Source organism: Pan troglodytes, chromosome 5 (genome assembly GCF_028858775.2).
Source record: "Pan troglodytes isolate AG18354 chromosome 5, NHGRI_mPanTro3-v2.0_pri, whole genome shotgun sequence".
NCBI classification, from domain to species: Eukaryota; Metazoa; Chordata; class Mammalia; order Primates; family Hominidae; genus Pan; species Pan troglodytes.
Genome location: NC_072403.2, coordinates 96,437,970 through 96,510,058, shown reverse-complemented (window position 1 = coordinate 96,510,058; position 72,089 = coordinate 96,437,970). Strand labels below are relative to the sequence as shown.

Here is a 72,089-nt window from a genome sequence, read left to right as displayed (position 1 = left end):
TTTCTCATGGCTTGATAGCTCATTTCTTTTCAGCACTAAACAATATTCTATTGTCTGGATGCACTACAGTTTATCCATTTACCTGTTGAAGTACATTTTGGTTGCTTTCAAGTTTTGGCAATTAAGAATGATGCTACTATAAACATCCTTGTGCAGGTTTTTGTGTGGACATAAGTTTTCAAGTTCTTCACATAAATTCTAAGAAGCACAGTTGCTAGATTTTTTTGTTAACAACATGTTTAATTTTGTAAGAAAGTGCCAGACTGTCCTTCACAGTGGCTGTACCATTTTGCCTTACAAACAATTAACAAGATAATTCCTGTTCCTTGCCAGCATTTGGTGGTGTCAATGTTATAGATTTTGACCATTCGAATAGGTGTGTAGTAGTATCTCATTGTTGTTTTAAGTTGCATTTTTCTGATGACTTATGATGTGGAGCATCTTTTTATATACTTATTTGTCATTGTGTATCTTCTTTGATGAGATGTCTCTTAAGGTCTTTGGCCCATATTAAATTGAGTTGTTTGTTTTCTTATTGTTGACTTTTAAGAATTATTCATATATTTTGGATAACAGTCATTTGTCAGATATTTTCTCCCAATCTGTGATTTGTCTTTTTAATCTCTTCACAGTATGCTTCCCAGGGCATAAATTTTTAATTTTAATCAAGTGCAAGATATCGATTCTTTTTGTCATGGATGTTTAGTGTTATATCTAAAAAGTCATCATGAAACCCAAGGTCATCTAGATTTTCTCTTTTGCTAACTTCTGGGAGTTTTATACTTTTGAGTTTTACATTTATATCTGTAATCCATTTTTAGTTACTTGTTGTGAATGGTGTAAGATCTGTGTGTAGAGTCATTATTTTACCTGTGGATGTCCAATTGTTTCAGTACTATTTGTTGAAAAAATTATCTTTTCTCCATTGTATTGTCTTTGGTTCTTTGCCAAAGATTAGTTGACTATATTTATGTGGGACTATTTCTGGACTACTATTTAACTTTTTAAACTGCCAGTGTTTTTTCCAAAGATGCTTCACCATTTTACAATCCACCAGTAAGATGTAAGGATTCCCATTTTTCTGTTCCCTCTCCAATGCAAGTTATAGTCTATTTAATTATAGTAATCCTAATTTATGTGAAGTGATATCACATTTATAATTTTGATTTTCATTTCCCTAATGATTGAAGATGTGGAGCAGATTTTCATGTGCTTATTATCCATTAATGCGTATTTTTTTTTGAGAAACGTCAGTTCCAGTTCTTTGCTTATATTTTAATTGGGTAATTTCTGTTGAGTTGTAAGAATTCTGATACATTTTGAATCCAATTCTTTATCAAATATATAATTTGAAAATATTTTCTCTTCTTCCATTGATTGTTATTTCTCTATCCTGATGGTATAATTAGCAGCACAAAAGTTTTGAATTTTGATAAACTATTATTTTTTTCCTGTATTGCTTGTGCTTTTGGTGTAATGTCTAAGAAACCATTGCATAATCCAGTATTAGAAAGATTTACTTTTGTATATTCTTTTGAGTTTTATAGTTTTATGTCTTATAGTCTTATATTAATAGACCTTATTATTAGATCTATTTTAGGTTCAAATAGGTTTATTTTAGATTAATTTTGTGTAGGTTTGAGGTAGTGGTCCAAATTCTTTCTTTTACATGTGAATATTTAGCTGTTTCAGTGATATTTGTTTAAAAGACTAATCTTGGAATCATCCTCATTGAGAGAATTCCATTGAATTATCTTGTCACCCTTTATGAAAATCAATTGATCATAAATGTCAGTGTTTAATTCTGGACATTAAGTTCTGTTGTATTGATCTATATGTTTATCCTCATTCCAGTATCATACTTTTTTTTTAATTTCTGGAAGTGTATTTCTTCCAACTTTGTTCTCTTTTGAAAGATTGTTTTGGCTATCCTGGGTCTCTTGCATTTCCATCTGAATTTTAGGATCATCTTGTCAGTTTCTACATAAAGTCAACCGAGATTTTGATAGGAACTGATTTGAATCTGTAGATCAACTTGGTGAATGTCATGATCTTAACAATATTGAGTTTTCTGATCCATGAACATGGAATGTCTTTCCATATGTTTAGGTCATCTTTAATTTCAACAATGTTTTATCGCTTTTAGTATAAAGTCTTACGTTACTTTTATCAAACTTATTCCTACGTATTTTTTCTTTGTGATGCTATTGTAAATTGGGTTATTTTCTTAGTTTCATTTTCAGATTGTTTGTTGCTAGCATATTGAAATACAATAACTTTTTGTATATTAATCTTGTGTCCTGAAAACATAGTGATCTCATTTATTAATAGGTTATTATAATGAGTCCTTAGAATTTTCCATATACAAGGTCATATCGTCTGTGAATAGAAAATAGTTATATTTCTTCCTTTTTAATGTTTTTTTCTCTTTCTTTTTTTTTAATTTTTCCATAAGTTATTGGGGTACAGGTAGTATTTGGTTACATGAATAAGTTATTTAGTGGTGATTTGTGAGATTTTGGTGCACCCATCACCTGAACAGTATATACTGCACCATATATGTAGCCTTTTATCCCTTGCCTGCCCAACCCCCAAGTCCCCAAAGTCCATTATATCATTCTAATGCCTTTGTGTCCTCATAGCTTAGCTCCCACATATCAGTGAGAACATACGATATTTGGTTTTCCATTCCTGAGTTACTTCACTTGGAATAATAGTCTCCAGTCTCATCCAAGTCACTGCAAATGCTGTGAATTCATTCATTTTTATGGCTGAGTAGTGTTTCATCATATATATATATATATATGTGTGTGTGTGTGTGTCTATATATATATGTGTGTGTGTGTGTATATATACACACCACAGTTTCTTCATCTACTCGTTGACTGATGAGCATTTGGATTGGTTCTACAATTTTGCAATTATGAATTATGCCGCTATAAACATGCTTGTGCAAGTATCTCTTTGTGTAATGACTTCTTTTCCTCTGGGTAGATACCCAGTAGTGGGATTGCTGGATCAAAGAACTTTTAGTTCTTTAAGGAATCTCCACACTGTTTTCCATAGTGGCTACACTAGTTTACATTCCCACCAATAGTGTAGAAGTGTTCCTTGATCATCACATCCACGCCAACATCTACTGTTCTTTGATTTTTTTTTATTATGGTCATTCTTGCGCAAGTAAGGCAGTATCGCATTGCGGTTTTGATTTGCATTTCCCTGATCATTAGTGATGTTAAGCGTTTTTTCATATGTTTGTTGGCTATTTGTGTATCTTCTTTTGAGAATTGTCTATTCATGTCCTTAGCCCACTTTTTGATGGCATTGTTCATTTTTTTCTTACGGATTTGTTTGTGTTCATTGTAGATTCTGGATATTAGTCCTTTGTCAGATGTACAGATTGTGAAGATTTTCTCCCACTCTATGGGTTGTCTGTTTACTCTGCTGACTGTTCCTTTTGCTGTGCAAAAGCTTTTTAGTTTAATTAGGTCCCAACTATTTATCTTTGTTTTTATTGCATTTGCTTTTGAGTTCTTGGTCATGAAATCCTTGCCGAAGCCAATGTCTAAAAGGGTTTTTTCAATATTATCTTCTAGAATTTTTACAGTTTCATGTCTTAGACTTCAGTCCTTAATGCATCTTGAGTTGATTTTTGTATAAGGTAACAGATGAGGATCGCAGTTTCATTCTCCTACATGTGGCTAGTCGATTATGCCAACACCGTTTGTTGAAAAGGGTGTCCTTTCCCCACTTTATGTTTTTGTCAGCTTTGTCAAAGATCAGTTGGCTGTAAGTATTTGGGTTTATTTCTGGGTTCTCTATGCTGTTCCATTGGTCTATGTGCCTATTTTTATACCAGTACCACGCTGTTTTGGTGACTGTGATCTTATAGTATAGTTTGAAACCAAGTAGTATGATGCCTCCAGATTTGTTATTTTTGCTTAGTCTTGATTTGGCTATGCGGGCTCTTTTTTGGTTCCTTATGAATTTTAGAATTGTTTTTTCTAATTCTGTGAAGAAGGATGGTGGTATTTTGGTGGGGATTGCATTGAATTTGTAGATTGCTTTTGGCAGTATGGTCATTTTCACAATATTGATTCTACCCAACTATGAGCATGGGATGTGCTTCCATTTGTTTGTGTCATCTATGATTTCTTTCAGCAGTGTTTTGTAGTTTTCCTTGTCGACATCTTTCAACTCCTTGGTTAGGTATATGCTAAGTATTTTTTTCTCACAGCTATTGTAAAAGGGGTTGAGTTATTGATTTGATTGTCCACTTGGTTGCTGTTGCTGTATAGAGGAGCCACTGATTTGTGTACATTAATCTTGTATCTGGAAACTTTGCTGAATTCTTTCATCAGTTCTAGGAGCTTTCTGGAGGAGTCTTTAGGGTTTTCAAGGTACATGATTATATCATCAGCAAACAGTGACAGCGTGACTTCCTCTTTACTGATTTGGATGCCCTTGATTTCTTTCTCTTGTCTAATTGCTCTGGCTAGGACTGCCAGTACCATGTTGAAGAGGAGTGGTGACAGTGGGCATCCTTGTCTTGTCCCAGTTCAGTATCAGAGGGAAGGCTTTCAAATTTTCCTCATTCAGTATTATGTTGGCTGTGGGTTTGCCATAGATGGCTTTTATTACATTGAGGTATGTCCCTTTCCTGACGATTTTGCTGAGAGTTTTAATCATAAAAGGATGCTGGATTTTGTGAAATGTTTTTTCTGCATCTATTGAGATGATTATGTGATTTTTGTTTTTAACTCTGTTTGTGTGGTGTCACATTTATTGACTTGCGTATGTTAAACCATTCTTGCATCCCTAGTATGAAACCCACTTGATCATGGTGGATTGTCTTTTTGATATGTTGTTGGATTTTGTTAGCTAGTAGTTTGTTAAGAATTTTAGCATCTATGTTCATCAAGGATATTGATCTGTAGTTTTCTTTTTTGGTTATGTCCTTTCCTGGTTTTGGTATTAGGGTGATGCTGGTTTCATAGAATGAATTATGAAGAGTTCCTTCTCTCTCTCTTGTGGAATAGTGTCAAAAGGATTGGTACTAATTCTTCCTCGAATGTCTGGTAGAATTCTGCTGTGGATCCGTCTAGTCCTGGACATTTTTCTTGGTAATTTTTAAATTACCATTTCAGTCTTGCTGCTCATTATTGGCCTGCTCATGGTATCTAATTATTCCTGATTTAAGGAATAATTGTGTTCCTTAATACAACAAAGGAGGGTTGTATTTTTCCATGAATTTATCCATGTCTTCTAGGTTTTCTAGTTTATATGCATAAAGGTGTTCATAGTAGCCTTGAATGATCTTTGTATCTCAGTGGTGTCAGTAATAATATCTCCTGTTTCATTTCCTAATGAGGTTGTTCAGATTTTCTCTCTCTTTTCTTGGTTAATCTTGCTAATGGTCTATCAATTGTATTTATCTTTTCAAAGAACCAGCTTTCTATTTCATTTATCTTTTGTACTGTTTTTTGTTGTTGCAACTTCATTTAGTTCTGCTCTGATCTTTGTCATTTCCTTTCTTCTGCTGAGTTTGTATTTGGTTTGTTCTTGTTTCTCTAGTTCCTTGAGGTGTAATCTTAGAATGTCAGCTTGTGCTCTTTCAGTCTTTTTGATGTAGGGGTTTAGGGCTATGAACTTTCCTCTTAGTACCACCTTTGCTGTATTCCAGAGGTTTTGATAGGTTATGTCATCTTTGCCACTTATTTTGAAGAATTTTTTAATTTCCATTTTGATTTTGTTTTTGACCCAATGCTCATTCAGGAGCAGGTTATTTAATTTCCATGTATTTGCATAGTGTCGAAGGTTCTTTTTGGAGTTAATTTCCAGTTTTATTCCACTGTGGTGTGAGAGAGTGCTTGATATAATTTCAATTTTCTTAAATTTATTGAGGCTCATTTTATGGCCCATCATATGGTCTATCTTGGAGAAAGCTCCATGCACTGTTGAATAGAATGTGTATTCTAAGGTTGTTGGATGAAATGTTCTGTAAATATCTGTTAAGTCCATTTGTTTACATCCGTTGTTTAAATCCATTTTTTGTTTGTTGACTTTCTGCCTTGATGACCTGTCTAATGCTGTCAGTGGAGGATTGAGGTCCCCACTATTACTGTGTTGTTGTCTATCTCATTTATTAGGTCTATTAGTAATTATTTTATAAATTTGGGAGCTCCAGTGTTAGGTGCATATATGTCTAAGATTGTGATATTTTCCTGTTGGACAAAGCATTTTACCATTATATAATATCCCTCTTTATCTAACTGCTGTTGCTTTGAAGTTTGTTTTGTATGATATAAGAATAGCTACCCCTGCTTGCTTTTGGTATACTTTTGCATGAAATGCCTTTTTCCACCCCTTTATTTTAAGTTTATGTGAGTCCTTATGTGTTAGGTGAGTCTCCTGAAGGCAGCAGATGGTTGGCTGGTGAGTTCTTATACATTCTGTGGTTCTGTATCTTTTAAGTGGAGCAGTTAGGCCATTTACATTAATGTTAGTATTGAGATGTGAGGTACCATTGCATTCATCATGCTATTTGTTGCCTGCATACTTTGTTTTTTGTTTGTTTTTGCTTTTTAACTTGTATTTTTGTTTTATAAGTCCTGTGTGATTTATGCTTTAAAGAGGTTATGTTTTGATGTGTTTCCAGGATTTGTTTCAAGATTTAGAGCTCCTTTTAGCAGTTCTTAGAGTGGTGGCTTGGTAGTGGTTAATTCTCTCAGCATTTGTTCACCTGAAAAAGACTGTATCTTTCCTTCATACATGATGCTTAGTTTTGCTGGATACAAAATTCTTGGCTGATAATTGGTTTGTTTGAGGAGGCTGAAGATAGGGCCCAAATCCCTTCTAGCTTTTAGGGTTTCTGCTGAGAAATCTGCTGTTAATCTGATAGGTTTTCCTTTATAGGTTACCTGGTGCTTCTGTCTCACAGCTTTTAAGATTCTTTCCTTCATCTTAACTTTGGATAACCTGATGACAGTGTGCCTAGGTGATTATCTTTTTGTGATGAATTTCCTAGGTGTTTTGTGCTTCTGTATTTGGATGTCTAAGTCTCTAGCAAGGCCAGGGAAGTTTTCCTTGATTATTCCCCCCAGTATATTTTCCAAGCTTTCAGAATTTTCTTCTTCCTCAGGAACACTGATTATTCTTAAGTGTGGTCATTTAACATAATCCCAGACTTCTTGGAGGCTTTGTTCATATTTTCCTATTCTTTTATCTTCATCTTTGTTGGATTGGGTTAATTTAAAGACCTTGTCTTCGAGTTCTGAATTTCTTTCTTCTACTTGTTTAATTCTATTGCTGAGACTTTCCAGAGCATTTTGCATTTCTGTAAGTGTGGCCAATGTTTTTTCTTTAAGCCATTTCCTTGAATATTTCTCCCTTCACTTCTTGTATCGTTTTTTGGATTTCCTTGCATTGGGCCTTACCTTTCTCTGGTGCCTCCCTGATTAGCTTAATAGCTAACCTCCTCAATCCTTTTTCAGGTAAATCAGGGATTTCTTCTTGGTTTGGAATCATTGCTGGTGAAATAGTGTGATTTTCGGGGGTGTTAAGGAGCCTTGTTCTGTCATATTACCAGAGTTGGTTTTCTGGTTTCTTCTCATTTGCGTAGGCTCTGTCAGAGGGGGTTCTAGGGCTGAAGGCTGTTGTTCATATTCTTTTGTCCCACAGGATGTTCCCTTGATGTAGTTCTCTCCCCCTTTTCCTATGGATGTGGCTTCCTGTGGGCCAAACTGCAGTGATTGTTGTCTCTCTTCCAGCAAGTCTACCCAGCCCCAGACTAGTACTGGGGGTTCTCTGCACAAAGTCATGTGAACTGTCTATGGGTCTGTCAGCTGTGGATATCAGTACCTGTTCTGGTGGAGGTGGCAGGGGGTTACAATGGACTCCATAAGAATTTTTAGCTGTGGTGATTTAATGTTCAATTTTTGTGCTGGTTGGCCTCCTGCTGGGAGGTGGCACTTTCCAGAGAGGATCAGCTATGGTAGTATGGAGAGAAACCAGCAGTGGGTGGGGCCCTGGAACTCTCAAGATTATATGCCCTTTGTCTTTCACTAATAGGGTGAATAGGGAAGGACCATCAGGTGGGAGCAGGGTTAGGCGTGTCTGAGCTCAGATTCTACTTGGGTGGGTCTTGCTGTGGATGCTGTGGGGGCTGGGGGTGAGGTTCCCAGGTCAATGGAGTTGTGTACCTAGGAGGATTATGGCTGCCTCTGCTGAGTCACACAGGTTGTCAGGGAAGTGAGGGAAAGCTGGCAGTCACAGGCCTCACCCAGCTCCCACACAAACTGAAGTTCCTATCGTGTCCCCCCAATAGCCCCAAGTCTGTTTCCAGGTGGTGGGCAAGCTAGCCTTGAGAACTTGCCCCAGGCTACCCACCTCCCAGCTGCAAAAGAAAAGGGCTCAGTTCTTCCCCTACCTGTGGAGTCTGCACACTGGATTCACATCCTCCCCTGAGTTCTGGCCAGGAGGCTTCTCCTCCCATTCAAATTGCTATAAAGTTCAGCTGGAGATTACTTTCTCCCTTTGGTTTTCCACCTCAAGCTCCTCTAGCCAACCTCCGGATGGATCCCTGTGGTGCCAGGCAGGAATGGCCTGCTTGGGGACCCAGCGAGATCTCAGGGCCTTTCTGCTGCTTCCTCTACCCCTGTATTTTACTCGGCTCTCTAAATTGACTCAGCTCCATGTAAGGTAGGAAACTTCTCCTGGAAGCAGAACTTCAGTTCCTCCAGTGGGGGTGTGTGCTTGGGAGAAGAGGCTCTCCCTTTCTCACTTCTGCAGCTGGGACTCTCACAGTATTTGGGGTGTCTCCCAGGTCCTGCAGGAGCAGTCTGCTTCCTTCAGAGGGTCTGTGGATCCTCTCGAGATTGCTGGTTTGTTCTTGCAGTCAATCTGCAGCTAAAATTCACAATGCAAGCCTCCACATGCTGCTCTGTCCATCTGAGTGAAAGCTGCCCTTCAGTCCTGCCTCCCGTCTACCATCATGATTCCTTTTCAATCTTGATGCCTTTTTTTCTTTTTCTTTCTGAATTTCCCTGGCTGAAATCTTGTATAATATTGAATGGAAGAGGCAAAAGTGGACATATTCATCTTATTTCTGATCTTAGAGAAATTACTTTTCATCTTTTATGATGAAGTGTGATATTAATATTATTTCTTCATAGAAGCCCTTTATCAAGATGAGGAAGTTCTTTTCTATTCCTAGTTTGTTGAAAGTGTTTATCTTGAAATGGTGTTGGAATTTAAAAATGCATTTTCTGCAACTATTAAGATGACCACGTGGTTTGGCATTTTATTTTATTAATATGGTGCAGCATATTTTGATTTTCAAATTTTAAGCAAATCTTACATTCCTGAGATAAATTCCACCTGGTCATAGTTGTATAATCTTTTTCATATGTTATTGGATATAGCTTGCTAGTACTAAGTTGAAGATTTTTGTGTCTTATTTTCACAAGAAATGTTGGTCTTTTGGTTGTTTTGCCCCCACTTCCACCTTTTTTTTCTTGTGATGTGTTTATCTTGTTTTGGTTTTAAGATAATACTGGCCTCAGACAATGTGTTGGAAAGTGTTCCCTCCTCTTCTGTTTTTTGGAACAGTTTGTGAAAAGTTGATGTTAATTTTTTGTTAAATGGTGGAATTCACCAATGGAGTTATTTTCTTTTTGGAAAGAGTTACTTCTACTAATTGAATCTATTAGCTTGTTATATGTCTTCAGATTTTCTACTTCTTTTTCAGTCAGCTTCAGCAATGTATGTATTTCTAGAAATTTATCCATTTCATCAAAGCTATCTAATTTGTAAATATATAGTTATTCATTTTATTCCCTTATAATTCTTTTTATTTCTATAAAGTGGGTAGTAATGTTCCCTCTGTTGTTTATGATTTTAATAATTAGAATTGTCTCTCTTTCTTCTTGGTCATTGTAGCTAAAGTTCAATCAGTTCTGTTAGTAATTTCAAAGAACCAACTTTTTGTTCCATTAGTTTTCTGTTGTTTTTCAATGCTTTATTTCTGTCAAATCTTTGTCATTTTTTTCCTATTTCTTCTTTTGGATTTAGTTGTTCTTCATATTTTAATTTTTTAAGGTAGAAGGTTAGGTCATAAATTAAAATCTATTCTCCTTTTTTTTATTATACTTTAAGTTTTAGGGTACATGTGCACAATGTGCAGGTTTGTTACATATGTATACATGTGACATGTTGGTGTGCTGCACCCATTAACTTGTCATTTAGCATCAGGTATACCTCCTAATGCTATCCCTCCCCTCTCCCCCGACCCCACAACAGGCCCCGGTGTGTGATGTTCCCCTTCCTGTGTCCATGTGTTCTCATTGTTCAGTTCCCACCTATGAGTGAGAACATGCGGTGTTTCGTTTTTTGTCCTTGCTATAGTTTCTGAGAATGATGGTTTCCAGCTTTATCCATGTCCCTACAAAGGACATGAACTCATCCTTTTTTATGGCTGCATAGTATTCCATGGTGTATATGTGCCACATTTTCTTAATCCAGTCTATCATTGTTGGACATTTGGGTTGGTTCCAAGTCTTTGCTATTGTGAATAGTGCCACAATAAACATACGTGTACATGTGTCATTATAGCAGCATGATTTATAATCCTTTGGGTATATACCCAGTAATGGGATGGCTGGGTCAAATGGTAATTCTAGTTCTAGATCCCTGAGGAATTGCCACACTGACTTCCACAATGGTTGAACTAGTTTACCATCCCACCAACAATGTAAAAGTGTTCCTATTTCTCCACGTCCTCTCCAGCACCTGTTGTTTCCTGACTTTTTAATGATCGCCATTCTAACTGGTGTGAGATGGTATCTCACTGTGATTTTGATTTGCATTTCTCTGATGGCCAGTGATGATGAGCATTTTTTCATGTGTCTGTTGGTGGCATAAATGTCTTCTTTTGCGAAGTATCTATTCATATCCTTTGCCCACTTTTTGGTGGGGTTGTTTGATTTTTTCCCATAAATTTGTTTCAGTTATTTGTAAATTCTGGATATTAGCCGTTTGTCAGATGGGTAGATTGCAAAAATTTTCTCCCATTCTGTAGGTTGCCTGTTCATTCTGATGGTAGTTTCTTTTGCTGTGAAGAAGCTCTTTAGTTTAATTAGATCCCATTTGTCAATTTTGGCTTTTGTTGCCATTGCTTTTGGTGTTTTAGACATGAAGTCCTTGCCCATTCCTATGTCCTGAATGGTATTGCCTAGCTTTTCTTCTAGGGTTGTTATGGTCTTAGGTCTAACATTTAAGTCTTTAATCCATCTTGAATTAATTTTTGTATAAGGTGTAAGGAAGGGATCCAGTTTCAGCTTTCTACATATGTCTAGCCAATTTTCCCAGCACCATTTATTAAATAGGGAATCCTTTCCCCGTTGCTTGTTTTTGTCAGGTTTGTCAAAGACCAGATAGTTGTAGATGTGTGGCATTACTTCTGAGGGCTCTGTTCTGTTCCATTGGTCTATATCTCTGTTTTGGTACCAGTACCATGCTGTTTTGGTTACTGTAGCCTTGTAGTATAGTTTGAAGTTAGGTAGCATGATGCCTCCAGCTTTGTACTTTTGGCTTAGGATTGACTTGGCAATGCGGGCTCTTTTTTGATTCCATATGAACTTTAAAGTAGTTTTTTCCAATTCTGTGAAGAAAGTCATTGGTAGCTTGATGGGGATGGCATTGAATCTATAAATTACCTTGGCCAGTATGGCCATTTTCACGATATTGATTCTTCCTTCCCATGAGCAAGGAATGTTCTTCCATTTGTTTGTATCCTCTTTTATTTCATTGAGCAGTGGTTTGTAGTTCTCCTTGAGAAAGCTTATCCACCATGATCAAGTGGGCTTCATCCCTGGGATGCAAGGCTGGTTGGACATACGCAAATCAATAAATGTAATCCAGCATATAAACAGAACCAAAGACAAAAACCACATGATTATCTCAATAGACGCAGAAAAGGACTTCGACAAAATTCAACAACCCTTCATGCTAAAAACTCTCAATAAATTAGGTATTGATGGGACGTATCTCAGAATAATAAGAGCTATCTATGACAATCCCACAGCCAATATCATACTGAATGGGCAAAAACTGGAAGCATTCCCTTTGAAAACTGGCACAAGACAGGGATGCCCTCTCTCACCACTCCTATTCAACATAATGTTGGAAGTTCTGGCCAGGGCAATCAGGCAGGAGAAGGAAATAAAGGGTATTCAATTAGGAAAAGAGGAAGTCATATTGTCCCTGTTTGCAGATGACATGATTGTATATCTAGAAAACCCCATCGTCTCTCAGCCCAAAATCTCCTTAAGCTGATAGGCAACTTCAGCATAGTCTGAGGATACAAAATCAATGTGCAAAAATCACAAGCATTCTTATACACCAATAACAGACAAACAGAGAGCCAAATCATGAGTGAACTCCCATTCACAATTGCTTCAAAGAGAATAAAATACCTAGGAATCCAACTTACAAGGGATATGAAGGACCTCTTCAAGGAGAACTACAAATCTATTCTCTTTTTTGATATAAATATTTACAGCTACAGATTTCTCTTTAATAGGTCACTGTTTTAGCTGCATCCCACAAGTTTTGTATGTTTTGTTTTCATTTTAATTCATCTCAAGGTAGTTTCTAAATTCTCTTATAATTTCTTCTTTGACTTATTAGTTATTTAAAAGTATGTTGTTTCAGAGGCAGGATGACACAGTGTGAGTAAAACTTGATCAGTCACTGTTCACTTTGAGACAGAAGGGACCAGCCAAGAAATGTGAATAGTGTACAGAAGCTCTAAAAGGCAAGAAAATGGATTTCCTTTTAGAGCTTTCAGAAAGAAAGCACCCTTGGTGACACCTTGATTTTAGCCCAGTGACACTAATTTCAAACTTCTGACCTTCAGAACTGTTAGATAATAAATTTGTATTGCTTAAGAAAGTGTGTTGTTTACACATATTTTTGAATTTCCAAATTTTCTTCTATTATTGATTTCTAATTAAATTCCATGTGGTCAGAGAACATACTTTTATAATTTCAATCCTTTTAGATTAATAAGACTTGTTTTATGACCTAACATATGATATAACCTTAAGAATGTTCCATGTGCACTTGAGAAAAAATTTGTATTCTGCTATTTAGTATTTATTAGATGACTGTTATGTCTCCTTCATTTATAGTGTTGTTCAAGGCTTGTATTTTCTTGCTGATCTGTTAAATTGTTTTATCTATTATTGAAAGTGGGGCATTGAAGTCTCCAACTGTTATTGTGAGTTGTCTATTTCTCTCTTAAATTCTGTTTTTGCTTTAAAAATTGGGGGCTCTGCTGTTAGGCACATATTTGTTTGTAATTATTATATCTTCTTGATGTATCATCTCTTGTATCATTATAAAATGTCCTTTATGACTTTAGTAACAATTTTTGTTTCAAAGTCTGTTTTGTTTCTATTGGTTACTGTTTGCATGGTATATCTGTTTCTATGCTTTTGCTTTCAACCTATTTGCGTCTTTGAATCTAAGGCATATCTTTTATAGATAGCACAGAGTTAGGTCATAATTTTTATTTATTCCACCAATCTCTGCTTTATTATTAAAGCATTAATTTACATTCAATATAATGAATGATAAGGTAGACTTTACATCTGCCATATGCAATTTGTCTTCTACATATGTTTTGTGTCTGTTTTGTTCCTCTGTCTCCATTAATGGTTTCTTTGTCTTAAATAGATATTTTCTAATTTATCATTTTTATTTTCTTGTCATTCTTTTGCTATATTTTTATTTTCTTGGTAGTTGCCCTAGTGATTAATATCACCCAAAAATCTAGTTCAAATTAATAACAATGTAATTTCAATAATATTCAAAACTGGCTTTATGTAATCTTCTCTCCTATTTTGCCTTCTCCACTTTCTGTTGCTATTATATTTATACAAATAACATCTTTATACGTAAGGCATCCAGCTATACAGATTTATAATTATTGGTTTTTGCAGTTGTCTCTTAAATCAGATAGGAGAAAAATAAGGTTACACATTTTTAAAAATACATTTATGTTGTTATTTATATTTGTCTGTGTAGTTACCATTTTTGCTGTTCTTTATTTCTTCATGTGGATTTAAGTAACTCTCCATAGTCCTTTTATATCAGCTTGAAGGACTCCTTTTAGTATTACTTGTCAGTCAAGCCTGTTAGCAGTGATTTTTCTTAGCTTTTGTTTGCTGTTTGTTTCTCTTGAATGTCTTAATTTTTCCTTCCTTTTTGGAAAGATATCTTTGAGGGATATAAAATTCTTGGTTGACAGTCTTTTTCATTCAACAGTTTGAATAAGTCATCACACTCCATTCTGACCCCCATTATTTCTGGTAAGAAATCACCTATTAATCTTATTGAGGATTCCCTATACATGAGGATATATTTCTCTCTTGCTGTTTTCAAGAATCACTCTGTCTTTGGCTTTTAAAAGTTTAATTAGGATGTAGCCAGGTATTGATCTTTTTGAATTTATCCTACTTGGAATTCATTGAGCTTCTTGGATGTGTAGATTAGTATTTGTCATCAAATTTTGAGGGTGGAGGGTTCTACCATTATTTTCTCATTCTTCCTCCTCTTCATCTCTCTGCTTACATTCTGGAATTCCCATCATGTGTTTAGTATGCTCAGCACTGTCTCACAGATGCTGTTCAATGCCTCACCATCACTCTCTTAATTTTTTTCATTTTTAATTCTTTCTGTTATTCAGACTTGATAATCACAATGGACCTATCTATAAGTTCATTGATTATTTTGGTAGTTCACATATGCTTCTCAGACAAATTTTTTATTTGAATTACTGTTCTTTTCAATGTCACCATTTCTACTTTATTTATTTTCATTTCTTTCTATTTATTATTATTCTCTGTTTAGTGAGACATCAATTTGCTTACTTTCTTTTTATTCTTTCAACAGTTTCCTTTGATTCTTGAACATATTTAAGATGCTTGATTTAAAATTTTTGCCTACTAAGTCCAATATCTGAGCTTCTTGGAGAAAGTTTCTATTTACTGCTTCTTTACAAGTATTTGCCATTCTTTCTTGTTTTCTTGCACTTGTAGTTTTTGGTTGAAAACTGGACATTTAAAATAATATAATGTTGAAACACTAGAAATCTTATCTCCTTTTCCCTGAGAGTTTTTTCTTACTGCTGTTTATTTTTGTTGCTTCTGTCTATCTAGTCAATTTCCTGAAGTCATTCTGTAAAGTCTATACTCCCTTTGGTGTGTGGCCAGTGAAGCCCCCACTCAGGCTATTGGTCAATGAGTGATTGGACAAAAATTTCCCTAAATCTTTAAGGATCTAGAATCAATAAATCTTCTATCCTTTGGCAAAGGGTTCAGTGTGTGTTTCAAGATTCAGGCAGGCAGTCACAACTCTGCTTTGCCTTTCACTTCTTGCTTATATTATACCTCAGACCTCAGGTCAGACAGAGCTGAGAGTTTAGGACTTTCTCAGATTTTTTTCTGGACATGTGCAGAAAAAAATGTATGTGGCTTACTAGATTCCCAGGAATAGTCAGACCTGATCAAAACCCTCTATGGACATCTCATTTCCCAACTTTTCCTTATAAATATTTTGGTCAGCTTCTTGCTTGCTCCAACCCATATCACTGCCTTAGGTAGCTGCAACATAACACAATTGTTGCTGATTATTTTTGACACATGCTTCCAGGGAAATGCATAATTTGCACTGAGAAAGGACAAATTTTTAGAGTTGGGATTTTCAAGGAACAACCAGACAAGTCAAATAGTGACAATTTTCTGAGACTGTTGTTTGTATTAGTTAATTTTCACATTGCTGATAAAGACATACCCAAGACTGTGCAATTTACAAAAGAAAGAAGTTTCACTGGACTCACAGTTCCACATGGCTGGGGAGGCCTCACAATCATGGTTGAAGGCAAGGAGGAACAAGTCACATCCTACATGGATGGTGGCAGGCAGAAAAAGAGAGTTGTGCAGAGAAACCCTCATTTTTAAAACCATCAGATCTCGTGAGACCCATTCACTATCATGAGAATAGCACAGGAAAGACCCACCCCCATGAGTCAGTCATCTACCACCGGGTACCTCCAACAACACACGAAAATTATGGGAGCTACAAGATGACATTTGGTTAAGGACACAGAGCAAAACCATATCAATGTTTCTGGGGAACTCCAGACCAGTGCTTTGTCCCTCCAGTGGCTGCTAGGCTACTGTTTTTCAAAGCTGTTATGGTTGAGAAACTGCTGGTTTTCACATCTATGTCACAGAGTTGGAGAAAGAGTGATAGGAATAGGATAAGTGCAAATATCACAAAAGTAATGTTTTTACCCAGATTCAACTTAAAAAAAAAAAAGAAAAAACCTCTCCTTGGATTGTTGCAAGTGTTTAATGCATAGAGTAATGAAAAAAATTGATTCTGACAATTTTTGTCAGTATTTCCCTTGCTTTTACCATGGAGAATTTCTTTGTGAAGGTCCTTACTCCACCATTTGCATTGATGTGCTTTTCCTACTCTATTCCCTATTGCCTTGAAAGAGAATATTTATGACCTGAAATAATCATTCAAAAAAATCCTGACCATGAATCTTTTCAGTTATTTGCAAATAATTAAATGATTTACATATTCATTTAATAGATCTAACTGTATTATTCTTTTCTACTAAGTTGTTCTTTTTTCTCTATATAAAATATAGGTTTCCTTTTTCTCTTTATAGCCGTCGATATATAGCTAAGGATGATAACAAGCACAACAAGGACTTACAGCATTTTCTTTGCACCAGACACCATCTAAAACACTTCACAAATATTAACTCAAAGGAACCTATCATGTAAGTGTTGTTATCCCTGTTGTAGACATGAAAAAATCCAGGCACAGCAAAGTTAAAGTTAAATAATGCACCCAAAGTCAGACAGCTAGTAATAGGCAAAGCTGGGTCTTAAACCACAGCAGCCCTAGCTCTTAGGTCTTAACCAGGACACTATACTAATAACAAATTAACCAGTCTTAACGTTGACAGTTACATTTTTAACAAATGCAATGCTATTAATTTTTGTTAGTTTTAGAGCTACAACAACTTTTGCTGAACAAAGGAAAGTATATACCTATTTGCTGTCTTCCACATCACAAATGTATAAAAACGTTCACTATGGAAAATGTCATGAAGGAGTAACTTTAGCCAACTGATGTTACCTAAGAGGTGATAGTGTTAGATAATATGTTAGCAAGTATATATTATATACATTTCTTAAAACAATAAGAAGTCAAAGGTACAGATACAAACCTTGGCATTTGAATCTTGAATCTATTCCAAATCTTTTCACTCTATAAAGATATATAGTGCCAGACCTATTCTGAAGCTGTGTGTAAAATTCTACATGCTGCAATGAGATTAATATTTTTTAAAGAGTGATTTTATAGAAAGTTGGCACCAGAAAATAAGGTTCTGTTTCATTATTTTGACATATAAAAGTTTAAGCAGGTCACAACGTATTCTTTTTTGGAAAAAAAATCATTAGCACATGGTGAAATACACAATTTGTTGGCAAAGCCACAGTAGCACTTTTTTGGTGTAAATTTCTCACAGTCCATCCAAAATTATTTGAGATGACTTCTAAATAGAGCTAATTGATGAAGAGATTAACATGAATAAAGTTCTTCATGCCAGTCTTGAAGTTACTAGTTCTCAAATAACATTGCTGATCATTTAGCCTCATAGGGCCTGCTTTATTTTTGAAATTCCTCTATACATGCTTTGCAATCAACGCTTCCCTTTCAAAGGCCTTGTTCTACCTTCTTTATTAAAACACCCTTTGTGTGACAGCTCACCAAGCACCTTTCTACCTCCCAAGCCTGACCTTTTTAGGAGAGGTTCCACTGTGCTTTTCTTCCCCCATTGATACTAACGACATAATGGAGGTGTTGATGTTTTTCAAACACTAAAATTGAGCAAGTATTGAAATAACTGACCTACAGTTGATTTGGGCCAACTAAGTAATTTACAGCTTGCCTCTCTACCTTGGTGTTAACTCACTGTAAACTTCAAAGTTCTTTTGGGTACAGAGGGAAACCTGGAAAAATATTTGCATTTATAGGTTAAGTCAAAATATATATTCCCAGAGCCCCTCCCTTTGAGGAAGCCCAGAAGTTTTAACATAAACTTTATTTATATGTAAGAGTTACTACAAATTATACCTGAAAAGGACTTTATCATTTAGCTCAAGCTCTACTGACAAATGAGGAAACTGAAACCCAGGGAGATAATTAACTTGCTCAAGTTGACACAAATCAGTCACACTTGAAATATGGCTGCCTAGGCTGGGTTCCTAGGACACATTTTGGAGGTACAACAGTGAGCGTCCAGGTCCAACCTAGAGAGTGATGGTAGTGCCACCAGAAGATGGCATTCCTATCATGATGATGGAAAAAAGGCCAAGTTCAAAGCCAGAGATGCATTGCAGTTGTTCATACTACATCAAGAAATTTAGGACAGTGAGCAATGTCAGGGTTTTAAAGGCCTATTTGTAGGGAGGCTGTAGCTGTGTGGCTGGGGAAAAGCCTCATGATTTAAAGGAGTTATGTGGAACTGGACTTTGTAGAGTTATTTATACATATGTGACCCATTCTGGACATTTCCTTTTAGGAAACTGTGTTTTTCATCAAATCTCAGAAGGAACCCATATTTGGGAAAGGTCAATCCTGATCCCTGCAGCAACACCACCAATCAGTGATGCAATCCTAGGTTTATCAACAAGGCTCCTCAAGTTTGGCTGCCAACGGAAAACTTCAACTAATAGCTGTGTTGTTGGTCCCACCTTTGGTGTTTTCTAGCCATATTCTGTGTTGTAGTCAATGGCTCTATCTCTTGAGCACTAAATATGTGAGACTGATAATGTCTTAGCATTGCTGTTGTCTTTGGAAATCCATGCAGCACTCATATCTGGCCTCCTCAGCTGGATACATCTTCTTTCCTTCACTTATTTCCCCTTTCCTCGAGGGTCAAAACGATAACAATATATATATACTTTCTGGCTCTGGGATGTGAGCATCAGTTGTCGTGATAGGGTAGAAGAAGGAATGGAGTTTGTCTATTGGTAGGAAGCAAGGACTACTCATCTGCTGGACTGATGGCCCCATAATAAAATAAGAGTGAACAAGTAACACTGGCTATCATCAGAAATAGTGAAGACCATGCAGTGTAACTACAGAGCTGTCCTCTGTAGTAAATGCCCTCATCTCTTCAGAGCTCCCTCCCCTACACATGTATGTTTTGTCACTTCATGCCACTCGAAGGGAAGATAGCATGGTACCTTTACCTACGCCAATGGAAAGGCAGTGAACACTACTACTGAGACAGCCTTCCACCAGTTTCTGTCTTCTCCAAGGCTGATGGGTTTCCTTCAAAAGAAAATAGTTACTATGTGTAGCCTTATCAGGTCAGCAGAGTTATTGTACTGGAGTTAATGAATATCTTTTTATTGTCTCTAATGGGAAACAACTACTTGCTTTCAGCATGATGTGTACGTAGCAGAAAGAGTATGGACAGAAAAACCTGTGCATATCCAGCTGTGTGAGTTTCAGCAAATTATTTAGCATCTCTGAGCTTCAATTCCCTCATCTGTAACATAGAGAAAATAAGAGTCTATTGTGAAGAATTATATGGATTAAATAAAATGTTATTTGGTTATATGAAATGTTAATTATAGTTATAATCTGATAAATATTGAGTGATTAATATATGATTATTCAGCTCCTTCCCAGTGGTAAAACAAACAACACTGTTCCTTCTCATCCATGAGGGAGAATAAGAAGAAAGGGGAAGAGAAGGGAGGAGTTTATTCCCTTTAAGGATAACTTATTTCTATTATTTAGGGATATTGTAATTCCTCTGCATTGGCAGCCTGAATGTAGATTGAAAATACTGAAACTCCTGCACCCAACATGCATCAAAAAGATGAACTTCAGGAAATAAAGAAGTGCTATATATTGTCATTATAGGAAACTATGGTAGTAGGAATGCTAGTAGATTTACCAACTAAACAGTGGAGTATAATCAAATATCTGTTCCATAACTAAACTAAACATGACCATTTAGTACATTTGTGCCAAATATGAATCATGAGATAGGTGTTTATTTACCAGCATATCTCCTTACAGAAAAGCAAATAATGTTCCCACATAGCTAGAGATTCAACTTGTCTCACTTCCTACTTTGATAAGATATTGAACTATTTCTTTATAAAACTCCTTATGGGCTATTCAAGATTTTTCATGGATTTTTAAATCCTTAATTAAAACAAAATCCACCAGAAATAATGAAGTGGGAAGCAAAAAAAAAAAAATCATTTCATTACATAATCATTTTTAGAGTCTATTCTCTAGGATGTATTATTTTATGCAATCAAGATTTTACACATCCATAAATGGTATTCACATTCTATTTGGTCATAACTGTTACATTAAAAAATTAATTCATCTTATTTGTAAATTTGTTTTCAAGAGTATTTATCTCAAGCTACTTTTCCACAGGGTAAAAGTCTAAGATTTCTTCACTAAGATAACTTCAATACAGAACTTCTATTGTTATTTTTTGCTTTTAGTAAAAAATATTTTACTTTATTTAATGCAATATATACTGATATTTAATGTGGTATTTTTTGCCACATTAAATATGCTTAGCTTGTTGACAGACTCAGAGACCAGAAAGGATGCATAACATTCCCCCAAAATACTGTGGCCAGCACCTAACCAAGAGTGGCCAATGGCAGCAAGCCCAGGAGGGAGCAGGTAGAGCACACCCATGCTGCAGTGGCCAGGTCAACCTTACCCCAGCATGACTCTAATAGGTGGTCACAGTCCTCCTGGAAATGACTTCCCACGACCTGCTGTTGGCCACGATACAAGGAGTCAGATAAATGATCAGAGCTGATGACTAAGCCCAGCAGGACCGGGCTTAGCTCAGGCAGCCACATTCAGGCAGACACTGGTACAGTAAAAAACACACAAAATAGCACCATCAAAGTTCACTTCCTTCTATGCTAGCGTGGTTTAATGCTTTTGGGCCAGACAGAGCATTGCCCACACTCTGAATCACAGACCATATTATAGAGAGTTTATGAAGGTCTTATGAAGGTTAAATAATTTTTCAAAGCTTTATGAACTTTAACAGTAGAAATGCCAGTTTGCTTATTGTTGTTAATCCTGAACGTGTGAAAAAAATCTGAAAAAAGAAGCATCTTTTTTTTTTTTTAACAAATGCCAATTGCAGGTTTTCTGAATTCCTACACTGTTCGTGATTTATTTTGTTTTCTATATTCCAACTGTGAACCACACTAAAACAGCAACCACAGTTGGTGAAAATATGATAGTACATAATGAACATTATTTTGACTTCATGGCAAAGCAAAAAGAGCCAGGAGCTACAATCAAGTCCCATTACACAATTAATTTTGAGACAAAACTATTTATCTAAAAAATTTTAAATTTCATGTGTTTTAGCCATTTTTAATATGATTTCAAAATTTTCAGTGGCTGAATGTTTACTCTTGTATATTTCCTAAACATTCCTTATGAATTACCAATCTAATAACCAAGAAAAGTATAAACTTTTACAGTTTTCCAGGTTCAGTGAGAATACCTTGAAGAGCTAGCCAGGGGACAAAAGAGATGGATGTCCCTACTTCAGTAAACCTCAGTTGAATGCTTGAGATGTGCAAAACTCAATCTGGGCTTTCTAGAGAGACAGGTGTAAATTGGTTTCTTCACTTGAAGGAATTTGTATTTAGTGGTGAAAACAAGGCAACAAGTAAATAATGCCAATTTAAAGCTGATTATGTCAAAAGCCACGGGAGGGGCACTATGCTACTGCGTATGCAAAATGCTCTTGGATCAAAGGAGACCAGAGATCTGAAAGACTCTGCCCTGCTGAAAGCTCTGACTTCACTACTTCCAGATTCTCCCAAGATATGGAAAAATATTCAGAATTAAGGTGGAAGTGTCAGAGTACCTTTACTCTAAATTGCTCAGTTAACTCACAAGTTTTTATAGATCCCATGTGATCCTAAACAATTGTGTTATGCATGTTTCCTGATCAATTTTATTGACCTCTGATAGACTGGTAAAAATAACTGGGAAAATCTGTCACAGAACAGGATGCTTGGAAAATGCTGCCATAATGACCTTTAATTGGTAGAACAGAGGCTAGTCTACTTACAAAATAAATGGAGAATCAAGGAAATCACCTGTGTGATTCAGGCAAAAACGACAACTTTGCTGAAACTGTCTGAATGGATTAGAGACATCTGATTTATTTGGATCTAATTTATTTGCACGACTGGTAAAGTTGTGGTAATCTGCATTATTTAGATGATCGGTAAGGTTGTAGTAAGCCAGGTGATGATCCACATGTCCGCAGTCACAGTGGAGGAAAGCACAGTAGCATTACACCTGCCATTCTTTTATTCATTCAACATATAGTTGTCAGGTACCTATTGGGTGGTGGTGTGCTAGTAAAGGTTTAAAACCTGGCTGGTTGGAAGTGGAAGGGAACCCTGATTTGTAGTATTTGCTAATTTTCAAAGTGTTAATAGATCTACCGTGACCAATTTCAAGCTACCAAAATGAATTCACTGAACATGGGATTGGAATGAGATATGCATAGCACACTGTTATTCAGTATTTCCACCTATAGATATAATAGACATAAATAACCACAAGACCATAGACAATAAAATGTAGTAATTAGGAAATAATGGCTTTTTGGTATTTACTACCTCTGTTTTAAATATAATTTATTTAATCATCAGTTGCTATTGTTTAATTTTTAATAATGGCTGTTTGGTAACCAGCTTACAATATTCCTGGGAATTTAACAATCATCTGTCATGAGCCAGCACATATAGGCTCCAGCACACCACTGCTGTTAGCTGTCAGACACCATAGTCTTCAGGCAGGTGACCTTGGTGCTAGATGCATTTCCTGTCCTAATAGAGAGTGCAGTCTAGTGAGGCAGACAGATTAAAGACAAAGATTATTTAATTCACAATAGCAACGGATATTATAAAAGGGAAATAATGGGAAGCCCAGCCTTTTGTTGGGGCATGAGTGTGAGGAAATGTTAGGGAAAATGACGTCCCCGAGGGAGGGAGTGATTTAAACTCACTGATTTAAACTGAGGCTTGAAGGAGATGAGTAAGAGGCTAAGGCCAAGACTAAGATAAATGAAAAAAAAAAAAAGCTTTCCAGAGGAGGGAAGATCTGACCCAATAATCCTGTGTATGGGTAGTAGTGACCAAGGGAGACAGCAGCAATCTAGCTGAGATGGTTAATGGGCAGACCATGCATAACCTCTTACATCCTCTTTAGCATTTGATTCTTTCCTAAGATAATGGGCAAGCATTGCAAGATTTAAATAATAGTAAGCAGTTGACAAGTTTATATTCATGTGTAAGATTACTTGGTCCACTGGGGGAAGAATGGAACAATTATGAAAATAGAGAACTTCATTAGGAAGTTATTACAGTATCTCAGATGCAAGAGTCTAGTGGCTTGGATTAAGCTGTTGTCAATGGAGAACGAGAAATAAATAAAAGATCTGTTTTGAAGACAGGACTGAAAGACTTGTCATGGAAAAGAAAGCTCATGGTCACCAATATCCATGTTTCTTCCCCTTTTCTTAGGTGCATAACTAAACTACATTTTCCAGCCTTCTTTGAAGCTAGGTGGGACCATGTGACTGAGTTCTGAACAGGGGTATATTTGTATGAATGTTATGCCCAACACTTCCAGACAAGTTCCATAAAAATTTCTCACATGCAATCCCTTCATTCTTTTATCCCTCCCACAGTAACCTCAGAGGCCACATGCTGAACATGGCCTATCCACAGTGTGGAAGAAGCCTTGGATCCTGAGCCACTGTTCTGACAACCAACCAATTTATAGAAGAGAGCTACATAAGTAATAAGTCCATTTTATTGTGTTAAGCCATAGAGATTTGCATGGGGTCAGTGTAAAGGGTTGATTTTGAGACTTCTCTTGGCTTGTAGGCAACTGCCATCCCACTGTGTACTCACATGACCTCGTCTTTGCATGTGGAGAGAGGGAGAGCAAGCTCTCTGGTGATGCTTCTTGTAAAGGCACTAATGCCATGATGAAGGCCCCACCCTCATGACTCCATCTAACCCTAATTACCCCCCAGAGGCCCCATTTCCACACATTACATTGGTGGTTAAGGCTTTAACGTATGAATCTGGAAGGGACATAAACATTCAATCTATAACAACAGCCAACTAAAGCTCTTAGAGAAGGAAGTCAGTTATGCTGAAAGCTGAGAAATAGTTAAAAAAAGATGAGTACTAAAATTGCCCATTGGAATTGACAGCACGGGGTCATTAGAAACTATAGTAAAAGCAATTTTAGTAAAGTAGTGGGAATGGAAACCAGCTTCGGGTTTATTGGGAAACAAATATTGTATGAAGATGTGGAGAAGTTTGGCTGTGAGAAGAGAGAGGAAAGGTACCTGCAGTGGTTATAGAGCCCATGGAGAATTTGGGGGTTTGGTTATTTTTTACATGGTATAGAATGTTTCAACACTCCAGTAGTGAGGAGAAGATAGGAAACATGAGTTTTCCCTGAGAATATGCCTAAACGCCAGTGAACATGAATATTTTCTATGACTAAGCTGAGCAGAATGTCTTACCCCAGACAAAGCCCAAGAAAAAAATAAGAAATAAATTCCTTAAGCATTTTGCCAGGGAATGAAAGTCCTGAAAAAATTGCTAGAGGACCTTCTGCTTTTCAAAGAATATTTTCCTTAAAACATTTTATGTTTAGTCACATTTGAACTTTTCAGGAAAAGTTGTTACTGGAAATCATAAAGCACTAGTCAGTGGTAAACTTAGATATGCTTTCAATCTCTGAGTAATTGCAGTATAAGCCATCATCCTGATTGTTTGTACTCCCTCTTGGATTTTTGTTTTGTTTTGTTTTTGGTTTCATGGGGTCAACTTAAAATCCAAATTTATATTTCTTCTCACCAAAATTGCTATATATGCCCAGTAGTCCAATGCAAACACTTTAAAAATTACATTTGAGAGAACCTGTGGTTGTAGACCGTAGGAGTTCAGGGCAGTATTAAGTCAAAGGAATTTTCATATCCATAAAAGATGGTTTGCTAAAGCCCTGCTAGTACCACCACAAGAAAGAAAGCAACATGTTATACCACATCCATTTTATATGTAGATATTAAAATCCCTTCTTGTTCATCCCTTTAAATCTCTCACCCACCGTATATGTATTAAGGGTTGTCACATTCTGTGTCATTATCTTTCCTTTTTTGCCTCCACTATCATGACCCCTGTTCAGGCTTCCACTACCTCTCACCTGACTCAATACTATGTCCTGAATTGTTCTCTAATATAGAAAACATTCTGGATACTGTGTGCATGATAGGGTGCCTAGTGTTATTTACCATGAAAGCCCTACTTCTCTGGGTGACTTAAAATCTTTGCCAAACTCCTCCGACAAATCTGCTGGAAGACATCATCTCTTCGGATTAATTATTTGCACAACAATGTTAGGATGTACAGCAGTTGTATGTGTTTGCTGTCTATGCATTTTTTAAACTTAACTGAGGAAAACCAGATCTGCTGTTGAAGGAGCTCCTGGCTGGCAATTTCAGGCCTGAGAAATTGTTGCAGCAAAAGTTAAGAGATGTGACTAACACTTCAAGTCATATCAAGAAGAAGGTAGTCATCACTCAATCAAATAATTCTTTCTTTGGAAAATAACCTGAATTATTGATACTTGATATTGCTAGGATTGCTGCCTTTAAGACTACGCAATTTACAAAGCTCAACTTTAAGAATTGCTACCTTCCATTTTCTGACACTGTCAGTAAGGTTATATTCACTGTTCGTTTGATCTATAACGAATCACATGAACTTTGCGCTTAAAACAAACAAAAATTCCCGCTCTGTGGGTTAGCTGGGCTGAGATGGGAGATTCTTCTGCTCCATATGGTGTTGACTGAGGCTGCTTGTGCAGCTGCATACATTTGGAAACTCATCTGGGCTGGAACAGCCAATCTGCCTCACTAATATGTCCAGGACTTTGGTGCTGATTATCAGGTGGAGTGCTTCATTATTTCTCCATTTGGCCTCTCTCTCTAAATTGTTTCTCATTATTCATTAAGAAGTTCAAACTTCTTACAAGATGTCAGGCATTCAAGTGAGAAAAAGGATAAGCCATCTGGCCTCTTTAGGTCCAGAAGTAGCACAGAGTCACTTTTGCTGCATTGTATTGATCAAGGCCAGCCCAGATGCAAGGGGAAAGAGGAGAGTCTCCACCTCTTGAATGGAGGAGTGTCATGTACGAACAGGCATAAGAGACACAAAGTTGGTGGCCTTCTTTGTAGATCATCTACTACATCTACTATTAGACCTTAAGCTTATAAAACTCCAGTTAATTCCTCTTCCACTAGGCTTGGATATTTTAGTTATTTAATAAAGAATATGCAACCAAATTCTACTTGAAAATGGATTATCTATCATGACTCAATAAAGAGAAAACTTGCTATATATCCTTTGACTTGACAAGAGATGCTCAGCCATTATGAGATTGTCACTGAAGTCCTCTCAATGCCAACCCATTTGTTAAGAGCATGAAACCTTTCTTTGCTATGGTGGGCAATAAGTAAAGCATTGTTTTATAAACCTTCTGAATTAAGTGGATTTTTTTTTACAGTAAGCCATAGCACCAACAAATATATAAATATTCTCTTATCTTTAAAGGTTAGTCAACTGGAAAATTCTATGAGTCTGTTATTCTAAAACATTGTATAAATATTACTCAGAATTGCTTTCCAAATTCAAGCTCAGATATTTTAGATAATGCCTTTTTTTCCCCTGCCTACTTTTAGTTTGACTTCAAACAATTGGAAATCTTTTAAAGACAGAGAGTTATCTTATGCAATAAAGAGTGGACATTGTGTCAATATCTCCTGTAAGGAAGAAAAACAGATTAGATTAGTTGTCTATGTCATTTTCTCATGACTGGGTTTTAGCAATTTTTTTCTTTTTTTTTTTCAGACTATTACAGACTTAGCCAAGTCTGTAACAATGCAGGAAAATGTTTGAGTGTGAGAACTTCTATCAGTGCTTGGGATTTTAAAACCATCTGAGAAGTTAGGATAGATTTTGAAAGATACAAGGAGTAAATACTTTCACAATTAACTCAATGGGATTTGGGTGATTAAAAAAAGATAATTTTGTGTGGGGAGGAAGCGGATTCTTCCTGAACCTCTTCCCTACACCATATAAAAAGCATGGAATAATTCAGCTCCTGCAGACAAGGTAGTTACAAATTATTGAAAATCTACTCTGAACCAACTGCTCTACTGAGTACCTTATGTACATGATCTCCTAGCAATTCATGGGCTATTCCTCCATTTTACAGATAAAGAAATTAAGGCTCAGTGAGGTCAATTGTCATGCCTGAGTACCTTCTAGCAAGAGTCAAAGCTCAGATTTGACTCATGTGTTCCTATCTCTAAATCCGGAGCTGCTTACATTATGCTATACTGCCGTCAAAACCGTAAATGAATTAAAATCATGGTAATAAGGTTTCCTGCAAGTATCTCTTATTTCCAGTCTCACTTCTCAGTCTTTTAGATTCTCTCAGTTCAAATTTTTGTTCAGGCTCCTTTCTTTGCTCTTCCTCTTTAAGCTTAGGTTCAAAGGAGGCTCTCAGAGTCGGGTAGAGGAAAATGTAGATGGTATACAGGGAAGAACATGCTTTTTCCAATTTTCTGATTTCTGGGATGGGTCTTGTGGTTCTTCCTCAAAACTTTTGTCTTTAGCATTGTGAAATTTGGACCTTGAGGATGCTGGGGATTTTAGCATTTGATGTGTAGCCTACGTTTTTAATACATTTTTCACATAAGAACCTCAGAATGACTGAAGGCGCAACCTAAACATGTAACCCGGAAGACCAAGTGCCAAGTTCTTTGAACATGGCTGGGAAATTGATGACAAGGATTTTCAAACAGTTTTCATGCCAAATAACTAAGTCTTCAGCAATTCCTCACCTAAGAAGAAGTTGCAACAGGCATCAAGGTCTAATGGAAAGCAGCCTAAGGTTATTTCACTGGTCACTAATCATACAAGGTTGCTTCCTTCTTGTTAAGTTCTTATGAAACAAAGTAAGTTTGCAATGAAATGGCTGGACCATACATTTAGATTTATTACAATCTACAGTAATTCCTCTTATTCAACCTTCACCATACACACCTAATGACTTTTTCTCTCTGGGTGTTGTGAGTGCTTCAGTTTTTCGGAAAGGTACATAGTAACATGGAGCCTCTGACAACATTGCTGCAGTTAGGTCTTGATAATAGGCCTTCCGCCTCTGGTTATAACTTCTGAAACTGGCCCCTCTGAAGGGGAGAATGGGAATAAAAAGTAAAACATTGAGTACTGTGATGGCTTCAAGAAAAAGCCGTATCTGAAATGATCTAAAATTGTTTCTGAAGGATCAAGTGAAACTACCATTCAGCTAGAGCATTTGTAAGCACAAATGGTTTGTATTTAACAGACATTATATATTTCACATAACTATAGGTATTGGTTTCATCTAATAACTCAAAGTGTGTTTTCCCATGAAAATTTACTAGGTTTCTTTCTGCACTCCTTACAGGGATACTAGCTGACTGCTGTAAACCTAAAGGTCTTTTCCAACCAAAAATTTATATGAAGTTAAGGAGAGTATGTTTCTGCACAAATTCAAGACCAGTACTGCCAGGAAATCAGGACTGTGTCTTAAATCCATACTTAAGGGCATACGACTGAGGGTGGAGGAGATGATTGTATTTAGCATACCTGGACCAATGAAAATATTGGTTCTTGTCCTAAATCCACACAGTCATAATGTGCTGTTTGTAGTCCTGATCCTGCCCTGGAACCAGTGTTCCCTGGTTGCTAGCTCTTCCTCCCAAAGTCAAGCTTCCTGTCCTGTTGGCCCCAAATCCTGGTAATTTCATGATAATTCCCTCCAATCACCTTTGCTCCTAGGCCCCATGTGTGCCAGAGTGAGCCCTTCCTGGATGCTAGCATTGATATATTCAATAAGCAACACTGTCTGACTTGAGAAGGCAGAATCTTTATTGAATCCTGCAGAAAACAGGAGTGAGTCACACTCACTGCTTCGTATGTCATTATGTATTAGGTAGGTTGGTACAAAAGTAATCGCGGTTTTTGCCATTAAAAGTTTTATTGCACTAACCTCAAATTTTCCTCTAATAATAATGATAACGGTTATGTATTATTTTTTATAATGTGTTCTAGTTTTCATTATATCTTGTTTTGATTTTGATTTTACAGAATGCTGTCATTATTCCCAGTTCACAGATGGGGAGGTAAAAACCCAGAGCTTAATAGCATGTCCAAGATCACATAACTAGTAAGTGCAAGACCTGAACCCAGCTCCTCTGACTGAAACCCTTTTGTTTTTCTCCCTGAGGAAAGCAATGTAATGAGCAGAATGAGAAAAACATTTCTAAGGAATACGTCCGTAGTCACCAATTATCAATTTAACTGAAACCTCTATAAAGTGGTTGAACACTAAGTAATAACATTTTATAGTGGTCTTTATAAATAATTCTCTTAACTGATAATAAAAATAAACCTATGAAAGATTTCAGAAAAATGAAGCAAGCTGTGGGAATACCAATTTTAATGTTGGCACAAAAACTGAAACACTTGCTCATTCTTTTGCTCAATTGGTGTTTAAGCAAATTGTATTAAATATCCATATTTGATTCAGTAGTGATTTTTGAAACTTTTTCTATTCTTATATAAAAGTCTTAGCTCTGCACTATTATAATATATCAAGGTTGGTCACCAAATGCATATATAGTGAGTACAGCTGTATAATTTAATAAAACCAAAGGTTTGAGCTAACAAATGAAAAATTATATACTATTGGAAACTTGTGCTCAAAGTTGAAACTTGAAGGAAATATTTTAGCACTATCACAATATTACATTGCAACCATTATTTAATCTATCTCCTCTGAAATGACTTAAGGGAAGTGCTCGCAAAGCCCTATTTACTTCAGCCAGGAAGGAAGGCAGTGGTCAGAGAGTGAATGAAGTCATGGAAAGCTGACAATGCCTCTATTGTAAGAGCACCTCAGAGTATTGTTTGACGTTGACCAAGTGAGGAGTAAGTGTTGGGAAGTTTTAATTTCATCTCAACAAGAGGGTAGGGCCAGAGGAATAGTGTAAAACTAGCCTTTACTTAAATTCTTTTTTTTCTTTAATTAAAAAGCATCAACTTGAATGCACCTGGAAAAAAGGAATGTCTTTTAGTGGTTACCAAGATTTTGAAAAACAGTTTTACATTTTTTAAAAAGTTTCATAAGTAAATAGCACATTTTTGGCCTATAAGCAGATACTATATACATTTTCATGAATGCTATGTATCATATACATGGATGTATAATTTACATATTTGCCATTCAACTTTTCCGTAAGAAACTTCAAGAATCCCTAAGCAACCTGTGCGTTGCAATTGTCACTTTGAACTTTAGAACAAAGCAGAGACTGTAAAACCAGTTTATAAAAAGTATTATGAGATACCACAACTGGCATTTTTACAACCTTATTAAACTACATTCAAGTGGCATAAATTATATGTAATGAAAGTGAAAAGGATCTCTGACCCGATTTTAATATTGGGTGCATGCTTATTAGTTTGAGTTTTTTTCTGAATAGAAACCTTTTTTCAAACTTCAGCAGTTGATATTATGTGGAAGTCATAAATGTCAGATTACATTAAACTATTTTGGTTCATAGAATAGAACAGCCATTAAGTTACTAGAGAGTAATGAGTAGGTCTTCTCACAAAGTAAAGCCAAAGGTGTTAATTTAGATTTGAAACATTCCACCTCATTATAAAAGCCAAATTAATTTGCCATGTGTAGAAGCAGCAAAAACCAATATTTGAAATGTGAAAGGCCTCCTTTTTGTAGAAGAGTGATAGAAAAGGGCATTACAAAGTTTCTATTCCTAAAGAGTGGGCAAACTGGTCCCTCTGAGGTTAATTATGATTAAGTCTTCGGGAGCCTCTTACTGGAAATTTCTATTCAAGAAGTTGAATTGATAGAATTAGTTAAATGTTAAAAATAAAAGGAAGTCTGGGCATTTAGGCAATTCCAAGTTTGAAAATCTGTAAACTTAAACATATGTAAAGTTGATTTATCTCCTCCAATTTTTATAACTTAATGAAGAATAAATAAATAATTGTATTTTGTTTATTACAAATTTTGAAAAAAGAGAAAAAAACACATTAATTTGGAATACTATAGAACAAAGTATAGAGCATCCTGACTTTCAAGTGTCTATTTATTAAAAGTCAGACCAAATGAAGAATATTTGAAAACCCAAATAAATAAACATATTTTATAAGAACCCTAGAAACAACAGCCTTTTCAAACCTAGACAACAAATTGAACAAAAATGGTAAAGTGATAAGAAGAATAATGTTGGATTGGTTTATCATTTTTAAACTGTGAAAAAAATAGAAGTGCAAAAATCAATTAATGAAGGAAAAATTCTAACCTATAGTAGTAACCTTGCCCAGAAATAGACAAAAGTACCGATCATGGTGTCTACAGAATCAACCATATGGAGTGGTCACATGAAGGACCATGAAATAAAGTTGCTCTGTTCAGTATAGCCAGCTACTGAAGTATTACTAAAGATCCCACAAGGATTGCTAGGAACTCCTCTGCATTCTCTAGCAAGAAAGGCAGGCGGTGGGTAGTGATGTAACTTCCTAGAAGACATCGGGAAGTGACATCATGCAAAATCATTTAAATTTAGAGAAAAAATGCTTTCTAGCTCAGGAAGTATTTTTATATCCTGACGGCAACCACCCTAGATGACTACTTATATATTTTTTCCATATTAGGACACAGGTTAGATCACTTGCCCAGGATCACTCAGCTAGTTAATGCCTGAGCCATTTACAGATTAACTTGCTATCTGGTCAGTGGCCATCTCATTTCTATTTCAGTGGTTCCACCAAGACTATTTCATGATTCATGATTTCTTATGAAAATTTATAAATTTATAAATTTATTTTATTAATAAAAAGTTTTATTTAAAAAAGTTCCCCTTAATGATATTTTTTAAAAAATACTTAGGCCCTAATATCTAGGTCTGGATAAATAATAACCATAACCAACAGTTATGTGTTGTTTTGTTGTTTGCAAATTGTTTCAATACAAATTACCTAAATTTTAACATGAGATTGCAATTTCTGCTTTTATACATCAATGATTTTTATTTATTTATTTATTTATTTTTTGAGACAGGGTCTGTCTCTATCACCCAGGTTGGAGTTCAGTGGTGCAATCACGGCTCACTGCAGCCTCCACCTCCCAGGCCCAAGCTGATCCTCCCACCTCAGCTTCTCCAGTAGCTGGGCCTATAGGCGCACACCTCTACGCCCAGCTAATTTGATGTATTTTTTGTAGAGGCAGCGTTTCACCGTGTTGCCCAGGCTGGTCTCAAACTCCTGAGCTCAAGCTATCTGCCCACCTAGGCCTCTCAAAGTGCTGGAATTACAGGCATGAGCCATTACACCTGGCCCATGCTGCAATGATTTTTGAAAAAACATATAGGTCTCTCTCATTTCTCCTTTAACCTACTCACATATCCAGACTCCTCACCCTTTTCTAGATGGACTCCTTTGTCCTTCTTTTAAAATGTGGTTTCAGGGCTGGACACGGTGGCTCACGCCTGTAATCCCAGCACTTTGAGAGGCTGAGGAGAGAGGATGCTTGGGCTCAGGAGTTCGAGACCAACCTGGGCAACATAGGGAGACCCTGTCTCTACAAAAAATGAAAAAATTAGCTGGACGTGATGGCATGCACCTGTAGTTCCAGCTGCTTAGGAGGCTGAGGTGGGAGGATTGCTTGGGCCTGGGAGGTCCTGGCTGCAGTGAGCCATGATTGTACCACTGTACTCCAGCCTGGGCAAGAGAGCAAGACCCTGTCTCAGAAAAATAAATTAAATATGGTTTCAGATATGGAACAATATTCCAAGGCAGTCTGAGCAGAATTGAAACAAAGAGAGAAGAGGGACAGAGTGGGTTGATCAGATACAGAGAGAGCAGATAGAGGAAGTTTCTTGTAATGTCTGTAACAAATTACCACAAAGTGGCTGGTTTAAAACAGCATAAATCTATTCTCTCACAGTTCTGGGGAAATCTGAAATCAATGTGTCAGAAGAGTTGGTTTTTCTGGATGCTCTGAAAGAGAAATTATCTTGTATTTCTTCTTTAGCTTTTGGTGTTGTAGCAATTGTTAGAGCTCCTTGTTGTACATGCATTGTTCTAGTCTTGCTCCCTTCTCTAGACTAGCCTTTTCTCTGCCTCTCTGTATCCTTTTTTTTTTTTTTTGTCTCTTATAAGGAGACTCTCATTGGACTTAGGGCTTACGTTAATCCAGTATTATCTCATCTTGATCCCTAACTAATTACATTGGCAATAACCCTTTTTCCAAGTACAATCATGTTCTGAGGTTCCAGGTGGACATTAATTTGGGGCAGAAACTATTAAATCTACTAAAAGGAGGAAGAGGCTTTGAGAACCACATGTGTACTTGATGCCTATGATGATATCCAGGCAGTGGGCAACTTAAAAATAGAAAAACTGATTATCCCATTTGGTTGAAATGAGCAAATTGACTGAACTAATGTTTTTATGTTATGAAGACAAAAAAATAAAAAGAGAATGATTGGAGATATGTATTCATTTAGCAGAGTGATTTTTATTAGTAGAGCTGGTACAATCCCAAACAAAGAGGGACTTAATTCACAACATGCCAAGTTTCAGTGAGGCTCCCAACATTCCACTGGAAAGTCACTAGATAGTCACAGAGCATGGAGATGGGCCAAAATGAAACAGAGGAAGTGTAATAACTGAGCATATGGAAGCAATGTAGTGATTCTATTAAGAACTGACAGATAAGTGCCATGGGGATTGCAAATCCATCACCTAGTTTTCAGTGATATATAAAGATCAGAGACCTAAAACACTGTTCATTTATATGTGATGTTTTTGCCCTCATCTAAATTTTCTGAAGACCTTGGCTAATGGTACAGAATGTCAATGAGAATTGAATGTGTGATCTCAGAAAATTCAGTGAATTTAGGGACTGAAGAAGAGGAAAACTGATGCTCAAGATACTAATTGATTAAAAGTAGGGTATCAAGCAGTTGAAAATGTTCTGAACAGATCTTACCAGAAGGATCCATTATAAATTGGGGTCCAGACAATACACAAAGTTGTATTGTCATTCTCACCTGTAAAGAATAAGAAAAACAGAAAGTAAATATTCTTACAGAGAATAGCGGAGCATTAAGATTCATTTGCATTTTAAGTCCATTTTATTTTGCCAAGGTATTAATATTTAGAGGTCTGTTATACTAATGTTATTAATATTTTTCATTTCCATACACAGTTAACTAAAGAGCTTTTTCTTTAAAAGCTGTAATGTCTGTAAAAAATACTTTTAAATAAAGTTCATTTTGTTAAAAAAAAAAGCTTAACTTGCCAATGGAAGAAAAAAATGAACTCAATAGATATGTGTCTTATGAGAGGTAGCTGGTGGAGGGAGAGAAGTGCTGGTAGTTATAACAGAAGTGCTAAGAATCATGGTCTAATGGGGGGACTGACTTTCATTGGCCTCTGTACTTCCTCATCATGGAGCTAGCTAAGCTCAAGGTTGACCTGAGCTTTTCTAGAAAGGTGGCATTGCAATAAAATGCAAACCATTCAAGCATGGGATGATGGTGAGAGGTGGAGCACAGGCATCAAAATAATCCATTTCCTCTTTAGCTTTACTTCAAATTGATGTTACACAACTAGAGTTCAGTGAAAACAACATGACAGATTAGAAAGAGCTCACAAGAAACAACATGTTCTTAATTTTATTTATAAATGTGACCCGTGACGTGTTTGTGTTCTATCTAGCTAGAAAAGATACAAGAACTCCTTCCTTATCCCCAAATGAAAAGTTATTAGAGTACCCCATCCTTCAACAGCTGCTCCTTCAGTGACCGCTTCTTATGCCCCTGCTGTGACTTGTTCATCAGCAGCATGAGCATCACACAAATCTAAGGGATGCTTCAAGATTACTCAGGGCAAAAGCTTTTATCCCCCTGCAAAGAAATACAGGTTTGCAATCTTGATATTTCCAGAAATGAATTCACTCTTTTCTTACATCCACTAAACACAACCAAGGCATTGTGGTATTTTTCTTAAAAGTATAAAAGTATATTTATTTTTTATTTTTTTATTATACTTTAAGTTCTAGGGTACACGTGCATAAGGTGCAGGTTTGTTACATATGTATACATGTGCTGTGTTGGTGTGCTGCACCCATTAACTGGTCATTTACATTAGGTATATCTCCTAATGCTATCCCTCCCCCCTCCCCCCACCCCACAACAGGCCCTAGTGTGTGATATTCCCTTTCCTGTGTCCAAGTGTTCTCATTGTTCAGTTCCCACCTATGAGTGAGAATATGCGGCATTTGGTTTTTTGTCCTTGCGATAGTTTGCTGAGAATGATGGTTTCCAGCTTCATCCACGTCCCTACAAAAGACATGATAATTTTTTATGGCTGCATAGTATTCCATGGTGTATACGTGCCACATTTTCTTAATCCAGTCTATCATTGTTGGACATTTGGGTTGGTTCCAAGTCTTTGCTATTGTGAATAGTGCCGCAATAAACATACGTGTGCATGTGTCTTTATAGCAGCATGATTTATAATCCTTTGGATATATACCCAGTAATGGGATGGTTGGATCAAATGGTAATTCTAGTTCTAGATCCCTGAGGAATCGCCACACTGTCTTCCACAATGGTTGAACTAGTTTACAATTATTTATGTTTAATAATTTATATTAAATTGTCACACCCAAGTCTGGCCCAAAAGCCAGAAAAGTAGTCTTCTGATCCTTAGAATCTGCCATAGCATTAAAACATATTAAAGTTGCAGTTGATGCCTCAGAACGTTTGCAAGAATAACAGACTGAAAAACTGTGAACTCAAAGCAAATTTAGTGCCTGGCTCAAGATAGGGAATAAATCAAGAGCAAAGCAGATTTGCATGTTCTGTTAACCCAGAGATTTAGTTGCAGTTACCTGCAGATGGAAAGGTTGTTTCCTACTACTTTCTATACTCTTGAGATGATCACTCATTGATCTAAAAGCATCCAGACTTCCCAGAATATTCAGCATCTCCAGTGTATAAAAGCAAACTGACTACATTTGGTTATGTATTCACTCACTCCATAATAAAAAGTGGACCTCTCATATCTGTTAGAGACTATGTTAGTTTCTTTGGTTGCAGCAAAGAGTAAATGAGAAATAACACCTAGCCTTACAGAGCTTATTCTTTTATCTAATCATTCAATACATATTCACCAAGTACCCACCAAGCACCATTCTGGGTGCTTGGGATCTGACAGTGAACAAAACAAAAATCCCTGCCATCTTGGAGCTTACATTTCACTGGAGGACAATAAATAATGGACATATCATAAATATGTCAATTTTACAGTATATTCAAATGAGCTAAGTGCTATGAAGAAAGAAAAGCAGATCAGAGTAAGGGGGATCTCGCAGAGTTAATGCCCAGTAAGGGAGTACAGCAGTATGAGTTGCAATTTCAAGTCAGAGTAGACTTCATTGTATATGGAGATTTGGACAAACACTTGGAAAAAGTGAGAAAGTTTATCTTGTAGCTTTTGGGAGCATGAGGATTCCAGGCAGAGAAAATAGGCAACACAAAGAACTAAAGGCAGAAGCATACTTGGTGTATAGGATGAAGGGCAGAGTTCCACTAACTAACTTGTATATAAATAGGAAGAGAAATGAGTACTTTACCTGGATGCGTTGGCCTTTTCTCCTGAACTATTTTAGATATATGTAAAATTCACTTATTTTAGAATAAAATTCACTTATTTCACATTTTATTGGAGAATATGGAATTAATACAGTATGCTACTACAATCGAAAATTTCTATTTCTAGAGTTTTAACATATCCGTTTTTCAATGCAGTTAGAAAAAAATTAAAATGCTTGGCTATTAATAGTAACATACTGTACTTTCTAGTATTCTCTTTAGTAATTTTCATTATTAGCCATACAGGTAAATATCTAATATCCTTTCTTTACATGGCAATGTTCAAGGCATTTGGATTCAGCTATGAAAGCAATTCTTCACCCTTAATGTTAACCTAGACAGGAATTGACATCAAAACAGAGTACTCATCAAGGCTTTATTAATTAACAGATGTGGCTGTAGTGAGGCATTTTTGTCACCCACCAGACAATGTATATTTTATACGCATGGTGATTTAACATAAAGCTGATTCATGTTAGAACCCAGTTCCTCTTTCAGCCACATGTAAAGTTATAGCAGTATGTCTGATTCTTCAGTGAAAAGAATATTTTAAGGAAAGAAAATGGATTTGCTAACACATCCATGTTTTCCATGTTGGACATGTTTCACTGCTGTTTATAAAATACTCGGTCCTAAGGATGACAATTAAATCTTGAAATTATGGCAAAACAAGCAAACGACTATCAAGGAAAAATAAAGATTTACACTTATTTCAAAGTAAAATTTCCCCACTTTTACCATCAGGAAAACCTACACTTTGGGCCTCTTTTGCACTAAGAAATTTCACAAGAATATGATTTCAGTATCCTGGAAACAAATAGTCCTTAGGATTCTACTGTTTTCCTTTAGAATGAAAGCACTGAGAACTGAGAACTTTGCTTTAATATCGCATTGTGGCTCAGCAGATGTCTAAACCTTAAGGGAAAAATGAATTCCAAGTGTCTGTCATCCACTTTTTCACTACAGGATGGAAGGTAGAAGGGACCTGTCTTTAAAGCAAGAGCTGATGGCTCCCTGCACACACCTGTGTGGAAGGCAGCTCTCGCAGGGTGGTGGCACACTCCCAACATCTGCTCCTTTCATTGAATTTAGCTGTAAATTGAAATTCCATTGCAATGTTTTTAGAACCAGTTGAAGTAAGGAGACTGTCAGAAATCCTCTTTAAACTCACCCTTATCCAAACAGGAAACTGACCCTTGGCCCCTGGACGTAACAGTACACCAGTGGAAATTTCATTATCCCCGTTTCAGCTGAACTAAGTGAAAATTAATTGTGTAATTATCTGGATGAGCGCATGTGTAAAATTTTACAATGTGCCAGTTAGATTAAGTAATGTGTTAGTGGCATGGTTTAGTGCAGAGTCAAAGCTGTCCTATAAAAATGGAATAAAAAAATCTAACAAGGTTGGAAGAAAAAAAAAACATATGTCAGAACAAATGCTTAACATGAGAAGGTAAAGTTAGGCTTAATTCTATAACCTGATGAAAATCTTACCCTCCTAAACCATAGGTAAATCTGGCAGGGTTGGAAAGGGTGTGTGTGCATGTGAGCTCACTGGGACATTTGTGTAAAGGACTTCTCCATTTACTGTAATTTTAAAATGAAACTATTATTAAAATATTTAATGTGCTAACTATTGTATTTTGTATTTTTTGTATGTAATTTTACTTTACTAACTACATTAGAAAGTGTAGGCTATATTCAGTAGATGGGATTATTTGTCTCAGGTATACTTTGTTCACCTGTTCAGTGAAAGGCTCTGACTTTTATTCTGGATTTAATTCTTCAAATGATAAAATAAATGCTGCATCCTGACTTAAGATTATTTCATTAAAATATTTAGACGAGTATGAACTGATTTTAACAACAAATGCATGGGGATTTTCCTTCTGAAGTCTTACTCACTTTGATAAAGATTCTAAAGGACATTTTTCCCCTGAGATTTTGGCCTCACCCAGCCCCCACAAATATTGCATTATGGAGACTATTTCCATTTGAAAGTCTCTGGAATGTTTAGATAGCAGAATTTCTGGATGGAAAGTATGATTTGGGGAGATGTTTTTTGAAAGCAAGGATCATCTTTAAACAACATATGAGTAGTGTGTTGAGATCTTAGCAATTCTGAATGTCAGATTTCACAATGTCAGTGCTGTCTTGGCAAATTGAGGTACTAATTTACGTATCTTGCCAATAAAACGGGTCTCTTGTTTTTCTCATTTCTTATACTATATATTGTCTCTTTAAAGTTATGTTAATGGTAAAAGTCTGTTGAGATTTTTCTTCCATCATCCTCCTCAAAAATGAAACCTCCACTAGACAAAAATAGTAACATTCTCAAAGAAAATGTACTCAAAAAAGTGTTTTAACTTTTTTTTTAACTTGGCTTACTATAATGCTCTTAGACGTTTGTATTGGGTTACTAGTGCTTTAAGAGATTGTTAGTACTTTAAGAAGCTATAAAGAATATGTCTATATTTAGTGGAAAATATTGTAGTGTATATAAGCATGATTAAAAGGAAGAAAGCACCAATGTGATTTATAGAACAGCAGGGCAGTCAAACGACATTAAAAATAATCGAGACCATTCAGAGGGAAAGGCAAAACTTCAGGTCAAAGAACATTAGCCTCAACATGAAAATGAGACTGTGGTATTAAACCTACATTTTACCATAGATTAATTATCGGGAAGGTGTTGGAACAGTCCTTTTCATTTTAAATAAGACACAATGCCCTCTTCACCAGTTTGAAAGTGTCAGGAGTTGGGGGAGGGGCAGTTGTTTGTCAAACCTTAGAGAACAAAATGGATACCAGGAGGTGGCCTTGCAGACTCCATGTGCAGCCCCTAGATTCTAGAGCTGTGCTTGCATTTGAGAATGTATCACATCAGGCATGACTTGCCCCTTCTTGGAAGCAACTGTGTTGGCCACCTTTTCGAAAGCCAGGCCTGGGAGTTTCTCTGTGCCTTTCAGGAAATGGTAAAAATCAGGAGAATCTAGTCAGACATTTTTTTTTTTAATAAAGCATTTTATGGTTGTTACTGTCCCAACTTTATATGAATAAAATTTAAAAAATTTAATCCAGATTTAAATGTATAACTATACTTTATACAAAGACTTTTTAATAGTTATTGTTTTTACATATTTCTCCTTTTTGAATAATGTAAATTTGGAATATAATTTCTAACACCAAGACACTTAATATTTTAAAATCATATTTTATTTTAATTGACTCCAATTAAGACCATTGTTTTACCGTAGAATATTAGGACTAAAAGAGGCCTTAAAATCCTCCATGTTCATTCTACAGGTAAGAAAACCAAACTCTACAAAGAATAACTTCTCTTCCAGGTCAGCGCTGTCTTAACTAATCTAGGTTTTCTAGTCATCTGGTGCTTCCCCAGGCCTCAATAGGATGAGAAACAAATGTGTGATTATGTAAGAAGTCAGATGCTAGGTGTAATATACAGGAGGAAGAGGCACAGGATTTAAAGCCAGGATGACCTGGATTTGAATCCTGGATCTGTGCCTTGCTCTGTGTGTGACTTTGGGTATGTAACTTAATTTCTCGAAATTTCAGAATCCCAGATTCTGTGTTGTGTCTACCTCACAAGTTAGTTGTGAGCATCAAGTTACACAATCTGTATGGAGCTGCCTAGCACATAATGAAAAACTAATAAAATTCAAATATTTGAGGAGCAAACTTTCAAAGTCAAGAAAGTGGTTTATTAAATTTATGGTAAAAAGCATATAGAAAAGCTTTGAGAGCAATCCGGAGGAAATCAGGTTAGCATAAATTTCCTTTTTAATAATATTTATTATGCATATTCCATATAGAACATGTTTATTCAGTATGCAAGTAAATCTTTCATTTGAGCATTTGGAGAATAGCTGAAGAGGAAAAGAAATACTGAATAACCTAGGAGAAAAATGGGTGTGAATTTACATATATATTTATAATTAGATATTTATATATAAACATTTAGTGAACTTATATATAATTAACATACATATGAAACATGTACATATATGTTAATTTTATTGTGATTTATTATTTACACCCCATTTGCTTCCCAAATGAATTCAAAGTGGCAAGTTATATTTTTTCTTTCCCATTTTGGGAATGTTTATAACATTTCGAATTTCATAACTGGTAGAGAGCTTTGGATTCTGATTTTGCCAACTGCTGATGTATTTTGGAAGACCATTTAATAGATAAATTTCTCAAGCCAGATAATTCTTGCAGAATTACAGGAAAACTTGGGAAACAAAGCTAAGCACCTGGTGCCAGGATATGAAAATACAAAGAACTAAGTCCATGTGTGTGAGAATCTGAACACTAGAGCTCTCTGTGAAAGAGGGAGAGAGAGATTCCTTTCCCTCACTTCAGTAATAAGAGTAAGGTTACAGGTTTCTTTCTTCTTTCTCATTGCTTCTAGAATTGATGAAATATTTTATTACAAATCTGAGCCAGAATTATTTAAGATGAGAGCTTAAGAAATGGAATAATAGAGTTTTTGAAACTGGTTTAAGGTTTAAAGTCAGCATTTAGTTTCTTCAAATACACAAATTCATTCATTTGCCATATAGTTCGTGAGTGCCAGAAGTACAGCAGAAATAAAATCCAACCCTTAATTTTATGTAAATTCCATTCTAGTGGTTAGAGACAGAGAAATAAATAAGCAAATACTATGTTAAGTGTTGCATGCTATGAGGAAAAATTAAGAAGAGGAAATGTTACGGAGGCAGGGAGAGTGCAATGTTATGAAGGGTGATCAGAGAAGCACTTGTTTATAAGCTATCCAATGGATAAATTCAACCTTATTCTTACAGCTCACACCTCACAAACTTCTCGTATATACTGTTTAAGGGTGTACTAGAAAGTATATTTACTTTGTTAGTTTTTAGTTGTGATTATAGTTTCTAAGTAGGGAATACTTGGGTTCTTCATTTCCATTAAGTTGAGGGAACATGAAGTCAATAAGTCTATAATGTGTGAAAGATACTACCTGTATTTTAGCCAAAAGTAGAATCCCATGAAATGATCCAAAACAGGAAGAAGTAGAAGGGGAGATATTCCATTGAAAAAAAAATGAAACTGGGGGATGTAAAATAATACAGTCACCAAAGCTAAAAATAAACGAGAATATCTGATCTTAAAAAACTTATTTTCTTGGAGAACAGAAATCTAAGACAGCAAAGGGAGTTCTTTTCCTTGCTGTCCCACTTTTATCCCAAAGATCTGAGGGAGCCAAATGAAAATTTCCTGGCATCCTGGGGCAATAAAATAATCTTGGTCTTCTTGTGAAACCACATTAGTATGGAGAGGGAACAGAGGCCTTTTGAGTGTTCCTAAGTGCTGTGTAAGCTGCATTTTTCTCCAGGAACTCAAAGCTTTGTTTATTTGCAAAGAATTGTGCTACCAAGGCATGGAGGCCTCAGTGGCCCAGGTGACATACTCAGATCTGAACACTTACCAATTAAGAAGCTCTCAATTAAATGCTTGTTCAAGAGCCCAGGGAGACACATCAAAGGTTACTATTGGTTTCTTTAGATATGTTGGTGAAAAAGAAACTGGCATTTCCTTGGGGAAGGTGGACCCAAAAGAAATTGTCCTCAGCAAGCTATAGCTTAACGAAGCCCTGGATGATTTGAGCCAGCTCTTCCTTTCACCTTTGCTAGCTTCTAGCACTTTAATGGCAGAAAACCTGATAAAAAGTACTTGAGTTACTCACTTTCCCATTCAAAAAGACTTTAAAATTTAAGTGACTGCAATTGTGAGTGTGTGTGTGTGTGTGTGTGTGTGTGTGAGAGAGAGAGAGAGAGATAGAGAGAGGGAGAGATGGGACTGATTGGCCAACAGTAGAATATTTGTGGAAGAAGAGTTCATTTTATTTTATAACTGCCCCATAGCAAAACACTATTTCTATTCCTAATGATATAACATGAAGTCGCCAGCTGCAGGAAGTGTATGGATTACTTACCTCCTCAGAAGCATAGATGTAAATACACACGTAATCACTGATGCTACTTAGAGTTTGGTCTCTTTATTTGGGGCCTGAGTTACCCACCTCCATTTTTTCCAAGCCACAATGTTGGAATTCAAGCTTTAACTAATGTTTTGCTGGTCGATTTAGTGCTTAGTAAAAAGCTATATTGACAGCACACAGAGAGAAGTTCTGTATATAAGAAAAATAAATTTGTGTTCTCTCCTGCAGTTCCACTGCTCAAAATTACTCCTGAAGGGATGAGGACACCAGGATATGCCACTGGACCACTGAAGGTAAGGGCTCTAGGGAGGGAAGATTAGATGCAGCCCCAAGTCAACTCGCTTGCTTATTGTTAAACACAACTGAAATGCCAGCTTCTCCCACCTGTCACTTCTTTCCCTGGTCACCCTGCTTATAACTTGTCTGTAACATGCCACCTATGGTAGCTTTGCCTTTTTTCAGGATACCTGAAGGTAGTTCAAGGCACTGCACATTCCAGGAAGGGAATGGCCAGCATCTTTCCTAGATTTTGGCCACAGTTGTGATTTTAAACATTTGCCCTGTGTCATACCGTGTCCCAGACTTGGTTTAGAAAACCTAGTCACCATAGTGTTGTGTTGCTAACCTGAGTCTCCCCACTGACTCCAGTTGTACTTCAAACTCTCCTGACTTTGCTCATGGTTCTGACTTCTCCCCACAGCCAGCAGGTGCCTCCTAGAGTGATTCTAGTCCCTTCATTTTCATTCCCCCTGAGTTTCTGCTTCTTCATTTTCAAGAGCTGGCTTTCTCATTTCCTGGTTAACCTACTAAGAACGCTTCTCCAACTCTATCTACATCATTTATTTCAAGATTGCATCTTCTTTATCTGCTAGTTTCTCTTATTGAAATCCTTCCAATAACAAAATTCAGGTTTGTAAATAATCACTGTAAGATCACTAATTTTTCTAGAAAGAAAAATAACATTTTAAGCAGGAGGTGAGAAGCAGGCTTTCTTAATGATTATGGTGTCTACCCATTCCCAAACATTCCCAAAAGATACTAAGGAATCTTGGAGAACTCTCTGTTCCATCCTTGGCCTACTCCCCTTACTCTCCTCCTGTTCCCTGCGGGATTCTATCCACTCTCATGTTTTTAATCAGACTTATTTATATGCTGAAATTAACAAAATATCTACTTCTCTAGTCAAGACCTTTCCCTGGAACTCTGGACGAACATATCCAACCAAATGCTACTGGATATTGTCATGTGGATTCTCAATATTAACATGTCTAAAACTGAATTCAACTTCTTCCCCTTTCAAAGAATCTTTCCTATAATAAAAGTGATAAACACTTCTATAGTACTTTCTATGCATCAGGCATGATTCAACGCACTTTCCACATATTTACTCATTTGATCCTCGCAGCAATCTTAAGAAGTACATATTATTATTATCACCATCCTATGAAGAAACAATGGCACAGAGAGGTTAAGTAACCTTCCCAAAGACAGACAGTTAGCAGTGGCAAAGCTGAGATTTGAACTCAAGCTATCTGGCTCCAGAAGCCATGCTTTTAACCATTGTGCTGTTTCACTCTCACACCAGTTAACCTGTCACCAGGACTGGACATCTAGAAATCAGCTGTCACCTTCCTCTCACCTCTTCATCTAAGCAAGCTTGTATTTCTGTATTCCATCCCTCTCCTCTCAGATAATAGTGCTCCATTTTTGCAAACCATTCTTTGCAAAATGGAAAGTCATTCTTAAATGACTCCCCAACACAGAGAGGACTGTGTCTGACCCTGCCCTGCTCCTTAGCTTTACCCCTTCCCTCCTCTAGCTGGAACAAGAGGCTCTAGTAACACTCAATCACTTCCCATTCCTTTAAACACAATGCCGTGCTTCTCCTATGGATTTTCTCATGCTGTCCTCCTGCCAGAAATGCTCTTCCCTTTTCCAAGCACCCTCCTCCTAATTCCCGTTCATTCCAAAGCTTCAGTTCAGTGTGTTTTTGCCAGTTAAGTCCCCCCTAATATCTCTACCACCACCGCTTGCCCTCCAAGTGGGCTGGTTAGCTCCACCCTTCTCATGTGCTTTATAGTACATCTTTCAACCTTTGTTTTTCTTTTGTTTTCCCCTTTTTTTTTTTTTTTTTTTTTGAGATAAGGTCTTGCTCTGTTGCCCAGGCTGGAGTGCAGTGGTGCAATTTTGGCACATGGCAGCTGCGAACTCCTTGATTCCGTCATCTGGAATCAATGATTTCTATTTCATTATTCATTCTGTTCATTTGTCTGCACCTCTCACCAGAACTATTTGTTCTCTGAGGTCTGTGACTGCACTCGATGAATCTGAAATTCTGTAGCGTCTAGTTTGGTAACTGGAGAACAATATAAAATGGATAAATTTTTCATGGGTGTATAGACATAAGGAGTGACTGAAAATAGAGTGCCATATGGTGTTTATGCACTAAATGTGCATATGTATAAGGAAGAGAAGGGTCAAGATATGCATAGGTCATTTAGCGTGTATTTATGAAACTTCTGATTTGCACCCAGCCTTGGTCATTTGCAGTGATGGACAATGTGACAAACAATTGAAATGAAAATAGGATCATTCCAAATAAAAGCCAAAATATCATTTCATAAGTGGGTTTGCTGAGCCCGAGTCACTCTCCAGCTGTGTCAGTCATCCCCTTGGCCAGTGTCATGAATTCTCTTGAGTCTGTAGAGTTACAGGTCATACCAGAAAAGAAGGGCCTCTGCCATTTGCTCCTGGAGGGTTTCCCTCTCAAGGCAGGTGAGAAGCCCCAAGGCCTGGCTACCCTGACATTGTTCTTACAGAGCCTCTTGTTGGCAGGTATGCTGAACTGGACTTCTCTCCAGATGAAGCTCAGAAGTAAAAGTGGCTTAGAGACAAAAAAAAAAAATGAAGGTCAAAGTCAACTTAGACTTTTCACCATGCTAATGACGTATCCCAGATTACAGGATAGGAGCTTAGCTCACCAGAGTGCTGCTTTGAGGTATGACCAAAAGTATAACATTCCTCAGAGTTGTTCGCACATAATTATTAGTCATCCATTTAAACATTTTTCGAGAATCCATAAATGCCAGTCATTGTGCCACATTCTGGAAGTGAAAAGAAAAATAAGAAATACATTTTGCCTTCAAGAAGCTTAGAGATTGGTGAGTGAGACAGACAAGAAAAGGCATCCAAAAGAATAGCTCATGGAATAAAATAATTTTTTAAAGAAAAAAAGAAAAGGCACAGTTACTCGAAATCATATGGGGGATGGGTTACTGGGAAGCAAAAGATTTTGTGACAGCATGCGAGGAGGGTCCCTAATACAGGGTAGTGGAGTGGGAGGGAGAAATAAGGACCTCCCACCTCCCCTATATGTCTTGCCCTCTCAAAACAAGATTGAGAATGACTAGGCTGAGGACTTGCAATTTATCTTCCCTCAATTGGTAAGCCATTGAGCCAGCATAGGTGTGAAGCTGGGCTGTGAATGATGGGGCATGAATTCTCCCTGGTATTAGAAAGTTCCAGGAGAGCACTACAAATGTCCATCATTTGTGAATACCATGGAAAATTGCAAGGGGTTAAGTCACTTCATCAGTAGCCCCAGAACATCTACCTGCTAGGTGAGAGGAAGCCCTAGCAGCCAGACATGTAGAATGGGCCCTCCCTTGCTTACTGAAGACCGAAAAACTGAGAAACAGCCTCAGCCAGATCTCTCACCCCAGAAGACAGAGTAGGTGAGGCCCCATTTCCAGTCCCTAAAGAACAATAGATATCCCCTACAAAAAAATCCAGCAGCTCAAAGTCCAATCCAGAGAGACTAAGAGAGTGGAAAGGCTAAAGTCTGAGGTAGGACCTCAAAGTATAGGCTTAAAGTGAAAATAGAAACAGGCATGGCCAAGGCAAGTTCCTAGGTCAATCACTATAAAGACTAAGGATATTGTGCCACCTACCATATGCCAAGAAAGATGGTACAAAGTGAGTCTTTAGTTTGCCCAAACCCCACCCCAAAACATAAAGTATAGGTAAAAATAGAATTGCCAACATAATTTGAAGCCCTTTAGCTACCATCCCCCTTCCAAGGAAAGTGTAAACCCAAAGTCCCTTCTATATATAGGGTAACCATGTGTCCTTTGTCATGGGGCAGCATTGGTTTACAATTGTCTCCTAGAAAAATTATTAATATCATCCTCTTTCATTCTCAAAAGAGTTCTGATATGGGCTATAAATTATCACCATATATGAAAATTCTGGAGCCCCACTTGTGGCAGGAACTGGGCTCAACACATTTCTTTCTTCCATTATGATATTTAGTCTCATTATTATCATCTCTATATTTACAGATGAGAACTTGAAGCTTAGGCAGTTTAAAGAGCTTTCCCAAAATCATAGAGTCATTGAATGGAAATAATGGGAATTGACCTCAAGCCTATCTGAGGCTAAAATTTGAGCTACAATTATCTATATTTCTTCAGTGAAACACCACTCCCTTGTCAAGAGCACGAAAAGTTGCATCCAGCATTAAACTAATGAAGAAGTTTCATGAGGAATTGTCAGACAAAAATCACTGTTTACTTAATTGTATTTCAAGTAAATACGTTTTAATGTATTTGAGTTTGGTCTCAAGGACAACTGGTTTCACAATAAAAAGAAGCTAGCCTGAGGAATTGTGTTTCAGGAAGAGGTAGCATGGGTGAGAAAGAATATGGCCTGATAAAGAACTTATGGATGTTTAGTGAAATGAAAATAGAAGGTTTGGGTTTGGAGAATAAGCAGAGAGTAACCATTGACAGACTTGACTAAAGACTTGGACTTCACCCTTCTTGAACTAGGGATCCCTTGAAGGCTCCTACCCAAGGAGAAATATAAGATAAGCATCCCAGAGACTGGTGGGGATGGGATTATAGGGGATTAAACTGAAGGCACTAAACTGTTCATGAAGGCCAAAACTAAAGCAGTAACAGTGAGGATGGAGAAGAATGGTGTCGTTTGACAGTTTCTCAATAGACACACAACAATGGGCATATCCCAGTAACAAAATGGGTGAGGGAGGAGTGACATAGATGGAGAGAACAAGAATGATGCTCAGTCCCATTAGTGCTTCCCAAACTTCCCACTGCAGACAACTACATCAGATTTTCCAGGCAAGAGGCCTGGTAGTCCGATTATATAACAAGGGCTGGGGGTGGTACTTATCATCTGGGAAGTTGGGAAAACACTGGACAAAATGGATAAGATTCCCTTAATACAGCCAAGGATAGAAGAGAAGGAAGAGCTTTCATTAAAAATATAATAAATTCATTTTGGAAATAGTACTTTAGATCCAAGATAACTGAGTGTTTCAGTATTAGAAACTAAGGAGAAGGCCATGCTTGAAACTTTAGATTTAGGGGATTATTCATGGATACATGATAATGGAAGTCATGCCTAGGGATGAAGTTACTCTGGGACCAGATAGTATGATAAAAGGAAACAAGGACAAAAGTTCAAACAACAGTTAACAGTTAAAGAGCAGATGTGGGAGGAAGAATCAATCTGAGAGAGAAAGAGGTTTCAGAAGTCAGAACTAAGAAGGAGTAATGTCAGAAGCTAAAGAAATATGCTTTTCAATGAAAAGAGAGTGATCACCAGTATCAAATGCCACAAAGATTAGGAATTTAAACTATCCCTTGAAATAGGCACTTAGAAAATCATTTGTAGCCTTTCCAAGGCAGCTAGATTACAATGAAATTCAAAGTAAATGGGAATGAGAAAGTGGAGACAAGCAGCATTTGCTATATTTTCTACGGTCTTGGTGGAGAACAGAAGAAATGCGGAGTGAGAGGATGATACATTCAGAGGGATTTGGAGGTACAAGACAGACTGCTTTTTTCCTGGTCTGTCAGGAGTTTTCAAGGAAGCAAGGGATAGAAACCCATACAGAAGAGAAGAACAGGAAACTATGGCTAGAAGCCCACAGACCTAGTAGATATTATTTTGTACTTAAAGACACATAATTATGTTTGAGGGCCAAGGGAAAGGAATCAGTGAGAAGTGAGATGGTTAGCATGTGAGGAAAATAATAGATGAATGGCTATTACTTGATAACTGGTAAGTAATAGATGAATGATAGGAACTGATAAGTAATAGATGAATGGCTATGAGGACAAGAACAAGACTATAGTATAGACAGGGTTTTAAAAGGAGGAATGCATTCTTCTCTAAGAGCAGAGGAAAGAATAGATGAAATCAAGGACTTTTTGTTGAAGAAAAAATATTTAAAGAACATATGCCTAGTGATGACCTGGTCCCAGTAAAGTAGAAAATCAGGTCAGCCATTGAGAGGGAGAGGTAGGTATTGGATCAAGAGCCTATGGTGATAGCTCCAGTAAGAAACCTCTGGAAGACTGGCAAATTGTCAGTTTGAACCTCTTGGTTCAAAATCCTCTCCTTGCTTTATCCACCAAGCCTATATTATAATCCTTATCCAGTACTAACAAACCTCCACCTCCCACACTGAAAGCTTCACCTTAAATCTGACTTCAAAAAGTCTATAAAGATTTCAACTTTGGCCAGGCGCAGTGTCTCACACCTGTAATCCCAGCACTTTGGGAGGCTGAGGCGGGTGGATCACTTGAGGTCAGAGTTCGAGACCAGCCTGGCCAACATGGCAAAACCCCGTCTCTATTAAAAATACAAAAATTAGCCAGGTGTCGTGGCGGGCACCTGTAATCCCAGCTACTCAGGGGGCTGAGGTAGGAGAATTGCTTGAACCCAGGAGGTGGAGGTTGCAGTAAGCCAAGATTGCGCCACTGCACTCCAGCCTGGGTGACAGAAGGAGACTCCATCTCTCTGAGATGCTAGTGAGCCGTACATACTGCTATCCTAACATGGTTAGCAATAAACTAAGCTTTCTCTTCTCCACAGATAGTTTTGGTAACATTCTTAGGAGTCAGCCAGCATTCAGTTATTATTTCTAACATAAATGAACAGAAGATACTTAGACTTTTCTTAGTGACTAGAGGCCAGCCATTGATATGATAATTGATTTCTAAAGATGGATTTTCAGAAATGGGAATGCTGAATAGTTTAGGATTCTTGATTAAATATATACATCTTACGTATGAGAAAACTGAGGCTCAACAAATGCAAATGATATGGTACAAAGTGATGAACAAATGGAAACCTGAAATGGGACCCCACAGTGCTTCTCTATAACCAACGAAGCTGCTTTCTCTTCTCTTTGCCGCTGGCTCTCTGCTACTCTGCTCACTAAACAGTAGTTTCCATTAGCAAGCCCACCTACTAGCAGCCCGGCTTCTACTCCATTAGGGATGTCCCCCTCCTTAAAAGACAGGCATGGGTGAGTCAGGGAGAGTCCTGTACCAAGAGGGGCAGTGCTTAGGGCTGACAGTTAAATCTGAAATATGTCAAAGATGGCAGGAAGAGTTCTAAACTCAAGCCAAAGAAGTCTGTCCAAATGAAGCTCTCTATCTACAGAGCCCTTTCCCCCTCCTCAAAAAAAAATTTCTCTGCTGAATATTGTTCTATCACTTTGCCTTTTTGCATTTCTTCGAAATAGCTCACTTCTCCTATTACCAATTAAAGTGCTGCTTTTGCTCATATTATTAGCCTAACCAATGATAGTGTTATGAGCACAGTATTTGTTTCATTTCTTTCACTCTTCAGGATAATTTAGTTGCTTTCTTGTTTTTGGTCTACAAAGACACTTTTTTTTTCCTTTTTTTTTTTTATTTTACTTTAAGTTCTGGGATATGTGCGCAGAATGTGCAGGTTTGTTACATAGGTATACATGTGCCATGGTAGTTTGCTGCACCTGTCAACCCATCATCTATGTTTTAAGCCCCACATGCATTAGGTGTTTGTCCTAATGCTCTCCCTCCCCTTGGCCCCCACCCCCTGACAGGCCTCGGTGTGTGATGTTCCCCTCCCTGTGTGTGATGTTCCCCTCCCTGTGTCCATGTGTTCTCATTATTCAACTCTCACTTATAAGTAAGAACAAGTGGTGTTTGGTTTTCTGTTCCTGTGTTAGTTTGCTGAGAATGATGGCTTCCAGCTTCATCCATGTCCCTGCAAAGGACATGAACTCATTCTTTTTTATGGCTGCATAGTATTCCATGGTATATATGTGCCACATTTTCTTTATCCAGTCTATCATTGATGGGCATTTGGCTTGGTTCCAAGTCTTTGCTGTTGTAAATAATGCCGCAATAAACATACGTGTGCATGTGTCTTTATAGCAGCATGATTCATAATCCCTAGGGTATATACCCAATAATGGGATTGCTGGGTCAAATGATATTTCTAGTTCTATATCCTTGAGGAATCTCCACACTGTCTTCCACAATGATTGAACTAATTTACACTCCCACCAACAGTGTAAAAGCATTCCTATTTCTCCACATCCTCTCCAGCATCTGTCGTTTCCTCACTTTTTAATAATCACCATTCTAACTGGCGTGAGATGGTATCTCATTGTGGTTTTGATTTGCATTTCTCTAATGACCAGTGATGATGAGCTTTTTTACATGTTTCTTGGCCACATAAATATCTTCTTTTGAGAAGTGTACAAAGACACATTTTTATCATTTGCTCTGCTTCTTGGATTTTTATTTCCTTATTTGCTGTTATTCAGGAAATCTATAGCTACCTAAAGCTTGTTTTAATTTCTAAATAAGATAGTTATTTGTCTCTCTGTCTCACAGTGATGAACACATACTTGGTATTCAGTAAATGCATCTTGGATCAGAAATTTTCTTTTGCCGGACATATATATATATATATATATATATATATATATATATATATATATACCCTTGACCTATATAATCCATGCAACCAGATTGATAAATGCTGTAAGAAGAACTACCAATAACTACTAATAGCAATGTACAATGACAGAAAATTACTTTGTGTGAGCCACTGTTCTAAGATATTAACCTGGGTTAACTGATTTAATCCTTAAATCAACCGTGTAGGGGAGGGACTGTTACTAGCCTCTTTTTCAGAAAAGGAACATGAGACACAGAAAGGTTGAATAATTTGTCCAAAACAAAGCAACTGAAAAGTGGCAGGACTAGGATTTGAACCCAGACCATCTGCTTTCAGTCTCTTAACCACTGCACTATACTAAGGACCACTATTATTTTATGTGATTTGCAAATGTAAAAATAAAAACAAATTATATGTTTAAATTTGGAATTAATAGTTATTTTTTGGAATAGATTTGTTCATATAACTTTTCACAAATACATGGCCATTTTCTATTCAACAACTTTTAAAGAAAGATTGTATAATTCTGAAAAATGAAAGATAAACCAATAATTTTTAAATTCCATGAAATATTTTGTGTAAACCTATCTTGCTTGCACAAATGAATCAAAGTTCTTTCCTTACCTTTGACTAAACTTGACTTTCAGGATGATATACAAAGAGAAAATGTGATTTATCCTCTCAATTGGAGAAACTTAAAAGAAAATAGGATTCCAAACATTAATGACAGTGGCAGAAAAATTAGGAAGTGAATATCTTTGCATTTCTAAAAAAAAAGAATGCCCAACCAAGGAAAACTCCTGGGCTGCATTTCCCCTCAAATGTTGGGGTATGTTTTCTCCACCGCCATCCTATTTCCACCTGGGAAAGGAGGGAAATCTTGGCAAATGACTGTGAAAATCCATTTTATTCTTCTTGAAGTAAAATATGTCTTCTTTGTTCTTTAAGGCACTGCCTCTGTGCTTGTAATTCTTAACAATCTTTCCTTTACAGGGGCTCTTACTGGCATAGAAAATGGTTGTCAAGAATTCAAAACCATCACAAGTCATAAGAAATTATATGTGAGTGAGAAGCTGCTTAAATTGTTTCAAATCACCCAATTTCACGTAGTTGAGATGTGAACAGGGGAATGGAGGTGAAATGTAAGCTTTTAAAGGAATGTTAACTGCTATCATCAGGGAAAGATACGTGTGTGTGTGTGTGTGTGTCTGTCTGTCTGTGTATACACACTACTGTCAGTAAAAATATGGATATGTTCTCTAGGATATATGGGGGAAAGCCAGATGGGAAAAATGATGGAACAGAAAACAAAAGGCCAGACAATACGAAATCTCCGTTTAATAAACACAGCTGGGATGCAGCTGAAGTTGAGAAGACAGTGAAGCTACCTTTTTACTCACAAAGAAAATCTGCTAATAATAGAAGTAAAATTGAATATTTGGTGAAATTGACATTTTCATGCCAAGAAATAGGCATGATTATTTATTCCCAATAGCTTGTAGGATTTAGCATTGAAGAGAAATTGCAAGAATCAATGACTGTCTAAAGATAATGTCTACTGACTTGCATGGGAAACACATTGATATAAAAAGAGGAAATATGCAAACCTTTTGTAGTAATAAATGCATTCATAAAGGCAGCTATCAGAAATAACTCAATGCATTTGGGCATTTTAATGCATGCATAATATTCTTAATTAAGAATGATATGTATTTTTAATCTCAAAAATAAGATTTCTTTTACCTATTCTTTTATGACCAAATGGTTTATCTATGAGACAAGTCAGTTAAAAAAGTAGTTTCTTCTTGAAATATAGCCTCATATATGCAAAAGTTGTGACATTAGTAGATTTATAGATTTTAATTTAAATTAATTTGGGTTATTAAAATTTTGACTGGAATGCATGACATAACGCATCCTAATCCTAGCTATTATTCTGAGACATGAATTGGGTTTTCACTTACCTTGATAATTTAATATAATAGGCTTCATTAGCAGCATGAATTCAAAGAAAGACTAATTTATCATAACAATTATTATATTTTTATTTTTCAACAAAAATACACACTTCCTTTTCCAAAATTACCAGGCTTTCCTCCCTTCTGCCAATGCTAAAGCTTAATTAATGTAAATATTGCTCATCTTTCAAGATGATAACTGGATTTTGCAATCACCTTAAAACTTTGTTAGTTTTTTAGAAACCTCAACTAAAAATTTCAGCACATTTAAAGTGACTATAGTTCATACCAATGTTTCCTGAATAAAGAAATTTCTTTATTAGCTCCTCAAATACTACCTTATCATGAAAATGCCCTCTTTATAGAGTCAGACAGACTCTATCCTTAAATTGAGAGCAGGAAATAATGGATTTGTAGATTTTTTTTTAGATAATAAGCTCCTATTTATTTTATATAGCAAACATTTATTGAGTATCTACTTTATATGAAACACTATGTAAAACCTTGGGTGGGATTAAAAAATGAATAAGGCACAGTCCCTGTCCTCAAGGGACTTATAATCTAGTAAAAACATAAGGCATTGAAAAGGTATGTGGAAGGGGGTGAGGCTGGTAACTGGGAGCTAGGAGAGTTTAATGTTGAATATGGTAGTAACCAGCAACAGGATCCCAAATTAGTATTTTGCCGTGGTAGTAGCTGATTTTATTTTGGTATGGGTCATTGCAAATTCGGATGCCATGCCCAGATTTAAAGCCATATCTGGGAAAGCTGAAAATGAACAAGCAAAAACAACAATAAAATAAAACATGTCACACATTATTGGAGAGGGGGTGCTAATAATAATGAAGGTGGAAATAAATGCCTCAGCCTACGAGTCTGGAGATTGGGAAGTCAGCAGCCCATTTCTCACTTCTGTTTAACTTTGAACAAGACACTTAATCTTTTTGCAACATAATATATCCACCTTTGAGATGATGCTAAAAATGTCTATTAATAGGGGTGCTAGGAAGACAGTAGTGTTAACATTTGCTTATTTAATGAATGCTACTTGCTAGGTTTAAATGGCCTATAATGCTCTACATGCATCATCCTATGTTGTGTTCTATGTGTAGGGCACTCCCTGAAATTGTGCAACTTAGGCAGCTGGTTGAAACGTCTTTCCCAAGATAGTAAGCTGGGATTTAAACCCAGCAGTCCTGCTTGTGAATTCTTGGTCTTAAACACTAAGCAGCACTGTCTCTCTGAGGATAAAGAGAAGATAAAACAAGTAGAAATATCAGATGTGATGAAAATACTGCAAGTGCTGAGATTACAGTATACTTACTTCCTTGCATTGTATGGCAGAGAAAAGTCATTCTCCAGGTAAAGGTTTTTTCAAGACTATCCATTATTTTTTGTAAGGCTTAGTCCAATTTCTTTCAAGGATTAATCCTTTCAAATCAGCAGTGCTTGGAGAAGCCTCCTCACTAACAAAAGCATTGACAAGTCTCAACTGAATCATACTGTCTGAACCAATAATGCAGGGATATAATATCTCAGGTGGGACGGACATAATGGATTTCCCTGTCGATAGGTCAGTGAAAAGAGGCGCGGCTGGCTAGGTTATTAAGTGCACTAATTTATTTTAGCACATTCTTTATTCTTTGATGTGATGTAATAAATAAACATATAGAATTCAATCATAGCTTTTCCATTTCAATATCATGAAAGTTGGTTTCATGGGGTGGTTAGGGAAGATAGTGGATATTAATCTATCCATCCATCCACCATTCACTCAGGAAAAACATTTGTTGTATTGTAGTTCTAGGGTTCAAAGATGATTGAGAAATGTTCCTGCCCTCAGATAGCTGGGAGGATGGAGAGAGACAAATCAAAAGATAATTAACACTTTGTGGCAAGAACCAAAATAAAAGAAGAAATTATGGGAGATAAGCCTGCAGAAGAAGAACAGAGTGGGAGGGAGGGAGGGAGGGAGGGAAGGAAGAAAGGAAGGAAGGATGGAAGGAAGGAAGGAAGGAAGGAGGGAAGGAAGGAAGGGAGGGAGGGACGGAGGGAGGGAGGGAAGGAAAGGCAGGCAGGCCATGGTCTACACTTGCTGATGTTCTTATTGTTGTTCAAAGGAGGTTCCCTGGGTGGGGCCTGAGAGGAAAAACAGGAAACAGAAAGGTAAATCATCCTTCATTTGGAAAGTCCTTCCTGGAGATTTGTAAGATCAGAGGTCCTGGAAATGTGGCAGACAACTGACTCAGGAGAGAGAATGGTCCGAGTGAAGGGAGGATTGTGTAGGTAGTGGTGTGGAAGGACAGGGCGGGTTAAGAAAATAGTTAGTCATTTTGTGTTCATCTTTAAGTTGTTCCCTGTGGGGTACTCTCTGTTGTGTTTGCTTGTGGTGCTTCTGAGGAATGGAGAAAGAGAATGATATCTTGTGTGAGCGAAAGCTGTGGCCCCTCAAGAGCAGGACCCACATCTGCTTTGATCGCCTTCACATCCCAGTGCTGAGAACAACGCTGGGCACATGCTGGGGCTTCAATATGGAAGAAAGAGCAAAAAGAGGGTTTGCGAGAACATTTCATATGTGGGAGTATTCATTAGTGTATCCATTGTGAAAACTAATCTGGTCATGTCTATTAAATAAAATCATGTGCCCTAAGATCCAGCAATATCATTTCTGAGAAACTATAGGCCAGAAATAAAATTACTGGTATGAAAGAATTTGTATACAGAAATGCTAATAGCATTGTTGGAGGGTGGTCAAGAAATAAGGACAGTCTAAATGTCTATCAAAGACATTTGATAGATAAGCAGACAGGTTCTAAAGCTCAGGCTCTGGAACCTGTCTGCTTGGATTTAATCTGGGTCCCACCACTTACTAACTACAGTATGTGACGTGGGTAGGTTATTTAGACTACCAGTGATTCAGTTTGCTCATCTGCATATTGATGATGACAATAATATCTACTTCATATGTTTATGATAAAAAGTAAAGGAAATCATTCAGGTAGGGTGCTTAGAACAATGTCTTGCTCTCGATAAATATTCTCATTACTGGGGGCATGCATGGGACAAAGAAAAGTGAAGCCGGAGCTGCCAGCGCTTTGTCTACCTGCGGTGTCTCAGATTCATTCTTAAGGAACTGAGAATTTAATCTTCCAAAATGCCAAAAAGACCATCTTATGCCCCATCTCCCACCCCAGCTTCTGCAACACAAATGCCCAGCACACCAGCGTTTGCAGGATACAATCCATACTGTCATCTTGCCTACAGCAACTACAGGCTGGGAGGGAACCCGGCCACCAACAGCCGGGTCAGGGGGTCCTCCAGTATTACGATTCCAAAACCCCCAAAGCCACCAGATAAGCCGCTGATGCCCTACATGAGGTACAGCAGAAAGGTCTGGGACCAAGTAAAGGCTTCTAACCCTGACGTAAAGTTGTGGGAAATTGGCAAGATTATTGCTGGCATGTGGCAAGATCTTGCTGATGAAGAGAAACAATATTTAAACGAATATGAAGTAGAAAAGATAGAGTACAATGAATCTATGAACACCCATCATAATTCCCCCGTGTACCTGGCTTACATAAATGCAAAAAGTCTTGCAGAAGCTGCTTTAGAGGAAGACAGTCAACCCAAACAGTCTCACATGGAGAAAGGAGAACCTTACATGAGACTTCTCTGCTGAAGATCAGTTGATTATGATGATGGCTTTTCAATGAAGATACAGCCACCGTCCGTTTCCAGAGAAACCGCCACCTCATCAGTGAAATCTTAGTGAGAGTGTGGTACCAGAGGTTCAGTCAGTTGTCACAACAACTAGAATGCAGGTCCCCAAACAACAGGCCCAGTCCTTAATGGTTCATCAGCGAAAACTAGAAGCTGAACTTCTTCCAAAAGAGGATCGACACCAGGAGAAGGCGAAATTCCTGGAAAGCACAGATTCATTTAACAATGAACTTAAAAGGTTGTGCGGTCTGAAGATAGAAACGGATCTGGAGAAAATTGCAGCTGAGATGGCACAGGCAGAGGAACAGAAACCCACAAAAGGCAGGAGGAAAGGGAGAAGGAGGCAGCAGAGCAAGTTTAGTGCAGTGAGAGCAGCATCATTCCTGAGGAAGAGCCAGTGGCCAACAAAGGCGAGGAAAAAAAAGACAATGAGAACATTCCAATAGAGACAGAGGAGACACGCCTTGAAGAAACAACAGAGCCAACAGAACGGTGAAGAAGGCAAATCTACTGAGGACAAGGAGAGTGGGCAGGAGAGGGTCGACAGTATGGCAGAGGAAGGAACCAGTGACAGTAACACTGGCTCAGAGAGAAATGGTGCAACAGTGGAGGGGCCACCAAGAGATCCCATACTAGAAGATGAGAAAAAAGAGTAAATGCTGCCTTGTTTTATGTGTTCTAAATACTTTTTTAAGTGAAAAAATGGTTTTTAGTTTCAATGGTAAAAGAAATTCTCCTTACTATCATGTATTATTATTATTTGCTCATAAGAAAGAACATAGAGAAAAGTGTAAAAATGTATTCACCACACTATAAGCCTTGGTGATGGGACTAGAGAGAGAGAAGTTATTAACTTTATATATACACCATGCTCTACTGTTTAATTTATTCTAAGACACATGTGTTAACATAGTAATTTGAAAATCAAATCCAATACAATATTTTAAAAGAGTAAAAACAAAATAGAAAAAATGATGAGGTAGACCAGCCCTACAATATATTAAGGTGTTTTGCAGAAACGGGTGGCTCTAGTAGTTAAATAAATTCCAGTGGGATAGAATGGAAAGGTCTGAAATAGGCTCCAGTGGATATAAGGCTTTATTATAAGCTAAGGTAATATCTCTAATCTTTACAGAAAGGTGGGATTATTAAAAATGGTACAGAAACAGTTAGCTCTTTGGAAAAAAAAATGTCGATTTTCTCCCCAGTACCTTAAACTGAAATAAATAACAGATGCATCAAAAAGTTAAGTACTTAAAAAACAAAGGAAAGGCAGAAGAATACTTTTCTGATTTTGAGGTAAAGAGAGCCCTTTTAAGAATGCAAAGAAACAAATCTTAAGGAATAAAATAGAAATGGCTATATAAACATTTAAAACTTCTGTATAACTTCCTTATCCAAGTTTTTAAAAACTATGAATTAAAAGACAAATGTAAACCTGAAATAATACTCATAATGTGCTGACCGTAAAGATAATTTATAAATAATATGACAATGATGAACACCCCAGTATAAAGAGAATGGGCAAAAGAAGTGAGAAGACAATTTGCAAAAGCAGTACAGATGAACATGCAAAAAACCATTCAGTGTTTTTTAATAACCAAACCGAAATTCAAACAAGAAATACCATTTTTACTTATAAAATTTATCCCTTTTAAAGGTTAACGTCTAGAAAACTGCTTTAATTCGTAAAGTGTCAAATGCCTCCATCCTGGTAGCAGCCATCGCCACCTGTTGGTGGCACTCAGAGGTGACTCGGGTTTGCTCTGAGTTACAGCTTTGCCTTTCGGAGAAAGCTTCTAAGTCAAAAGTTAGAAACTTCTGTATCTCTATGGTGTGGTATGTGGGGAAATGGCTTTTTCAGTCTATGCTGCCACAGGGATAAAACAGTACATCTACAGAGAGCATTTAGCAATATAAAAATCATTTTATCTGTTAATAAATTATGATTTAATGAGTTTGCATGAAACTATAAGAAAATAATCTCACACAAGAGAAAGAAACCATCTACTATCAACAGCAGATCTGTTAAACAAATTAATTTAATTTAATGAATTTAATAAAACAGTGATATATAAAAACATGAAAAATATTTACTACATCAAGTTAAGCTGTGGGGAGGGGAAGGAAATGGCAAAGTTCTATGTAGATTTAAGTCAATTTTCTTATTTTATGTCTGAAATTATACATGGAAAATGCTGAAAGTGATTATCTCTGGGAGGTAGAATTAGAAATGTTTTAATTTTCTCTTTTCCTCTGGGCATGTGTGTGTTTTATTTTTTATATTTTCTACAATAAATACAGACTACTTTTGCAACTAGAAAAGAAAATTCTGTAGAAAATGATGGCAGTCAGGGGCAGGGAAGAAAAGCAGTCTATAGATTTCCTAAGTTCTTTTAGTCGCTGTAATAGGTGAAAGTGACAAAATGAAATTTCTGAGTGTCAGAAGCTGGACCATAGCTGATCATCACTTACTGTAGCTGCCCTGGTGTCCCTGTCAGCCCTATGGCTGTCATTTCTCTTCTGCCCCAGACTGGGCCCATTTTCTTTCCAATCCAATTTTACGGAAACCTCCAGCATCTAAAGTCTGTGTTCCTTGTCTATCTGCCTCTGTGGGACAACAAACCCCCATTCCTGCCAGCCTTTAATTCCCATTTCAGAACCTGATTCCTCTAAAAGGTTTTCCCAAGTTTGACTGCTATTCTCTGCTATCTCACCAGCACAATCTGTGATCTTGTGTAAATTAACCTCTCTGTGAATCAATTTCCCCACAAAGTGGGAATAATAAAAGTACCTACATCATAGGGTTGTTGTCATAATTAAATGAATTACTATTTGTAAAATGCTTACAATAATGCCTGCTAAATAGGTAAACCACAATAAATGCTGGCTACAATTTAGCAATTGTTCTTTTATTATTTTTCCAGATTCCATTTCATAGCACTGTACTTCTATAAAATATTAATAGGTATACTATTACATTAAAAGAAAAACTAAAGAAAGTGAGAGAAAGGCCAGCCTAAACAAAATTAGTAGGGTTCTTTACTGCAAAATTAATAGGATTTATACTAAATCTGAATGAGTGAGATAACTGTGGAGGGTTTTCCAAAGTTCTGTTTTTTAGAAGTCCTTAGACCCCTTTTCTTAAATTATCTTAATGAATGGTTGAATTTCACTCTTGGGAAGGCTGTATTTGTTTGTTTGTTTATCATTTATCAAACATTTGTCTTTCTACTCCTCTTCACTTCTGCTCAGTTCAAGGCCTGCTTGCTTTTACTTTTTTTTTTTTTTTTACTTTTAAATCGATTCGTTAGTTATTTTGAAAGCACTCTGAGATAAGAACTATATGAATGTAAGGGGATGGCTTGTTTCTAAACGAATTGCATTCCTGAGGCACAAAAACCTTCTTGCCAAGCTCATGAGAGTTTGAAATAAATTTTTATTGAATGGAAGAATGAGCAGATGAATGCAAGAAAAACTACCTCACAGTCTAAAATAACGAATTCACCAATTGTTTTAGAAAGCTTATTAAAGCAGAGGTTCTTAGAAGGGAGACTTTATTCTAACATGAAATGTGTGTGTTGCATATATAATTTATACTACGTCGCTGTTGTTGATGTGTTTTTAGAAGTATAACTCAAGAAAGCCTTGCAAATAGTTCAAAAATACCCAGCACATTTGTGTCATAATGAGTACCTCAAAGCCCATATGAGTGCAAACACAAGGGCTGACTCAGGCAGTGATCTTGGCTGTCTGCTCTGTTTGGGCTCTTGGCATATTGCGATCAATGACATGGAATCTTCTACTGATTCACAGTTGTTTGAGTGGGACACATGCAGGTGGTCTGGGCTTGTAAGCTTGGAGGCTCACCGGGTCCTCAGTATACAATCTCCACTCTTGTTCCACCCCTAGGTAGGCTTTTTGGTACCTGACCCTTGGTCACCCAAACAATGTGTTTAGACCCAGAAAAGGAGTTTTATCTAAATTACAGGATGCCTGGGGCTGCCTGCCCTTTGCAGATGATGGATGTAGATTAGCTGATCTAAACAATTAGTTAAGGAACAATCTGATCCCCAGTGACAATTAGGATGTTTAAGGCATCCTGCTGACAGCTGTGGTGACAGCGGACAGTAAAACTACCCTTCACTGAAATCAAGAAACTGGGTCCTTATGATTTACAGGCAGTCCCCTCCCCCTCTTCCCCATATGGGCTTTTAAAGGACTTTAAAATGACTGAAAGGAGCCGCTGCTATGTAGTGGAAAATGAAGAAATGGCAACCTATAATTCTAGCTGAATCATTTCTCAGATCTAGCTCTTCAGAGGACTAAATGGGGAAAACAAAGAAAACTGATAGGGTCCACTTCCCCTGAAATAAGTTGATTTTAAAATGTAAGTCAAGATATTTTCAGAGACAGCACATATGGGGATCCCCTTGCCTTTTAGTTTTCCCATGCATGAAAGCGTTCTGCAGTTTAAAGAGCGATACATTCTTACCCTTTACTAAATAAGTTTAGGATAACAGAGTTTAGAGCAAATACTTTATTCAGGGAATCTCGAAATCCTAAAATGCCAACAGAGTACTATTGTTTTGCTACCACTCAAAAAGGAAACATTTTAAACATAAATGCTCTGAAGAAAGAATTAATTTTTTGAATTTAAAATATTTTGTATATTTACATAGGATCGGTTCCCAATTCCTCTATCAATTGAATAAGCCTGTGAATGTGCTCCAAGCTGGCTCCTTCCCTAAAGAAAAGAACACATTTCTCCAGAGAGGATTTTGAGGAATGTGTCCAAATCCTAAATCCCTTCTTCCCCAAGAGAAAAAAAAAAAAAAAAAAATGGGAGAGAATCAGGACATGGATTTCTATTTCAACTCTTCTTTCTTAGATCTTTGAATTATGGGATATTAAAAATAAACCTAGAGGATATTGCAATGAATTTTTGGAGCAGCTGGAAAAGAAACCATAAAACGAGTGATTACAATCAGCAAAGTGTGATAACAGCTGAACGCATTAGACCCATCCTTAAAAAGCCAGACCCCACCCCCTCCCCTCTTGAGCCTGTTCGATAGAGAAGGGGATGTCACACAATACAATCCAAACACATACTCTGTCCATATTGGGTTAAGAAAATATAGTGCTGGTCATTGTCCCCAAATGACAGACATCCACAGATGGAAAGCAGGAGAATCTGACTTCCACGGTGCTTCTCATTCCACCAGACAGATTCTGTTTGGAAAACACCCACCTGCACTAGGATCTGGCCTGAGTACTATTAAAAAAAAAAAAGAAAAAAAAATTCTTCATCATGGTCAGTGCCTTGTAGAAGGAAGCTTAATTTCTCTTTGTACGTCTTCCTTTGGTAAAGATAGTGAAAGGAAAGCCCTAAGGGCATGTAACCTTTTCTTGCCTTCATTGTTTAAGTAGGGAGGGTTCCCCCTTAAAGGAGTCTTGTTCTTTCTAATGCAGAACACAAAAATTGTCCTATTGAAGGAATGCCTTTTTATGTGTGAGTATAACATTTCACTTTTCCAAGTTGTTATCTGAATGCATTTAAAAATTATTTAAGCAACAATGGAGGGAAAGAAGGTGAAATTTGGTTCAAGGAAAATAGAATTTTGAAATATCTGCCTTAAACTGTATGTTTTTTTCTTGTTATAACAGCTTTGCATTGAAAATCCAGTTTCACACTGTGACAATTTTATTTTCTTACTTGCAAATTTTTAAAACTGGAAAAATTTTTCTTCACTAGGAAGTTGCGACTATGACATGTGTAAACAGACAGTCAAAGAAAAAGAGACTATGCTTGCATATCTATGAAAAAGATCATGCCTAAATATAGAAAGAGAATTTCAAAGCAGACACCATATGTTTAACTCTATCTTCAAACATAACCCTTTATATCTTCAGGTTTTCACCTATTATTTTGAGATTATAGACATATGTCTTTTGTATTTAGCAGCCTTCACTTAGGGAACTCATTTTCAATGCACAACATTGAATACATAATTTTCTCAAAAAGAATGAAACTTTTAATTTTTAAAATTTTTATTAATTTAATTAAACTTATTTATTAATTTATGGAGTACATGTGATATTTGATACAAGGATACAATGTGAAATGATCAAATCTGGGTAACTGGGATATCTGCCACCTCAAACATTTATTCTTTCTTCATGAAGAGTAATGCTTTCTTAGGGTCAGGGGCATCAAAGTTTTTCCCAATATAGCTCTTGGTTTCCTTTTTAAACCCAAATATTTGTGTAGAAAAAATATAAAATGTCAACGTTTAAATAGTAAATTAGATTGACTCTTTCAGATTTGTTGAGTATATAAATCTGACATTAATGATATTAATGAATAGTTCTGGAAATTTGGCATCTCAAAATTAATCCAAGTAGATACAGTATCTGTTTGTTCTAACTGGGATTTTAAAATCCTGACCCTCTCCAACCCTCCCCCCACCCCCCCGACAAAAAAATGCTTGTCTATATAATCAATTTTATATTATGTAGGAGTATATTTATCTACGGTTTCTTTTTTAAAAACTTTCTAAAGTTAAGATTAAATTTTTTTACATTAAAATAAAACTTTCTTTAAAGATTTAAAGACAGTTGCTTGACAAAAATTTATGTACATATATCTCCTGGGCAATTTTATTTATAAGGACTTATTAGACAATTGTTTAGAAAAATTAAAAATAGCCTGTTCAATGAGTAATACGCAAAATTTTTTAAATGATCATAGAGCCATGAATAATGAGATTTTCTAAGAGCATTTAATAATTTGGGAAAGTGCTCATGATATGATATTAAGTAAAATGAATAAGATAAAAAATGGTAGATATGGTTCATATGGGAGGATATTTTCTTCTTGGTAATGGAAGATGCTGATGGTTGACCAGACCACTGTCTTTAAGGCTCCATTTTAAAATGAATCATATGTATTTTTGTAGCTGTGAACCTTATCCTCTATGCTTCTTTCCCTTTGAAAATCGAGCGCTCTCTTTTTTCCCTTTACACAGAGCAATATATCTGCCCAGTAAAACAATAAAAATGATGGAAATAATTTGGGTAATGGAGATTAATTTGCAGTTTATTCAAAGATTTTGCATCTTTCTTTAATGCTTTCAACAGGGCATAGTCCAGGGTGCTAAACTAAAACAAAGGTGCTAGCTTGAAATCTTCATTTATTTAAAATCTATTCACCTTCCTTCTTTTATCATGAAAAAATACGGTAACTCTGACTTCATTAATAACTAAATTACCTTGAATCTTTGGATTTTAAAATTGTATTATATGGCATAATTTATTAAAAGGTTAAAAGTGGATTTCTAGGAGTTTAGATATGAGCGGTTTTTTTAACCTAAAATATTTTCAGGAAAAAAAGTAATTCAAACTTTGAAATTATATGATAGTGCTACTATTCTTTTTATCCCAAACCTTCATTTCTATCAGCTGTATAAACATACTTGAGAGAGCTAAGTATACAAATGTCCAACCAATTTCTAATTACTTAGTTATTTTCATCATTGCTGACGGTCAGTGGGTTTTCAATGTAAATATTTTACATGTACAATGAGAGAGACACAAGAACGAAAGCTTGAGAGGGTTCATTCTCTGCTGCTTGCAATAGCGCGTGGAGGACGAGGGCGGGCAAATCTGGGCCTTAGAGCGCCACCCCATGGTAGACTGGGCGAAGGGCACTGCAGGGATGTGCTCGGCTCTTTGGCCCAATATTCTCCGCTTTGTCCGCCTGAAGAGCTTCCTTCACTCGACTTATTTAAAACATCAACAACTCTAAATAACTTACCTTCTCTGCACCAGTGGTTGAGTAATTGCTGAATTTAGGAATCCCTTTGAGTATTTCGTACTCTGACTTTTAGAAAAGGCTTCCCCACGCCTGCCTCTGCCCAACCCCAGGATAAAACACAAAATGTGTGGGGATCTGAGTAAATAAATAATCTCACAACAAGGAAAGCCTGTGAGCTTGTGAGCCTGGGCTACAAAATTCCCTCTCACAAAAAGTCTGGTTTAATTATCAGCTTCAACATCTACCATCAGCATTCATACTGTCTCTACGTTGTTACTTTGCAAAAGATCATAAGATTGGCTAAAATTGCCAAAACCAGTAAACAAGAATAAATGCAATTAAACTTTCTGGGGTGTTAAACCAGAATTTGCACGTGTGGGTCGTTATCAGCTTAGAAAATTAGAAAATAAGGAACAGTACAGAACAGGATTAGAAAATTAGGAACAAAAGCAAGGCACTGTGAAATGGCAATTAAATTCTTGCTTGACTTAAATACCTTTCTTTTATAACAGCTATACATCCCTTCCATTTTTATCCCAGTGATTTCTTTTATCTAAAGTAAAAAGAACATTACCTTTCTTGAGTTCATTCCAAAATTGTTTTTTAGGGTAACATGGAATAATACAATTGAAAATTCTGTGTGTCCGTTTCATACCACATTAGCGGAATAGAAATGTGTTAATAACGTTAACTCTTAAGGCTATTTGTTTGCATCAACTTTTAAAAATGTTTAAATTGTTGTTACCTGTTTCAATATTAGTAAGTTCTCAAGACTCCCACACACAATGGAAAAAAATCCATTTACAAATGTAACAAGCCCCGGTAGAGGCATTTCTTCAGGCAATTCCCAAGGAAAAGAATTGGGACAAGGAGTCAGATGCAGGGGCCCCATCTAGCATTTCCAGATCCACACACACCCTTTCTGTCAAAAATCTTCCAGGTGACTTCACAAATGGCTTTTACAGGCATAATTGGGGTGAAAACCAGCAACATTAGGTGAGGAGATATAAATTCCGTAAAGAAAATAAAAAGTCAAACAGTGGAAAACTTCCCAGGAAAGCACTTGGAAAAGTGGATAGGAAGAGTAGTTACATGGCAGTTTTCTGCCCGTCCAACCCTCCCTTCTAAGGACTTCTTTAATGTCAACAAAACTGCCACTTTACTTATCTCAGGATTTCTCTTTTTCAGGAATGGTGATGGTATGAAGAAAGTATTTTTAATGAGCAGAGCCATTGTTTGCTCTGCTCTGTCCTCACCCCTCAAGAGAATTTCCCTTATTATTATGAAAACTTTTTATCTTAAAAGATATTACATGTTAATGGAACTGTCGTTTAACAAATGTTTTATAAGTGTACCAATCAAGCACATTGTCGAAATAAAAGATATGAAATAAGTGAAAAAAAGTCTTTTTTATACTTTATAGTCCAACTTAACACTGCTATCTTTTTAAAAACTGCAGAATATAGCATACACAGGGAAGTATTTACTGTGTAAAGAATAATAATAAAATAAACTCACATGTAACCATCTGATTAAGAAAGAAGACATCTCTCCACTTTGGAAGTTCTCTACTGCCCCTGCTTCTCTACAGTAACCTTTATCCTGACTTCTGTGACATTCCTTCTCTTGTTCTTCTTCTTGTTGTTGTTTTTAAAATATAGTATTACTACCCAGGTAAGTATAAACCGAATTATTCTGCATGTTATCTGCTGACCTTTCAATGCCACTTGGAAGGAGAAGTCTGTCTCCTCCAAGGTGTAATTTGTAGAGACGTCATCATGTACTCCCACCTTTTTCCTATCCAAAAGACTCAAGTTTCCCAAGACCCACATCCCTTTCCTAAGAAGACTTCAGTGCTCTTAATTCCAGTTTACCCTGTGAGATTCTTAAGCTGTAGATGATGGAGTGCATGTGGATAGCTAATAACCAGTGCATTCTATGGATGCTCTGAAAATGCCTGCCCTGAGTCTAGGCTAATATGTAGGAAAAGTGGGTGGACAAATGTTGTTTAATTTCAAAGCATTAGACCCATCATTCTGTTATCTCAAAATATGTCTCAAAATCAGGCTAATGCCCAAGTGTTATAATTTGGAGCTTTATTGCTTTGACCTAACACTGTGTTTTGAAAGATGCCCTCAGATGGGCATCCTCATCTGCTTTATCAACTGTGCATTCTTTATTGTAAAAGAAGGTCTTAGGCTGGTTTCTGGGATCATGTTTTCAAAGGGGACAAAGGTGAGGCTATCAGGACAGAAGGGATCAGTAATGGGACCTCTTGAGGATCTGCCACTTGATGACTGAATAGCCACGCCAGGTAGAAAAGAAAAGTACTTTGAACCTAACGTGCAGGGACCTATTGTGCTGCAGCTTTGAATAGTGGTGGTGTTTGATTGTGATACATGCTGGCCTCCTGAGTCAGGTGGCACAAGAGCAAGTTTCCTACCCAAGTCTCTTCTGGAGTTTTGCTTCAAAAAGAAACCTATAATCCATGCAGAAGGTCAGCGACTGGAACAGTGTTAAAAGAAAACTACTGAAAGAATTTGCCAACACCTTGGACAGACTAACCCAACAAACATCACCTACTCTAGTAAACACACTAAAGCCTCCTGCAAAAGAATTGTATGATGTTTTTATTTGCAAGGTATGCCTAGGAATGTCAGAAAAGAATTTTTCCAGCACTACCGGGTCTCTTATACTGCCCCAGAGCCTTAGCTTGATTTAGATTTGGAAACAAAATATTATATCCATATCAAGCCCCACTAGACAGAGTCCTCTGGGATCAACAATGTCACTGAAATTGGAGCTTGTCTCCTAAATTTCCTATCTAGTCCTGCCTTAAATCCTTCTACTAAATTTCATTCCTACAGATAATGAGAGTTAGCATACAGCACAAGCAAAAATGGTGTGCAGAAGTCAAGGACCATGATTTGCATAGGTGTGCTGATAAAACAATAAATTTCTGTTCCTGTACCCCAAAAGACTTGGTACATTGAACAGGTAAAACCCAAAGATTCTTGTTTAATCCAGAAAACCCTGGACCTCTATGGACTGGCCTTCAATTGAGCCCTTGTACCACAGTTCCTAACCTTGACTGTGCATTGGAATCACCTGGGGAACTTTAAAACATACCAATTTTTGTGTTCCACTCTCAGAGATTCTGATTTAATTGGTCTATAATGCAGCCCAGGTGGGTACTGAGAGGTTCAAAGACACCCCAGGTGATTCTAATGTACAGTCAGGATTGGGAACTGCTGAGCTAATCACTGCAAAATTGACCACATTTTATGGTCTGAATCAAGGACAATAGAGGTAGAAGGTGCAGGGGTTTGTTCCCAGGCTCTGGGTTAAATTGTGACAACCCCGCCCCCCCAAAAAAAGATATGTTTATGTCTTACTCCTCAGAACCTGTGAATATGACCTTATTTGGAAAAAAAAAAAAAGAGTTTTGTAGGTGTGATTGAATTACGGATCTCAAGATGAGATGATCCTAAACTTTCGCGAGGGTCCTAAATTCAAAGACAAGTGTCCTTAAAAGTGGAAGATAGAGGGAGATTTGGGATGGAGACTGAGGAGAAGGCCATTTCAAGAGACAGAGATTGGCATTAATCAGTCACAAACCAAGGGACACCTGGAACCAGCAAACGCTGGAGGAGGCAAAGAAAGGCTCTCCCTGAGAGCCTCTGGAGGGAGTGCAGCCCATACATATCTTCGTTTTGGACTTGGCCTCAGAATGGTGAGAGAATAAATTTATGTTGTTTTAAGTCACTCAGTTTGAGATAATGTTATGGCAGCCCTAAAAATCTAATACATTGTTCAATGGCTTTATTCGTATTATCACATTTAATCTTCACAAAAATCCCTATGAGGGAGGTATTATTATCCCCATTTTAGAGATGAGGAAGCTAAGGCTAAGAGAGATTGAACAGCTTGTTCCAGAGGCAGAGCTAGTCGTGGTACAACTGGTTTGACCAGAGCCATGCTGAGTGGCATAAAACTGAGAACATGAAGCTTCCAGAATGTTAACTGGCCACTTTGACTTGGATCCAATAAGTCTAAACACATCCTGATTCGAGTCCCCCATCTCAATCTTAAGGCCAATATGCTTCATCTTTAAAATAATTTTTAAACGTGGTTTGTGTGAATGGTTCTCTGTTCATACACATTCAAGTATACAGTTGGAATTAGATACCTAGAAGAAGGATGTTAAAATTCATACACTGTTGCTGTTATGAAGATTCCCCAAGCCTTAGGAAACTGGCACATCTGTGCTTGTTTAGTGGTCTCTAAAATTACTAGATCTGGGCTTGATGTCTCAATTCAAGTACAATTCAAAACTTGAATTGTACTTCTAGCTCACTTTCTAATATTTGGGATCTACCACTCGACTTTCTGTATCCCAGCTTCCTTATCTATAAAATAGCTGTGAAAACTGTCTACCTCTCAAGGTTATGTGTGTGAAAATGCTTCGAAAACAATAAAGCTCTCTACAGATGTACGTTGTGAGTGTGTCTGCCATGGTTACTGCTGAAAGCCATATAGGCTCTGTGATTTAAAAAACTATGGACGGTGGGCTGGGCACGGTGGCTTATGCCTGTAGTCCTAGCACTTTGGGAGGCCGAGGTGGGTGGATCACTTGAGGGCACGAGTTCGAGATCAGCCTGGCCAACATGGCGAAACCCTGTCTCTACTAAAAATACAAAAATTAGCTGGGTGTGATGGCAGGCACCTGTAATCCCAGCTACTTGGGAGGCTGAGGCAGGAGAATCGCTTGAATCAAGGAGGCACAGGTTGCATGAGCCAAGATCCTGCCACTGTACTCCAGCCTGGACGACAGTGAGACTCCATCTAAAAAAAAAAAAAAAAAAAAAAAACAGCTATGGAGGGTGGAGAAATCAAATTCTTTTTTAAACTTAGAACTGGATGTTAAAATGGTAAGGAACACATTGCAATCTGCAGAGTCATTAAGTTGTCATAAGGCTTTGATCTCTACAGAGATTCATGCAATCGCCTTAATATGACTAACAATACAAATAAACTTGTTCAAAAAGGAATGTCATAATTCTGGGGGTTTGTGTAAGAAATTTATTTTTATTTTTTTTTCTTCCAATACCCCTAGTCATTGTCATCTAGTTTGAACTTAAAGTCAACGGATATGTTTTATTTCTTAATAAATTCAATGGAATGCTTTTTTCTTACATATAGAAAACAATATGGTTTCGTACACACATGTTCGGACACACACACAGATTTTTTAAATAATGCTCAAATTAGAGAATAATTATAATGAAGCAACAGCTTTTCTTTAACAGCGCCTACCATAACTGTACATTGCAACATAGACAATATATGATTTTATAGAAAACTAAGTATTATTACAATTTCGAGAAAATGTTCATAGAATTTGGTTGACAAGAGAAGATAACATAATTTTATTACTAAAGTGGAATTTTCTTAATATACTGTTGCTTTAAATTTAAATGGTTTTAATTGGACACAACATCTAAATAGTGGAGATCCAATCTCCCATTAGAATTACATAGTATGCTATTAAATAGTGTTTAATAGCATCTCATAAGGAAGGAATGGAAATTAGATTTATGAACACATAGTAGTTCACATTTGTTTATGACATTTTGAGAGCATCTATTTAGACTTTAAATCAGAAATAATCTACCACATTTTAACTATTTAAAGTTTAAAAAATAAAAAACTGTTTATTTCTGTTTCAAATATTTCATTTGCATAAAATTCATTTATTTTTCAAATATAGCCTATATTATACAACTTGAATAATGTTATAAGAAAAATAATTTTTCTGTCATGTGAGAACAAATGCTATGTGATGCCCCAATAGGAACCCTGATCACTTTCCCAAGCAACATAGTATTTCCCCCCATGCAATCATTTTATTTTTGCTTGTGCAATATCAGACCTCAATTCTCTCTCTAAAGTAATCATGCTTTGGGACATATTCAAATATTTGGTATTCTGAAATCCCAGGGTTACAGTATTTTAAACCCTTATTACATACAGGGACTTTTTCAGAGAGCCATCACAACATGGTAGAAAATAAAAAAGAACATGTTCAAAAATAAATACTGATCACAGCATTACAAAATAAATATGCCCTAATTTTTATCTCATGTTAGCCAAAAAAAAACTAGGAAGAACATGATAGACATGGATCAGAACCAATTCTTTTCTTAGATAACACTGGCTTTGCTAAACAGAAATCTCTCAGGTCCCTGAAATGATTTAAGTTTTATTGTTCCCTGATTTCTATCCAGGGAGTTACAAAATTACTGCTTGTTGTTTTATGAAATACACTGTTTGGAAATCTGAAAATGTGATGCTATTTAACAATCAATGTTTAAGCTAGCTGTGAAATTGCCTGTTTGCATTTTCAGGGTTTGGGTTTGATGGTGGATGAAGCATGAGTTGTGACTTTCAGTGTGAAATAATTGCATGGCCATATGTAAACCTCCTTCATATAGCACTAACATGGGTTTATGAAACCACAGTTTACTTAAAATCAGAAAAAAATCTAACTTTTATGAGAAAATACATTTGCCTTTCGATAATACTCTCTCCCCTGCGATGTGCATAGGATTAGTCCTCCAGCTTTTTTTTCTTTTAGCAGGTTTAAAGTATCAAAGCCCTGCAGTTATTCTGGGGAATCACACAGTTCCCCATGCAGGAGGCAGAGCACCGCACACCACACCTCCACCTCCTCCACAGCCCTTGCTCCTGTGCAACATGTGTACACGTGCCCTGAAGCATCTTTCAACAATAGTATCAGATTTGCTTGTAGATCTGAAGTAAATGTTTTCATAGTCT

At 36.9% G+C, this 72,089-nt stretch overlaps 1 long non-coding RNA gene and 1 pseudogene across 1 annotated transcript; both read left to right on the top strand.

Annotated features, from left to right (window-relative positions):
* Positions 1-37,888: 37,888 nt before the first annotated feature.
* On the top strand, positions 37,889-66,614 carry LOC107975319 (uncharacterized). Its single transcript, XR_001718750.3, has 4 exons — positions 37,889-37,977; positions 43,218-43,282; positions 52,752-52,819; positions 66,441-66,614. It is a non-coding gene; the product is annotated as an uncharacterized LOC107975319 (long non-coding RNA).
* LOC472063 (SWI/SNF-related matrix-associated actin-dependent regulator of chromatin subfamily E member 1-like) lies at positions 56,791-58,092 on the top strand (annotated as a pseudogene).
* Positions 66,615-72,089: the final 5,475 nt, after the last annotated feature.